Here is a 72,089-nt window from a genome sequence, read left to right on the forward strand (position 1 = left end):
CATTCAATTCTTCATCGCCATGCATGAAGGAAGGAAAATGTACCAAAAAATATCCGAGGAAGCTTTTAAAAGATACTCAAACCAATGACAAAGGTTATCCTTTGTACAGGCGCAGAGCACAAGAGAATGGTGGACGCACGACGATTATAAAAACCCGTAGAGGAACACAGGAAATATTGGTGGACAATAGCTGGGTGGTCCCATATTCTCCACTCTTATCAAAAAATTTTAATTCTCATTTAAATGTAGAGTTCTGTAATACGGTACAGGCGATAAAATATATTTGTAAATATATTAATAAGGGTAGCGACCAGGCTATTTTTAACATCCGCCAGCAAGGGAATGTTAACATTGACCCAAGAGATGAGGTGCAGACCTTTAGAACCGGCCGATATGTTAGTAGTAACGAAGCAGCGTGGCGGATCTTAGGTCTGCCTCTGCACGAGAGACACCCAACCGTCACTCATCTCGCGATTCATTTACCCAATGGCGAGAGGGTTTACTTTACGGAAAATAATTTTAGAGAGAGATTAGAAGCACCACCTAAAACTACACTAACTGCATTTTTCCTGTTGTGCCAAAGTGATACGTTTGCAAAAACATTACTTTACATTGACGTGCCTCGCTACTATACTTGGAATGTGGCACGGAAGCAATGGAAACGTCGTTTACAAGGAACACCAGTCGATGGCTGGCCAGGTGTGAAGGCAGGAGACACTCTAGGTCGCATTTACACGGTGCACGTTAGCAATTTTGAATGTTATTGCTTGCGTATGCTGCTGAATGCAATAAGGGGTCCAACCAACTTCTCGGATTTAAAAACATTTGAAGGTCAAGAACTTGCAACTTTTCGGCAGGTGTGTGAGAAGATGGGGTTGTTGGAAGATGATAACCACTGGGATACCACCTTAGAAGAGGCCGTGCTATGTCGCTCCCCGGCGCAAATAAGAGAGCTGTTTGCCATATTGATATGCACTTGCGGTTTATCCAATCCTCTACAACTCTGGCACAAGTATAAAACTGCGTTATCAGAGGATATCATGCACAGATTTGAAAGAATGGATCACGTTAACGATGATCTCTGTTTCAATGAGGCGTTGGGGCTTATCGAGGACAAAATATTAATAATTTCTGGAAAGAAATTGTCCGATTTTGGTCTACCCTCACCGCAGCGTAGAGGAGAGCTGTCGAACGAGTTGATAAAAGAGCTAAGCTATGATACCAACCAGTTAGACGCTCACGTTTGCGAAACTGAGCCACGTTTGCTACCTGATCAAAGAGAGATTTATCACAAAATAGTAGGACGAGTTGAGAATGGTGAAGGCGGACTTTTTTCCTTGATGCCCCGGGTGGTACTGGAAAAACTTTCTTGCTTAATTTACTTTTAGCAAAAATTCGTAGCGGTCATAACGTTGCATTAGCTGTGGCTTCCTCTGGAATTGCTGCAACATTGCTAAGCGGTGGACGGACGGCACATTCAGTCTTTAAATTACCTCTTAATCTGATGAGCGAAGAAACCCCATCGTGTAATATCAGCAAGAGCTGAGCCTGTGGCCTCCTGTTGCAACAGTGCAAACTAATCGTGTGGGACGAGTGCACAATGTGACACAAACGCGCCATCGAAGCTCTTGATCGTTGTCTACAAGACTTACACAGTAAACAAACAATAATGGGTGGTGTGGTTGTTTTATTGGCTGGGGACTTTAGGCAAACTTTGCCTGTTATCGAGCGAGGCACTGCAGCAGACGCAATTAACGCATGTCTGAAATCCTCATATTTATGGACCAAAGTTGAAAAGCTGCACCTCACCACCAACATGCGTGTCCAGTTATTCAGTGATCTAGAGTCGGGCGCGTACGCTGAGAAACTGCTCGAGATCGGTGAAGGTCGAATCGAAACTGACGAAGAAGGTATGGTTCTATTCACTAACCAATTTTGTCATGTTGTGGATTCGGAAGACGCACTTATTGCTCAAGTTTTTCCAAATTTGCAACAAAACATCCACGATGAAAATTGGCTATGTAAAAGAACTATACTAGCACCATGTCATCTGAAGACTGTACGAGCTACCCCGTGGAGTTTCTTAACTCTTTGGAGCTATCCGGGGTCCCATCTCATAAGCTCGAAATAAAGGTCGGTATACCCGTTTTGTTAATGCGCAACTTGGACGCCCCGAGATTATGTAATGGCACTAGATTGAGAGTCACTGAACTAGGCAGGCACATTGTAAAGGCCACAATTTTAACTGGAGAAGCTAAGGGTGAAAATATTCTTATACCACGCATCCCAATAATACCCAATAACTTACCCTTTAATTTCAAACGTTTGCAGTTCCCACTTAAAGTTGCATTTTCAATGACCATCAATAAATCGCAAGGGCAAACTTTGAAGGTAGCGGGGATACATTTAGGCACGCCCTGTTTTTCCCACGGTCAGCTATACGTAGCTTGCTCACGTGTTTCTAAATCGCAAAATCTACATTTTCCCTGAACGAAAGAAATCAAATAACATAGTTTACAGGAGTATATTGCAGTAAAAACTCATAGATAAATTACCTGCAGATGTCCATTATTCCAATTACATACTAATTCTTTACTAACACGAACAATATTAAACGCAAGTAACTTCAGTCCGTCCTGTTTATTAATCAGTGTTTAGTAATCCGTTTGTGATGAAATTTGATATGGATAATTTCAAGCCTGGGGAAGGACATAGGGCTACTTTTTATAAACACACCATACAGGCGAAGATTATATAAAACTGTAAACCTGATTGATTGACACACCTAGCGGTCAACGCACAGCCGAAACCACTGAACTTAGCATCTTGAAATTTGCAGATAGGTTCTATTATAGTTTAAATGAGCACTAAGAAAGGAATTTTGATAATTCCACCCTCAAGAGTTTCCCTCTTCATATTATAGGGGTTCAAAGATTGTATGGAATCCGTCAGTTTTGAAGTTAGACATCTGAAATTTTGGATGTACGAGTAACTAAATAAGATTATTTTTTTTTACTATTTTTTACTATTAAGATTTTTTTTTTTTACTATTAAGATTATTTTTTCTTACTATTAAAATGATCTGTCACGAAACGTAATGTGGCAGACCAAATTCCAAGCGAGCGAAGCCGCGGGTAAAAGCTAGTCTCTTTATAAACCTCTGTGTCCATGATAACCGTGTTTCCTCCCTTATCAGATTTTTTAATTACTATATTATCATCGTTTTCCAGACTTTTCAAGGCTAGAACTTCTTGTTTAGAGAGATTTGCTTTAAAGGATTTTGTATCTATTCCCGCTAGATCCTTTGTGACCATGTTGGTAAAGACATCTATTGCAGTTAAGTCTCCCATAGGTAGCGGCATCTTCGTATTTTTGTTTTTAAGCAATGTGTGTGGTCCCCTCCTATCTATTCCTGGTGGGTCCTCACCAAGCCCTGCCAACTCCTATACATCTGAACGAAGATCCAGGGGAATTTCCAAGTTGGAACAAATACGCTTTTCTTGTTGTACAAAATATTTGTGCCATCTCAGTCTACGAGCAAACAAATTTAGGTCCTTGACCCAAACAGGCAGAAGTCATTTGTTGGTGCAAAAACCTTTACAAAGTACGCTCATTGCAACTGGAGTAAGGGATCTTTTAGACAAATTAATAATTAGTGCTTTATCCTTAATATCATTTATGTGTTCCGGTTACTGAGGGGGTAACTCCTTTCTAAAAAAAAAACTTCTATTGGGAGATGACCTACCGGTTCTTTCACCTCTGAATCTACCTCTTCCCCTGCTTCTTTGTCTACATCCGAATGTTTTAAATGTTGTTTCGTTATCGGAATATTCCGTTTCTGTGGATGAGAGATCCGTAACCGGATCCTTACGTTCCGGTCTCTCCTCCAGGAAAAGGTAAACTCTGTTCTCTTTAAAATCTTGTAAGTCCCGTTGGAATTGTTTGTGTTTCTGTTCTTTCAAGTGGTACTGACCACGCTTTCCAGCAGAAAAGATAGGGAGATAGCCCACACCTATACCTCCACTGTTATCTCCCTATCTTTTCTGCTGGAAAGAGTGGTGGCAGCACTCGGCACCACTATGAAAGATAATTCACCACTGTGAGGAAGCTCTTATGGCGTTTTTAACCCCTTAACAACATTTGCCGTACTAATACGCGTCTGTGCCCTGGGACTTAAGAGCCAGACCCGTATTAGTACGTCATATCTTTAATGCGGCACCGCGACTTAAGTCGCGGTGACAGCATTAAAGTTACGGTGCCATCCTACCTCCTGTTAGATGGCGTCATCATCCCGGGGGCTGTCGCCACCCCCCGCACCAGCGATCGCTGTGATTGGCTGTTCAAATCTGAACAGCCAATCACAGCATTTCTCACTGTTTCCGGCAATGTGATTGCCGGAAACAGTGATCTGCAGCCTAGGATCGGTGCTCCTATGAGCACCGATCCTAGGATGTTGATAGGACACCCCAGCCCTGGCCCCGGACTGCTATGATCGGTGCGATCGCCGATCACATCGATCGCACCGATCGTAGCGTGACCGCGCGGTGACAGGGCGGTCATGGGGCGGTGACCGGCTTGTGACCTGCCTGTCACCGCCCCATGACCCCCTGTAATGTGATTCAAGCCCCCAGACTGCTCTGATTGGAGCGATCGATGATGACATCGATCGCTCCAATCAGAGTACCTGAATACAGGTGACCGGCGGTCACAAGGAAGTGTCACCTCTCTGTGACCCCCTGTGGTGCGTGCTCTGCTCCAGCCATATCTGATTGGTGCAATCAGTGTCACCAATCAGATGGCTGGGGCACAACATGCACCACAGGGGGTCACAGAGGGGTGACACCTCCCTGTGACCGCCTGGTCACCTGTATTCAGGTACTCTGATTGGAGCGATCAATGTCATCAATGATTGCTCCAATCAGATTACCTCCACCTGTCACCACCCCATCATCACCCTGTGACCACCCTGCAGACCCTCACATTTGGTGAGGATTTCTACAGAGCGATCACATTTGATGTGTCTGTGCTGGGCCTTGTAGTGCCACAGAATATTCTGTGACACCACAAGACCATCTTCTCACTGTTCCAGTCGCTGCTGCTGCTGCTGCTGCTGCTCCTGGATCTTCCGTTCCAGCGTCCTGGATCTTGTGCTCCAGCTCCTGGATCTTCTGCTCCTGACCTGCTGTGGTTCCTGCTCCAGAGCCTGCTGCTGATCCTGCAGAGAAGACTTTGGAAAGTCTGTTCTCCCCTCATCCACCCGAATCCCCCCTCCCCCCTCTTTTTACCCCCGTAACCTTTTTTTCTGCATCCTGCAGCGGTCTCCAGCTCTGGTCCGAGTCTCCAGCTCCACTCCCGGTCACCAGCGCCGGGCTCCTGGTCACCAGCGCCGGGCTCCCGGTCTCCTGCTCTGGGTCTTCTGTTCCAGTCCTGCTGACCCTTTGGTAAGTCCATCTCTGATCTCCCCTCATCCACCCCAATCCCCCTCTTCCCACTCCCCTGTCTTTTTACCCCTCTTCCCACTCCCCTGTCTTTTTACCCCCCTTCCCACCCCAATCCGCCTCACCCCAGTGTCCTTGTTAATTCTTTTGCTTCTGATCTCCATCTCCAGTACCGGTCTCCTGCTCCGGGCTCCTGGTCTCCTGCACCGGGCTCCTGGTCTCCTGCACCAAGCTCCTGGTCTCCTGCACCGGGCTCCTGGTCTCCTGCACCGGGCTCCTGGTCTCCTGTTCCGGGCTCCTGGTCTCCTGCACCGGGTTCCTGGTCTCCTGCTCCGGGCTCCTGCTCTGGGTCTTCTGTTCCAGTCCTGCTGACCCTTTGGTAAGTCTATCTCTGATCTCCCCTCATCCACCCCAATCCCCCTCTTCCCACTCCCCTGTCTTTTTACCCCTCTTCCCACTCCCCTGTCTTTTTACCCCCCTTCCCACCCCAATCCGCCTCACCCCAGTGTCCCTGTTAATTCTTTTGCTTCTAATCTCCAGCTCCAGTACCGGTCTCCTGCTCCGGGCTCCTGCGCCGGGCTCCCGGTCACCAGCTTCGGGCTCCTGGTCTCCTGCACCGGACTCCTGGTCTCCTGCTCCAGGCTCCCGGTCTCCTGCTCTGGGTCTTCTGCTCCAGTCCTGCTGACCCTTTGGTAAGTCCATCTCTGATCTCTCCTCATCCACCCCAATCCCCCTCTTCCCACTCCCCTGTCTTTTTACCCCCCTTCCCACCCCAATCCGCCTCACCCCAGTGTCCCTGTTAATTCTTTTGCTTCTGATCTCCAGCTCCAGTACCGGTCTCCTGCTCCGGGTTCCCGGTCTCCTGCTCCGGGTTCCCGGTCTCCTGCTCCGGGTTCCCGGTCTCCTGCTCCGGGCCCCCGGTCTCCTGCTCCGGGCCCCCGGTCTTCCTGCTCGGGGCCCCCGGTCTTCCTGCTCCGGGCTCCCGTCTTCCTGCTCCGGGCTCCCGGTCTCCTGCTCCGGGCTCCCGGTCATCAGCGCCAGTCTCCTGCTCCGGGCTCCCGGTCACCAGCGCCAGTCTCCTGCTCCGGGCTCCCGTCTTCCTGCTCCGGGCTCCCGGTCACCAGCGCCAGTCTCCTGCTCCGGGCTCCCGTCTTCCTGCTCCGGGCTCCCGGTCACCAGCGCCAGTCTCCTGCTCCGGGCTCCCGGTCACCAGCGCCGGGCTCCTGCTCCGGGCTCCCGGTCCTGAAAGAAGAACAGAGGGGACTTTGGTAAGTAATCTGATCTCCCCTCATCCAACCCAATTCCCCTCTTCCCACTCCCCACACATTTGTGCGCACATCCAGCAGCCGCCGAGTATTGATCGGTGGCATAGTTCACCAATCCACACTCGTGCTCGCTGTTTGCACCACATACAGTATTTCCTTTTTCCACACACTCTAAATAAAGTACTGACACACACACTCTCAAAGTATTGACACACACGCACCACATACATAACAAACAATGTCCGGCTCATCCCAAACTCAGTATTCAGCGGAGGAGGCATACGCTATTCTTGCCTCCGACACTGACAGTGAGGGTGAGGATACCACATTTCTTTATTTTTCCGACTCCTCGTCGTCTTCCTCCTTCTCTTCTTCCTCCTCTTCCTCAGGTTCTGCTGGCCCGCCCCGCCGTCGTCGCAGGAGAGATGTTCCAGCGCCCCCCACTACTGAGCCTATATGGACTTCGCCCCCCGAAAATTATGAGCCGCTGATTCCTGATTTCGTAGCGGAATCAGGAATCAAGTTTGACACCACCGGCCTCACAGAAATAGACTTTTTCAAAGTCTTTTTCTCTGAGGATTTTATAAACCTCATGGTGTGCCAAACTAATTTATACGCTCATCAATTTTTAGAACAAAACTCCTCTTCATCATTTTCTAACTGGTCTCCTGTAGACGCAGTAGAAATGATGAGGTTTTGGGGCTTGGTCCTTCTTATGGGGATCTTGAAGAAGCCCGAGCTTCGGCAATACTGGAGTGTTGACATTTTGTATAACACTCCAGTGTTCCGAATGGTCATGCCCCGGACACGTTTTCAGGCCATCTACAAGTTCTTGCATTACCAAGATAATGCAAGGTGTCCTGCACGCGATGACCCGAACTTTGATCGTCTTTTCAAAGTTCGGCCGGTCATCGAACACTTCAACAACAAGTTTGGTGAAGTGTACGTGCCCCAAAGGGACATCTGTGTGGATGAGTTCTTAATTTCTTTTAAGGGGCGGCTTGGATTCCGGCAGTACCTGCCCAGTAAGAGGGCAAGTATGGGATCAAGCTGTATAAACTTTGTGAGAGTACCTCAGGATACACTCACAAGTTTAGAGTTTATGAAGGGAAGGACTCCCGGATTGAACCCCCTGAATGCCCCCCTGTTCTGGGAGTGAGTGGGAAAATTGTGTGGTACTTGGTGCACCCACTGCTTGATAAAGGTTATCACCTCTACGTGGATAACTTTTATACAAGTATCCCGCTCTTCCAGTCCCTCTCTGCACGACGTACCGCAGCCTGCGGTACTGTCCGCAAAATTCAGAAAGGCCTCCCAAAGACGCTAATTGGGCAGCTGCTCAAAAGGGGTGAGAGCAGAGCCCAATGTAGCGACCACCTGTTGATGGTCAAGTACAAGGACAAAAGGGATGTCCTTTTCTTGACCACCATACATGGTGATGGCAGCACACTCAGCACTGTACGAGGTTCCACTACATAGGTCGTCAAACCAGACTGTGTAGTGGGGTACAACAAGTACATGGGGGGAGTTGATCTCTCTGATCAAGTCCTCCAGCCATACAGTGCTTTGAGAAAGGCCAGAGTGTGGTACAAGAAGCTGGCCGTGCACATTGTACAGATGGCAATGCACAACGCTTTCCTTCTGTCACGATGTGCTGGCCAGACTTCTGCGTCGTATCTTCAGTTTCAGGAAACAGTTATCAAGGCCCTGATATTTGGCAGCGGTGACAGAGCGGGCCCAAGTACTTCTGGAATTGAAGGACCAAGAATTGTACCAGGCCAGCATTTCCCAGGGCAGATCCCTCACAGCGGAAAAAAAGGAAAGTCGCAAAAGAGGTGCCGAGTGTGTTACCGAAGGGGAATACGCAAGGACACCATTTACCAATGTGACACCTGCCCCGACAAACCTGGCCTGTGTATGAAACACTGCTTCAAAAGGTACCATACTTCGATGGACTATTGAATTAATTTCTGACGTAGGACAACCTGACGAACACTGCACAGCTGACGTAGTGTTCGTCAGGTTGTCATACGTCAGTTGTGTAGTGTTCGTCAGATTGTCCTACACAACTAATGTATAACACTACATTACAAAATTCAAAAATCAACTAACACTACCAAAAAGGGGGCACTTGTTAGGCATTTCACTGTTTAGGCACATCAAGGGCTCTGAGAACATGACATGACGCCAGCAGACCATTCCATCAAAGTCTGCGTTCAAAAGCGTCACTCCTTCCCTTCCGAGCCCTTACATGCGCCCAAACAGTAGTTTTTTCCAACACATGGGGTATATGAGTACTCAGGAGAAATTGCACAACAACTTATGGGGTGCAATTTCTCCTGGTACCCTTGTGAAAATATTTTTTTTTGCATTTTTGTGGAAAAAATGTTTTTTTTTTTATTTTCACAAGTCAACATTATGATTTTCTATGAGGCACAATGGGCTCACCACACATCTATATAAGTTCCCTGGGGAATCTAGTTTCCAAAATGGGGTCACTTGAGGGGGAGCTCCAATGTTTGGGCACACAGGGACTCTTCAAATGCAACATGGTATCCGCTAAAAAATTGTCGGCTCAAATTGTTAGCGGACACCATGTTGTGTTTGGAGAGTCCCTCTGTGCCCAAACATTGGAGCTCCCCCACAAGTGACCCCATTTTGGAAACTAGACCCCCCAAGGCACCTATCTAGATGCATAGTGAGCACTTGGAACCCCTAGGTGCTTCACAAATTGATTCGTAAAAACAAATTGAATGGAAAATCGGCTCAAATTGTTAGCGGACACCATGTTGCATTTAGAGAGCCCCTTTGTGCCCAAACATTGGAGCTCCCCCACAAGTGACCCCATTTTGGAAACTAGACCCCCCAAGGCACTTATCTAGATGCATAGTGAGCAGTTGGAACCCCCAGGTGCTTCACAAATTGATTCGTAACAATGAAAAAGTGTTTTTTTTTTCACTTTTTCATTTTTACGAATCAATTTGTGAAGCACCTGGGCGTTGCAACTGCTCACTATGCATCTAGATAGGTGCCTTGGGGGGTCTAGTTTCCAAAATGGGGTCACTTGTGGGGGAGCTCCAATGTTTGGGCACACAGGGGCTCTCTAAAGGCAACATGGTGTCCGCTAATTATTCAAGCAAATTTTACAATCAAAAAGTCAAATGGCGCTCCTTCCCTTCCGAGCCCTACAGTGCGCCCAAACAGTGTTTTTTCCCCAAATATTCGGTATCTGCGTGCCCAGGGGAAATTGCACAACAAATTTTGCGGTCCATTTTTTCTTGTTACCCCTGTGAAAATAAAAAAAATTGGGTCTAAAGTAACATTTTTGTGAAAAAAGTTAAATGTTCATTTTTTTCTTCCACATTCAAAAAATTCCTATGAAGCACCTGAAGGGTTAATAAAGTACTTGAATGTGGTTTTGAGGGGTGCAGTTTTTGGAATGGTGTCACTTTTGGGTGTTTTCTGTCATAAAGACCTCTCAAAGGGACTTCAAATGTGATGTGGTCGCTAAAAAAATGGTTTTGTAAATTTTGTTGGAAAAATGAGAAATCGCTGGTCAACTTTTAACCCTTATAGCTCACTAACAAAAAAAAATTTTGGTTCCAAAATTGTGCTGATGTAAAGTAGACATGTGGGAAATGTTATTTATTAACTCTTTTGTGTGACATATCGCTCTGATTTCAGGGCTTAAAAATTCAAATTTTGAAAATTGCAAAATTTTCACCAAATTTCCGTTTTTTTCACAAATAAACGCAAGTGATATCGAAGAAATTTTTCCACAATCATGAAGTACAATATGTCACGAAAAAACAATCTCAGAATCAGGGGGATCCGTTGAAGTGTTCCAAAGTAATTACCTCATAAAGTGACAGTGGTCAGAATTGTAAAAATTGGCCCGGTCATTAACGTGCAAACCACCCGCGGGGCTTAAGGGGTTAAGCATGGGGTCACTTATTTTCTATATAATACCCATGCCTTCCATGCTCCCCTGATGACTTCTCCGAAAGGAGAAAGAAACGAGTCAGGAGGATTTTTATGGGACTAAGTTAAAGGTATACTTGGGTACTGGCCTTGCAACGGCAGGAGCCATTACAGGCACACGACAGGGTAGAATAGTCCAGGAAGACAACTTATGAATATGGATGACTATCCCTGAGAAATGTATATCAGAAAAATGGGTGAGATCCATATATCTTCCTTGTTATTATTGAGCGCTTGTTTATGATCATGTATGTTATCTAACAGTCAGGACACGATATGTGAAAAGATATTATATCTATGAATATAAGAATTTATTATTTCTGTGATATATAGTTCTTAATGTCCTGGGGTTAGTTGGGTTATTCTGGTTAAGTTTGTCGGGTCTATAGCAATTGAAGCGAATATATTTTATAAGTAAAAGTTTTAAGAGAATCCTCAAGGTTGTATCTGGGTAAGCTGCAGGTTAACAGCATTATGCTGCCCGGAGCCTGCATGCAGCCGAATGCAGCAGGGAGAAAATGAACTTTATTCTCCCCGCCAGCATTCGGTTTCAGTCACTGCTGAGTATACAGAGCTGCGGCTGCAACCGCGCCGCCGGTCCTGACAGCTGGCCGCAATGCAGAGCCAGTGTCAATCAGGGCCAGGGGTGCGGTTACAGCAGCTGCTCTGTATACTCAGACCGGTGACTGAATCCGCAGCGCCCCCACCTCAATGACTGAATCCGAATGCTGGCGGGGAGAATAAAAGTTCATTTTCTTCCCGCTGCATTCAGCTAAGTGCAGGTGCCGGGCATCATAATGCTATTAACAGCATTATTTCTGGTGACAGGTTCCCTTTAATGTTTGCTTACATCTTAGCACATAGTGTGCTGCAGCACTCTGGTTTGTATACATATGTGGCATGCTAGTGTATGTGCACCTTAACATGGATGTATAGCTTTTGCGCTTTTTGATGAAAAAGCGCTAAGTGCGGTATATTTTACCATTTACAGCAATACTGGAGTTAATGTATTCATTAATCACAGTGTGCTGATGCATAGCGTATTTGTGTACCTTTTATTTAATAAAAGAGTGCAGGCCTTATTCATTTTATTTTTGTAGGCTAAAAACCAAGCTGGCTCCGTACAAGACTAGCTGTTTGGTTCGCGCCAATTGCAGCAGTGCAACCCTTTAGATGCGTTGCTCAATCTCAAACACAACATTTAAAAATTTAGAGATTAGAGGGGAGGATCTTCCATGTTGGTACATCTGAAGCCCTCATTTTACAATAGACCGCAATACTAATACACTGCTTTGTATTGTACCAACGATCAAAGAGTTTGGGCCATAGTTAGAGATGAGCGCAAGTGACATTACTCGAGTTTGCACTGAGGATTGTGGGGACTTGAGTTCCCAGTCCTGAAGAAGATGCTAAATGGTGATATGCGTGGGTCCTTCCATGTCCGTGGTCCTAGTGTAGTATGGCATCTCCTGTCATTATGACTATGCTCAGCACAATGAGCATGCCATTGGTGGTTCGCTTACCAGCATAGGGGTTTTCTGTAGGCTCAAACCTTCTGGTCTACTTATGCGGTTCTTCCTCATCCCCCTTCTCGATCATTTGGTGGGATTATTCACTCTGCAGTTATTGCATTTATGGCTTCTCATATGCCCTTTCATAGGGACATTTATTGATCTGCAATTGCCATATAATCATTGAGGGATTTTTTTATTCTGGTATGGGTTGACTTCATGATGTATACATGCTTTCCCAGAGGGACACCCTGGGTAATTGCATTGTGTTGATGAGCACTAATGGTTGCTCAAATATTTCATTGAGGGTTAACCTGACTATTATATATGCAATGATGTCATTTATGCAATGATTGAATTGTTATTCTATACAGCATATATGGACATGTTTTTTTAGGTCTTTTTGTTTTCAAAGTATGTATGTGTGCGCACTGATTTGATACTAATAAAATTGCTTTTTTCATTTTGGTGTGCATAGCCTTCTCTTTGCATTGGATCTTTCCTCTCCCTTGTTGCATGACTTTGTATCCAATGCAGGATATAGCATCCGCACCTTAATCTATATATGGTATTTTGGTGCACTCCAATCTATTTGCCTTTACATATGACTCGAGTAACATGTTCATGACCCTACAGTCGCATGTTTCGCAGCTGTCAAGACAGCCACAAAACACGTGGGGATTGCCAGTGTGTCAGGCAATCCCCGCATGTTTTGTTGCTGTCTAAAAGCCGCGAAGCATGCGGCCGCGGGGACTCAAACATGTCACTCAAGCACCCGCGATACTCTGTGCATACCCGAGTACCCTCTGCAAACTCTAGTAACGAGCACTTGCGCTCATCACTACTTGTAGTTAAAAAAAAATCTAGTGAATAGACTAACTTGTTCACCCCCAACTTGTCTTTGAGCAGAAAATAAATGAAACACTGAATTGTAATGCAAAACTGCTTTAATGGTAGCAACTTGTACAGTACGTTTTAATAAATATTGTTCCCATCATTGAATAAGGTCATTATGACAAGGAAAGAGCAATCCCTGATGCATCACATAGAACTGGACAGATTTGGAAATGATAGAAGTCAGAATTAATTCTGCTTTTTAGGAAATGAAGCCTTGAAAATCTCAAACACCGCATAAGCAGATCCTGGAGAAGAAAACAAAAATTAAAATCAATAAGTATATATATATATATATATATATTCCACAACAAGTTACCAGTCAGTACTCTATGGCAGTGCACAAAGAATAACTTCTATATCTTTTTTTAGTTACCCAAGCAGCACTTGGTTGGAGGATTAAGGATGTACATAAGTGGGACATTATATGGTGCCCAATATGCAAGACTGAATGGGCTTATTTTTCATTTCCGCCTTGTGATCATCTCAGGTATGGGGAGAATATGTTTTACAGATTTAAAAAGGGGGCTTCCAGGACTTTATATTGATGGCCTATCCTTAGAATAGGTCATCATTATCAGATCAGTGTGGGTGCGACACCCACCGATCAGTTGTTACCAGTGTCAGTGGTGGCCAGAAGTGATCAGCTGAAGAGCACAGCTCCATCAACTATATAGTGGCTGCAGCAGGGTTCTTCAGATTTGCCATTATTCACTTGATGGCAACAGATATTTAGTACCGATGTGTGGCCAATATACAGTTAACAGGAGCGCCCCCCACCCCTCTCACGGACTGACATGAGATGAGATCTGGAAGGGTTTGTAATGATACAGAAGAGCAGAGTTAGATATTTCCACACAATAGCTGTAGAGATCAGTGAGGAGTGGAGGGCATGTTCTTTTCTCCCCCGAGTTGCTACCTGCATATGATTAATTAACCTCCAGCAATTGTCAATGGGGTGTGTTCTTCAGCGTGCTCGGATGTTATGTTTAACAGCTTTAATACATATGAGGAATGCCTAACAGACGCAAATCATGCACACAGTGTGGCTCAAACATAACACCCGAGCATGCTGACGATACTCGACGAGCACCTGAGCATGCTCGCTGAAAGGGTTAACAGAACATACTCGCTCATCACTAATAATGATATGTAATGCAATGATGTGTGTGTTTTTTAGTTCATCTATCTGGATCTAAGCTACGAAACCTGCCCCATACATGTACAGTGAAGGAAATAAGTATTTGATCCCTTGCCCACTGACAAAGACATGAACAGTCTATAATTTTAAGGGTAGGTTCATTTTAGCATGGAGATAGAATATCCAAAAAAAAAAAAAAAAAAAAAAAAAAGAAAATCACATTGTATAAATTAGATAAATTTGCCTTTTGCAGTGAGAAATAAGTATTTGATCCCTCTACAAACCATTATGAGTTCTGGCTCCAACAGACCAGTTAGACGCTCCTAATAAACTCGTTACCTGCATTAAAGACAGCTGGCTTACATAGTCACCTGTATAAAAGACTCCTGTCCACAGACTCAATTAATCAGTCTGACTCTAACCTCTGCAACATGGGCAAGACCAAAGAGCTTTCTAAGGATGTCAGGGACAAGATCATAGACCTGCACAAAGCTGGAATGGGCGACAAAACCATAAGTAAGACGCTGGGTGAGAAGGAGACAACTGTTGGTGCAATAGTAAGAAAATGGAAGAAAAACAAACTGTCAATCGACATCGATCTGGGGCACCATGCAAAATCTCACCTCGTGGGGTACCCTTGATCATGAGGAAGGTGAGAGATCAGCCTAAAACTACACGGGGAGAACTTGTTAATGATCTCAAGGCAGCTGGGACTACAGTAACCAAGAAAACCATAGGTAACACATTATGCCTTAAAGGTTTAAAATCCTGCCGTGCCCGCAAGGTCCCCCTGCTCAAGAAGGCACATGTGCAGACCCCGTCTGAAGTTTGCCAATGAACACCTGGATGACTGAGTTATTGGGAGAAGATGCTGTGGTCAGATGAGACACAAATTGAGCTCTTTGGCATTAACTAAACTCGCCGTGTTTGGAGGAAGAGAAATGCTGCCTATGACTCAAAGAACACCGTCCCCACTGTCAAGCATGGAGGTGGAAACTGTTTTGGGGGTGTTTCTCTGCTAAGGGCACAGGACTACTTCACCGCATCAATGGTAGAATGGATGGAGCCATGCACCGTAAAATCCTGAGTGACAACCTCATTCCCTCCGCCAGGACATTAAAAATGGGTCGTGGCTGGGTCTTCCAGCAAGAAAATGACCCAAAACATACAGCGAAGGCAACAGAGGATTGGCTCAAAAAGAAGCACAGTAAGGTCATGGAGTGGTGTAGCCAGTCTCCAGACCTTAATCCCATAGAAAACTTATGGAGGGAGTTGAAGCTCCGAGTTGCCAAGCAACAGCCTCAAAATCGGAATGATTTAGAGATGATCTGCAAAGAGGAGTGGACCAAAAATCCTCCTGACATGTGCACAAATCTTATCATCAACTAAAAAAAACGTCTGAGCGCTGTGCTTGCAAACAAGGGTTTTGCCACCAAGTATTAAGTGTTGTTTGCCAGAGGGATCAAATACTTATTTCTCACTGCAAAATGCAAATAAATTTATATAATTTAACTTACAAAAACAGCAAGGGATCAAATAATTATTTCCTTCACTGTATGTCACATACTGAGAAGGATTTAAGATCGGTCATAAGATCTGTCATACAAGTTAAGCAATAATGTAACTTACCAAAGACTGTGATCGCCATGGTCAGCCTGTACAACAAGAAATCACCAGTACCTGCCTTAAGATGGACTGGAAGGCCATTATCCTCCTGCAAGAGAAAGCACTGAGTCTGTAATTGGCTAGATTTGTGAATGACAGCCAGGAGTACAAAGAAGAAGACTATGTGAAGTCTGATATAATACATATTAACTCTCCTCCCCCCACCCACAGTAATCTTTACAATGGGAAAGTGGAAGGATCATCATTAACACATAGTATTGGTCTACCAAACTTCAGGACTATAAGAAATATACACTATTTTGCCAAAGTATGCCAAATATACTTAAAAAAATATATTTTTTTTCAATCCCTTCATTGAACAAAAGGAGGTATATAAAATTAAGTACACAGCTTGATAATCTCCATTGAAAATACTTGGCACAATTGCCATAGGTCAGTTACCGAAACGTCTAAACTTCTAGATCAGCCCCAGTAACTTCTAACTGTCATTACTGTGGAATGGAAGCATCTACAATAATTACAGACCAGACACTTTTGGAAGTTTAACAAAATGGGTAAGAAGCTAAACCCAAGCCTAAACTCACCATGCACAACGCCAAGAAATGGCTGAGGGTCTCTAAAAAAAGAAGAGTTTTCTGGAGTGATAAATGCCATCTTTCTTTGCAAGCTGATGGAAGACTCTAGACTTGGACGACCTCAAGCCCATTTTTGGGGGTAAACTGAAATGCTGACTACGAGCCAGACCTTCTCATCCTATTCCAATGTCTGGTTTCACAAATCTTCTCTAAACTGAATGTGTATGGAAATGTGTGACCACTTAAAAGGGAACCTGTCACCAGTTGTCATATAACAACTAAAACTATGACCTTATTCAGCGCCTGTGCTGCCCTCCGTGAGTGCTTACATAACCCCTGCATACGCCCCGAAAACCTTTTTAAGCTCTCCTGCGCTGTATGGTAATCGGGTCAGTCCAATGAGTGAGGGTGCGGGCCTCTCCATCCCTCCCCCCGGCAGCTTGCCGTCCTTCTTTAATTGACATGGATGACGCCTCAAGTCATCCACACTGCCAGGCAAAATCTTGCACCTGTGCACAGAAATCACAGCTCGCTCCTGCACACTATGCTTTACCCTGCTGCAGGTGCATGCGCACTTATATTTTTGGCTGCGCCCACAGTAGAGCAAAGCATAGTGCACAGATGCGAGCTACGATTTGTGCCCAGGCACAGGATTTCGCCCGGCAATGTGGGTGACGCAAGGAGTCAATTGCAGAAGGACGGCGAGCAGCAGTCGGGTAAGGGATGGAGTGGCTCGACACCTCGCCCATGGAAAAGCAGAGACCGGATTACCATACAGCACAGGAGAATTTAAAAGAGTTTTTTTGGGGAGTATACAGGGAGAGTCGGGGGGGGGGGGGGGGGCAGGGGTTGTATAAGCATTTATGGAATGCAGTACAGGCACTGCATAAGGTGATAGTTCATAAAGGACAAAACTGGTGACATGTTCCCTTTAAATCTTCTAAAAACGATTCCCATAAGACTGAAGGCTGTTCTAGAGGCAAAAGAGGAGCTAACTCCATATTAGCGTCCCGGATTTTGGAATGAGCTATCCATCAGACTACTATAAGAGCTACATGAGATTAAATATTACTTCTGATCAGATTACTTTGGGGGTGGCTATATCCTTGTAAGCTCCCCCATTTATTCCAACAACTGCAGATAAGCATATTAGTAAATTACAATTAATACAATACACGCAATCACGTCGCCAGTCATTTGATTCAATGTGTCTACAATTCTCTTCCAGTAAATTTCTGTCTCATCACCTCCTTCCAGGTTCTGATAATTACCAACCCATCAGATTTCCCTCCTTAGGGAGGGTGGGGGTGGAAATGATTCATCCAAATCCAGAACCCATAAGAGTGGAAGATAGGACAGAAAGTCAATGGAGAAAAAACAAAACAAAAACAAACAGTATAGAGACGCACTGAATCTGCATCTGAAACGCAGTCATTACCTGGAATATCTTCTGCTTTTCTGCAACCTTGTTGGGGAGCGATCTCCGGCTGGAGCTGCTGATGGTCCGCTGAGAAATCTGACGGAGGGCCTGAAACAGTGACTTCATTATAAGCAAATATCATAAAAGGCTTGTCCATTTCCAAATAAGTATCTGTACACGGGAAGGGAATATAAGTACACTGTCTTTACAAATAAACGTATTCCCAAAGGTGCTCTGATCTTCATTTATCATCCTTGGTCCCAGTGGTCCCACTTCTGACCTGTTGCCTATCATATCACAGGAGAAGGTTTCCCATGTCCACATGTCATCAGTATGTGACAAGCCCAGGCCCAGAAGTGGCACAGGCAGAACCACAATGAACGCACGCTATACCCTCATAGTATCAACTACTGATTACAGTCTAATCACAGAGCGCTCCCCTGCTGGCCGGTCATACATCTCACACGGGGCTTTCCATACTCTACAGATGAGGATGCCGACCCGGACAGGCTCCTCAGCTTAGCACAGTATTCACAAGTGGAGATGCTCATCATGAATTCCACCCTTTGCAATCACATTTGATGCCTGATAAACAAGTAGCTCGCTGGTAACGCATCTACCAAGCTTTAGTTTTGATGTGAGCTGAAATAGGAACACACGCATAGGGTAAAAAAGTTGAAATGGTAAATGAAGGGTGAGATAGTGACAGGCACGAGCTGTTACGGCTCTGTGTGCAAATGATGATCCTCAGTAAAACCATGGATAAAGGAAAGGGTGATCCAGGGATAAACTGCTGCGTCGCTGGGTAGATGAAGCTTCACACGGAGTATGGTGCAAAAGTAGATGTGTAGTTTATCAGTCAATGTATTTTGGGGCTGCACCATCTTATTTTTCAAGACAACTACAAAACTTGAAAATCGAGCTGATGCAGCTCTGAAAGGCATTGACTAATAAACTACACATCTACTTTTGCACCATATCCTGTGTGAAGCTTCATCTGTACCCAGCAGGACAACTATTTCACCAATCTTGGGTCAGCACCGTACTATTGGTGGTAGTGTTGTCAGCTTTCTATGAAAGTTCTTTTCCTGTACTGAATTTGTGTAACTGGCCATTACAGTATTTAGGATGTCACAAAAGTCAACCATTATGTCAGTCTATGACACAGAATTCATGAATCCCAATTGCCGGCCATTAGCACTAAACGCGACATTACTAAACCGTTAATCTACAGGGGAAAGCGGGAGCAGTGACAGAGACTTGTCAGTGACTGTCGGTTTCTTTGCACAGAAAGTTTTTTCTTTTAATGCAGTTCTGCTATCTGTTCTGTATGCCCAGTGCAGGCGTGGCGTCCTGGTGACTGATTTACCAGGTCTGATGCACGCATGCCGGTGATCAGGCAGCAGAACAGCATGCAGGGTGCAGACAGACGGCTGTAGTTCTCGTGCGAGGATCGCATAGCAATACTCAGACTGACAGCTGCATAGGAATCCATCACACTGCCACACGACACTCACACCAGCAATATGGCCGTCTGTCGGGGTCCTTACACTGCATATAGATAGGTTAAGGAAATCAAGAGAGATTGTGTAAACGCCTGGCTGGCAGAACATTGATCAGGGGCGTCCTGTGATAGATGTGGATCAGCAGTGCTCAGGTTGCTACAATAATGATTAATGGCGGCCACAGAGTCCAGCAGACATCTGACAACACAGTGCAGGGTCCGGAGCCTCTATGGGAGACAGGACAAGGGGCTGTCAGCTCCCCCCAGTGTACACGGCTGAGCCCACTACACACTGACAGCTGTGAGTGCATACAGTGCAGGGATGGAAGGAGCGGGAGCAGCGCTGGTCACCACAACACGAGGACTATGGAGGACTCTGCACACTATGGAGGGAGCGCGGTGACATTGAGGAGCAGGCAGTCACGTACACGGATGGCTCATGCGCACACCCATATATACAGGACATGTACACTGCGGCCAGGCGGTTACCGGGGACACTGTGTGAAGACAGCTAGACCAGCAGGACACCGCGCTGCAGGTACCGCACACACCGAGCTCCCGGTGCACGGCCGGTGGCAGACAGCGGCGCTCTCACCTGGAGGTGACGGAACATGGTGCCGCTTCTACTCTCACTCTCCCCTCTGCGACTCCTGTAAATGGACAAGGACACCGGATAACCGGAAGAGGAATCAACCCGGAAACAGCGTCACTGCATCACGTGTCCAAGAGAAGGGCGGGGTTATTAGTAATAGCCTGTGATTGGCCCTCCAGCTAGCCACGTAATAATCCTCTCGCAGTACGCGCCTATCAGCTGGCCTTACTGGAAGAAGAGGTCCTTAAGCCACACCTCTAAATATGCAGACCACGCCCTCGTCACTTCTGCACGTTCTCACACTACTCTCCAATTACCGGAAAGTGAGAGGTATGCAGCAAAGAAGCAGCCATCACTGCTCGGAGGGCAGCACTGGGCTGTGACCGGCAGGCGATCCCTCCATCACTGTGTGGTCTGCGCCCTCCAAACGCAGAGGGACTAATTGTGATCATTGTTCTAATTAAAGGGGTCTTCTGAGGAAAGCACTGCCCTTTAACCCCTCCCGGTGGCAGGAGCGATACATGTCATGTGCCGACTAGATGGGCGCAGCCTCCCTCAATGCAGGTGTATAGAAAGAGGCCGGACACGTCTAGTCGGAATGTGGCTGGTAGTATGCAAGAGGTCACATGACTGCTGGCAGAGGGGAAGCCTCACAGTGTGCCTGACATGTGAGGGGTTGTCACCCAAAGGCCGAATAACACCTTTTACTTTGTGAAATAAATTCTCTGAAAAAAAAAAGTTTATTTTATGTCCCCAAATTGCGAGAGCCTTGTATTTCACAATCGTCTGTCCATGGCGCTGCCGTGCGAGGCTTCGCTTGTCCGTGGCGCTGCCGTGCGAGGCTTCGCTTGTCCGTGGCACTGCCGTGCGAGGCTTCCTCTGTCCGTGGCGCTGCTGTGCGAGGCTTCGCCTGTTCGTGGCGCTGCCGTGCGAGGATTCGCCTGTCCATGGCTTCGTCTGTCCGTGGCGCTGCCGTGCGAGGCTTCGTCTGTCCGTGGCGCTGCCGTGCGAGGCTTCGCCTGTCCGTGGCGCTGCCGTGCGAGGCTTCGTCTGTCCGTGGCGCTGCCGTGCGAGGCTTCGTCTGTCCGTGGCGCTGCCGTGCGAGGCTTCGCCTGTCCGTGGCGCTGCCGTGCGAGGCTTCGTCCGTGGCACTGCCGTGCGAGGCTTCGTCTGTCCGTGGCGCTGCCGTGCGAGGCTTCGCCTGTCCGTGGCGCTGCCGTGCGAGGCTTCGCCTGTCCATGGCTTCGTCTGTCTGTGGCGCTGCCGTGCGAGGCTTCGCCTGTCTGTTGCTTCGTCTGTCCGTGGCGCTGCCGTGCAAGGCTTCGTCTGTCCGTGGCGCTGCCGTGTGAGGCTTCGTCTGTCCGTGGCGCTGCCATGCGAGGCTTCGTCTGTCCGTGGCGCTGCCGTGCGAGGCTTCGCCTGTCCATGGCGCTGCTGTGCGAGGCTTCGTCACTGCCGTCACTCATTATTACACTTTCTAGGAGGTGAAATGTAGAAAAGAAGCAGAAATTTGGGATTTTTCTCACCATTCAGGTGAACTGACAAGACCCTTATTCTGCAGACTGATCCAATAATAACAATATCCCACTGCTGTCGTTTTTAGGTTTTCCTATTCTCATGATGGCTTTTTTTCTACTTTTCTAATAGTTTTTTGCGCGGCCTGCTGTGGTTTTTCTTGGTACGGCATTGCCATCTGTGTGGGTTTGTAGAAGGTGATGATTGGGTGGGTGATAACTTCTATTTTGGAGGGGTGCGTCTGTTGGGACCTGCACTGATTGGTAGAAAGGAGCACTTTTAGCCCCATAAAGCTATCAGCCATCCACATATGATGACGATTGTTTGGTCAGCAGCTATCGTGACCGTCTCTCCAATACATACAGTTCAGTGTGAATTCGGACATGCCTGACCCCCAACTCCCCCCACAATCCTCTGTCCAGGGCTCCATACATATTAGACAGCCGAATCATCCATACCAGCAAGTTTCAGCAGACATCAGTCTGGTGTGTATGGAGAGCTTTAGTTTCACACATCCGCAAATTGCTTATGTGCCCATCCACATAGCAGAAGGGTACAGGTGCCGCCTGCTATGTGCATACACTAAACTGCTTGCTATTTTTTTCCACAAGGGCCTTGGGTCTAAATTTAAAGTAACCCGTGTGCACCAGCACATAGGTGAACATTGGTCCATGGGAACTGTTTCATTTTTACACACACAGCACTTAGACCGAAAATACATGAATGTGAATGCAGCCTTATAATGAGGAAGCAGCGCACGTGCCAAGACCACCACTCCATTCAGTGCTACACTTGGCTGTTTGCAGCTTCCCCATGGGGAACGTATTGCAGGTTGCACATGTGCTGCTAGATTCTGCCGATCAGTGCGGCCCCAGCGCTCAGACCACCACCAGTGTATAAGTTACCACTAGTGATTAAACGAGTATGCTCGGGTACTCGCCAAGTAGTTTCAGCGTGCTCGGTCTTTCAGTTACAGCCGCCACGGCTGCATGTGTTGCGGCTGTTACCCTGTTTAAAGGGTTAAAAGAGCACGCTCGCTCATCACTAGTTACCACCTATTTTCACTGAACGACCCCTTTAAGCTCTTATTTGCAGCGCATCTAACAACAAAGGTCCTTGTATCCAGCTGGTTTGTTTTAAACCCTTTCCAACTTTTGAAAACAGAAGTTGCAACTGTTCAAACACAAAAAATATCCCACCCTCAGCTCCTCTTCCTCGCTGACTGAGCGCTCCCCCTCTGCCGGCTTCTGATGGACTTTGTTCACCATTGGCACAATAGCTCAGCAAGGCGAGTACAGCACGAGACCACTTTGGGCACCGTTATGCTGCAGTAGTCACGGGCACAAGGAGCATCTGCGCTGGATAACTGGGGTAAATGAAGGGGGTACCGTTTATTTTGTTGTTTTAAAACATCCCCTGCTGTTTTTCTTTGATCCCATGTGTTGCAGCAAGGTTTCAAGTGTATGTCACAGCGGTCTGATGCCATGGGCTCATCTCCATGTAAAAGTCTCACGTGCCTTTCTGTAATAAAGCAGGATGGACACCAGCCATCTCCTTGACCAACAATTGTGTTTAGATAATGTACAGCAAGACAATCTTCCTTTGGCGCCCTCTGCTGTCCTTTTGTTTGCCATGCACACTCTGCAGCTGATGTGTCCTGTGCTAGAGAGCTGAAACCAATTCTGGGGCACTGCATCTTATCCTCTGACCCAGCTAATGGCAAGTCCATGTAAAACAAAAATACTGAGCTACTGCGTAATGTGTGACCTCCAGCACTAACAGGACGGGCAGAGTAAGACGGCCATATTAATCGGAACGCAGTGCACGGACTGGCCAACAGCTCTCCCCACCCCATACAATACATGAAGCCGTCACAGTCAGGTCAGGAGAGTCAGTGCTCTGCATTCCGATTTGTACGTCCGTCTGACTCTACACAAAGTGAATGTCACTGAATGGAATAAAAGCCTCCAGGAGACGCCATAACAAATATCTAATATATATAATCGTCTTATCCCGTCTGTCCTTCTGTCCAGGAAATCCCACGTCGCTGATTGGTCCGGCCGCGGCCAATCAGCGACACGGGATTTCAGAAAAAGATGGCGGCCGTTAGCGGCTCATCTGCCACACAGAGGCCAGCGGCGATGCCGCCGGTTGGGATACTTCTACTGCGAGCAGCCGGTCATCTCCCGGCTGCTCGCAGCAGAAGTACCCGCACAGGCAGCGCCGCTCCCTGCTGGCCAGTACCAATCAGCGATATTGGCGCCAAATTTAAACACCGCTTTGCTGATTGCGCCCAGTCGGCCCATACATATTCTAGAATACCCGATGCGTTTGAATCGGGCCACCATCTAGTATACCAATACTCAATTGTTGGACAACCCCTTTAAATAGAACCTGCTATTATAAATTGTATGAAAAAAGATCCACAAATTTAAAAAGCTGCGCCCATGACCTTTAAGAGCTTTTGCTATTGACGCGCCCCCTGGGCCTGTGCTGTGCAGGGGGATACCCGGAGCTGGATCGCTGGGGGTTGTAGTCCTCCGGTGCGTTGACCCGGTCCGTGCCCAGGGCGGTCAAACCAGTGGCAGTCTATATGTAATAGCAAATGTCCGACTACGCCACCCGTGGATTGTCAGTGGGGACCGCCGCTGCGCTGCCGACCGCTGAGGCTGATGTTGTTTGCGCAGCCGAGTATGGGATAACTCCCCACGGGAGAAGTATTGCCTCAGGGCAGCTAATGTGGATGATGGGAGTGATGGTGTGAGCGTCCCAGTAGTAATGGTGCTGGTGCGGCAAGGAATCACAGAGACGTGTGGTACAGTTCAGGGTCTTTACTGATGGTATAAAGCAGACCCTCCAGGGAGTACTGGTTAGCAGTAGGGGCCTGGTCAGTCTGTGAGCAAGCAGGATCTCCCCTGGCCAGGTGGAGTTGTAGGCCTCCCTGACTATCTGCACTCTTTCCTGGCTACCTTGCTCTATGCGGGTAGAAGTAGCCCACGTCCCTGAGTATACCGTGTGGTGCTAACCCGTATGGCCGGTGACTTGGGGCCTTCCGTCAGCCTTCGCTTCACGATGGCGGTGCTGGTCCCTTGCTTGTGACCGTGCCTTCGGGTTTCTAAGGCCAGAGGACATGGAATCCCCTGCCGGTTGGATTCTGCTGCTGGACCTGGATGTCCCCACAGCCTCAGACTCCGTGTCCGGGTTAGTGTCTTCAGCCAAGGCGAGCTTTCTAGCTTCCAGCCTCTGGCACTCGCTCCTGCTCCTACAGAGCTCCTGTTGTCACTTTCCCTGTGTCTGCTGTCCTCCAGACCTGACTGCGTCTCTGTCTGGGACTTCACTCACTAATCCCGCCCCAGACCCAGTTTATAAGGGCAGATTCCTCCCCTCCCAGGTCTGGGTGGGCCGTGTTGCATGCTTAGGGCTCCTGACCAGAGAAACCTCCCACTTGCTCTCAGACATAATATCTCTATTACTGTGGTAACCAGACCCCTGGGGTGCCACATTCCCCCCTAGTAAATTTTAGTACTCCGGGACTAAACACATTTTTAAAGAAACATAAATGCAGGGTATAACAATAATACAATAACATATTTACAAGAAGCTTTAGTTCTTTAAAGGTCACGGCGTGTCCGCAACCGGGTGTGCATATCACCCAAGGTGAAGCTTTAAGCGAAGTAGGGGACCTGTCCAAAGCAAACCCCTTGCGTTGGCCCTGGGCGTGGCTGCAAGGCTGGAGCTAGCTACTTTGGGCCGCAAGTAGGCCACGCCAGACAGGTTTTCTCTTCCGCGGCCGTCTTCGCAAGAGGCACCAAGGTGCAACTATCTACAAAAATGTTCCGGTTATCCAGTGTCCATAACCTGTAAGACCAAATAAATCTGCAGGGTAACTGAGAAACATAATTAATAACAGGCAACAAACATAAACCATAAACAGTTAAATTCACAGTGCATTAGTTTAGATTTTCCAGCGAGTGGGCATCTGACCTCTAGTGACTCACTAACTGGTCCTGCACTACAGGGTGTAGGAGGTGTTATGGGTAAGCTGGGCAGCTGTCTGCGCACTCTTTGGCTCACTAGGGGCACGGCAGGCTCACTACTAGCAGAGGGTTGATTCTCCTGTGCTGCTGGTGTGGATTCTTCTGCCTCCTGGGCCGGTTGCTCTTCCAGCTCTACCTGGTCTTCTGTAGGCACTTGAGGGGCTGGCTGGAGAAAGGTGAGGACGGGCACCACGATAGCGTTGTTTACTTGTGTCCAGGACCGGGGAAAGTCTCCGAGTACGGTGGTGATCATTTCCTCCTTTTTCTCTACGGGTTGAGGGTCTTCCTGATCTTCATCTGTGCTTTGCAACTTCTCGGGGCACTTTTTCAGGTGGTCTCTGGAGACAGTGGCTGTGGTCTCTCCTCCATCCTTGCTGATGACGTACACCTTTGGATTATTGTGGCTTGAGGGCAGTACGGTGTACGGGTCCTTTTCCCACTGGTCGTCCAACTTATGGAGCCGCCTTTTTCTTTTCAAGACCTGCTCTCCAGGTACCAGGGGAACAGCGGGAGCATGTTGGTTATAAGTTCTCTCCTGCCTTTCTCTTGATTGACAGAGACTTCGCTCGACGCTCTCTTGTACTTTCCGGTACTGCTGCTGCCGTTCTGTATCCCAGTCTGTCTCTGGTGAGGTGTCCTCGGGTATCAGGACTCCCATATCCAGGTCAACAGGCAGCTTACCAGGTCTTGCTCGCATTAGGTAAGCCGGGGTACAGTTGGTGGAACCTACCGGGATGTGGTTATACAGGTCCACCAGATCGGGCAGTTTCTCAGGCCACAGACTGCGTTCTTCCAGGGGCAATGTTTTTAGCAGATCTATCACCACCTGGTTCATCTTCTCGCAGAGTCCATTGGTTTGGGGGTGATAGGGCATTGTTCTTATCTTCTTGCAGCCATACAGGTTGCAGAACTCCTGGAAGACCTCCGCTTCGAAGGCTGGCCCTTGGTCCGTCAGCACTTGGTCCGGGTACCCGTGTGGGCGGCAGAAGTGCAGCTGGAAGGCTCTGGCTGCTGTTTGAGCCGTCAGGTCTTTGACAGGGACCACCACCAGGAATCGGGAGTAGTGATCCACGATGGTTAGGGCTTAGACATACCCGCTTCTGCTTGGAGCCAGTTTAACATGGTCCAGGGTGACCAGTTCCAGCGGCTGCCTGGTGATGATGGGCTGCAGGGGAGTCCTCTGGCTGGCACGGTCCCTTCTTCTTAGATTGCACGGGCCACAGTCTCTACACCACCTCTCAATGGCTCCTCTCATGCCTATCCAGTAGAACCGTTCACGCAGCAGGAACTCCAGCTTTTTCCATCCGAAGTGCCCGGCTCCATTGTAGTAGGCCTCCAGCACCATAGCCGCGTCCCGTCTCGGTACCACCACCTGCCAGATCAGCTCATGTGTCCGGGAATTGACCATTCTGCGGCACAACTTCTCCTTGTAGAGGAACAGTCTGCTCTTCTCCGTCCACAGTTGCTTGGTCTCTTCCGGAGCGCCTGGGTCTAGGCGGGCGTCAGCCTGGGTCAGCATCTCCTTCACCAGACGGACTGCGGGGTCACTGTCTTGCGTCTCCGCCCAGTTGTAGTGGGGTAAGGGGTTGAACGTAGCGGATCGCTGGCCCCTTACACGGTGGGAATACTGGGTAATCCCATGACGGTGAAACGCAGGGAGTTCGATCTCTTCCAATTCTTCTGGATCCTCCCCTTTGTCCGGTAGGTTTGGCATCCTGGACAGGGCGTCCGCGTTGGTATTGGAGCGTCCTGCCCGGTATTTGATCGTGAACTCAAAATTGGACAGGCGGGCCATCCATCTCTGCTCCAGGGCACCCAGTCTTGCAGTGTCCAGGTGTGTCAACGGGTTGTTGTCCGTGTACACGGTGAACCTGGAAGAGGCAAGGTAATGCTTGAAACGTTCGGTTACTGCCCACACCACTGCCAGGAACTCTAGCTTGAACGAGCTGTAATTCTCGGGGTTTCTTTCCGTGGGTCGCAGTTTTCGGCTGGCGTAAGCAATTACCCGTTCTCTTCCCTGCTGGATCTGGGACAGTACGGCTCCTAGCCCGATGTTACTTGCGTCGGTGTAGAGGATAAAGGGCTGGCTGTAATCAGGGTACGCCAGGATTTCATCCCCCGTAAGGGCCATCTTCAGCTGGCGGAAGGACTCCTCTTCCAGCTTTTCCCATTTGAAGGGTGGCTTCTGGTTTTTGGCCTTCCTGGACTGGCCTATCAGGAGGTCCTGCATAGGAGCTGCCTTCTTGGTAAAACCGGGAATGAATCTTCGGTAGTAGCCTACCAACCCGAGGAACTGCCGCACTTCCTTTATGCTGGATGGTCTTGGCCAGTCCTTGATCACGGTGATCTTGTCAGGGTCGGGAGCCACTCCGTCAGCACTCACCACGTGTCCCAGGTACTGTACCTTTGGCTTTAGTAGATGACACTTTGAGGGTTTTACCTTTAGGCCATAGTTCGCCAGGGCTTCAAACACTTCTGCCACGTGTTCCAGATGGTCCTCATAGGTCTTGGAATAGACGATGACGTCGTCCAGGTATAATAGGACCGTCTCGAAGTTCCGGTGTCCCAGACAGCATTCCATCAACCGTTGGAAGGTTCCTGGTGCGTTGCAGAGCCCGAACGGCATACAGTTAAATTCGCTGAGTCCCATCGGGGTGGTGAATGCGGTTTTCTCCCGGTCCGCCTCTGCTACAGGAACCTGCCAGTACCCGTTAGTGAGATCCAAAGTAGAGAAGAAGTTAGCAGATTTTAATTGCAGCTAAGGACTCTTCTATCCTTGGTAACGGTTACGCATCTTTGTGTGTGATACGGTTGACCTTCCTGTAGTCTACACACATTCTCATGGTGTTGTCTTTCTTTTTCACTAAGACTAGTGGAGCTGCCCAGGGGCTACAGCTGTCCCTAATTACCCCAGCCTCCTTCATGTCTTTTAGCATCCCCTTGGCGTGTTGATAGTGTGCAGAGGGTACGGGTCGATATCTCTCCTTTATGGGAGGATGGTCTCCCGTGGGGATGTGATGTTCTACCCCCTTTACTCGCCCGAAGTCTAGCGGGTGTTTACTAAACACTCTCTCGTACTCTTGAACCACCCGATAGACTCCCTGTTTTTGGTGTGAGGGAGTGGAGTCAGTACCCAAATGCAGTTGCTGACACCAGTCCTCCATTGGTTTCTTAGAGCCGTTACCTTCCTCTGGTTGAGATGGAGGCAAGGGTTCCACGGCCTGTACAGAGTTCTGGTTGATGGTGAACAATTTGGCTAGCGTGGCATACCGGGGCAGGTATACTTCTCTCTCCCCGATATTTATGATGCGGACGGGCACCCTCCCATGGCGTACATCGACCACCCCCCGTGCTGTCAAAATGGTGGGCCTACTGTCTGAGTAGACCGGTTCTACCATTGCTTGGTAGTCTCTACCTCTTAGACCAATAGCTGCCCGGCACCAAATCATCATCTCACTTTTTGGGGGCATGGCAATAGGGAACGGGTCACACATTCTCACGCTACCTATCTCACCACCAGATAGTTCCACTTGTTGCCGCTTCATCAGTGCCCGGATCTCTTTTTGGAGCACACGTTGCTGGCTGGAACTGGCGTTCTTGGCAACCTGTTGCAAAATAAGAATCACCTCTGCAAGACAGTTTTCAATTACATTAGTACCTAGGGTGATTTTTGGGTGACTCTCGCGACGGTCAATGTCCACAATGATAAGTCCTTGTGCCGGCAGTTCAACTTTACCGACCTTGATGGTCATTTCCTTAAATCCTATCTGTGGCACGGGCTGACCATTGCTGGCGATAATGCTCAGGTCGTCATCTGGGTAGCGGGTTATGTCCGAGTCATTCCAGTACTGCTTGAAGAGCACGTACGGGATGGTGGTGACCTGTGACCCGGTGTCTAGTAGGGCACTCATAGGAATGCCATCCAGTACCACAGGCAAGACCGGACGTCCCCCTACGTATTTGTCACGCCAGTTCGATGGGCCTAATGATCTTATTCCTGGGGGTTGGCCCTCTACCCCAGGTTGTGCCCGTTTAAATGACAGTACCTTGCCATATGTCCGGGTTGATTGCAGCGGCGGCAGATGGGTCGTCCGTCCTCGTTGTATCTGTCGCTGGGTCTTCCTCTGGCCGGTGGGGTCCTCCTCAGTCGGCGCCACGGGACGTCCTCCGGTCCGGATGCCAGCTGGATCTTTCCTGGAGAAGAGACCTGTAAAGACTGCACAGTTCTGGTTAGCGCGGCAACGCTCTTAGTCAGCTCTTGGACCTGATGGTGCAGGTCTGTTGCCGGGTTATTGTTCAAAGCCTGCACATCAGCTCCCACAGGCCCTGCAGACAAGGGCGCCGCGTCCTGGTGATAAGTGATGGCAGGGCGCCTGTGGGTCACAGCGCCACCTGGTGCCGGTTCTCGGAGCACCCGGATGGCTCTGTCCTTGAACTGTGCAAAGTCCAGGTCAGGGTCCTGTAAGGCCATTGCCCGCAACTGGGTTCGGTGGGCATTGCACAGTAGACCCTCAATAAATTGTTCGGTCAACAGCTTGTCTTCATTTCCCACGCTGTCAGGGTCTGCCTGCTTAATGGCTCTCAGGGCCTCTTGTAGGTTTAGAGCATAGTCTCTTATACTTTCATGTGCCCGTTGTTTGCACCCGTAAAATCTGAGCTTTATTTCGGCTGAGGTGCGGGTGTCAAATGTGTCTTTCAGCCGGGCTAGTATCTCTCTGACAGTCCTCTTCTTCCCAGGTGACCAGGACTTTACCTCCCTTTGGGCTGTCCCGATTAACTGGACCACCAGGATGCTTACTTTTTGCTCTTCCGTGAGGGGGTATACCTGGAAGAGGCTATCAAGTCTTTCCCTAAAGTCACTCAGGGTATGTGACTCCCCTGAGTACTGGGGTAGCCAGGTTGCCCCCGGGATATAGGGCATGGTGAATGGCATGACTGCTGCAGCGGTTGCGCTGGCGGTGGCTGTGGCAGTGGAGCTCCCCTCGGTGTCCGACATCCTCCTTCCCCCCTAGTGGACCGTGGCCTACCTTGCGATGCTCTTCTTCCGTAGGCCGCGGCTCCGCAGTCGATCGTCGGTGTTGAGGACCTGGCGTCGCGCTCCGATGACGTCAGCTTCGCTCTTCCTTCCTTCCAGGACCTTACGCAGCGTCGGAGTGTGGGGCGGAGCTTCGGATCTCGCGCGCTTTCGGCGTCCACGCCCCTCTTCTTCAGGCAGAAGACGGCGGGAAACGGTCCAAGATGGCGTCTGATGGCAGGAATCGGCTCCGGATGGTGGGAAACGACTCCGGACGGCGGGAAACTTCACCACAGGTAAGTTCAAAAGTCTTTTTCAGGCACGCAGTACCCGGTGGTTGCGGGCACGAAATCCTGCCGACTACGCCAAAGTTGATGCGCCCCCTGGGCCTGTGCGGTGCAGGGGGATACCCAGAGCCGGATCGCTGGGGGTTGTAGTCCTCCGTGGTGGTGACCCGGTCCGTGCCCAGGGCGGTCAAACCAGTGGCAGTCTATATGTAATAGCAAATGTCCGACTACGCCACCCGTGGATTGCGGTCAGTGGGGACCGCCGCTGCGCTGCCGACCGCTGAGGCTGATGTTGTTTGCGCAGCCGAGTATGGGATAACTTCCCACGGCAGAAGTATTGCCTCAGGGCAGCTAATGTGGATGATGGGAGTGATGGTGTGAGCGTCCCAGTAGTAATGGTGCTGGTGCGGCAAGGAATCACAGCGACGTGTGGTACAGTTCAGGGTCTTTACTGATGGTATAAAGCAGACCCTCCCGGGAGTACTGGTTAGCAGTAGGGGCCTGGTCAGTCTGTGAGCAAGCAGGATCTCCCCTGGCCAGGTGGAGTTGTAGGCCTCCCTGACTATCTGCACTCTTTCCTGGCTACCTTGCTCTATGCGGGTAGAAGTAGCCCACGTCCCTGAGTATACCGTGTGGTGCTAACCCGTATGGCCGGTGACTTGGGGCCTTCAGTCAGCCTTCGCTTCACGATGGCGGTGCTGGTCCCTTGCTTGTGACCGTGCCTTCGGGTTTCTAAGGCCAGAGGACATGGAATCCCCTGCCGGTTGGATTCTGCTGCTGGACCTGGATGTCCCCACAGCCTCAGACTCCGTGTCCGGGTTAGTGTCTTCAGCCAAGGCGAGCTTTCTAGCTTCCAGCCTATGGCACTCGCTCCTGCTCCTACAGAGCTCCTGTTGTCACTTTCCCTGTGTCTGCTGTCCTCCAGACCTGACTGCGTCTCTGTCTGAGACTTCACTCACTAATCCCAGACCCAGTTTATAAGGGCAGATTCCTCCCCTCCCAGGTCTGGGTGGGCCGTGTTGCATGCTTAGGGCTCCTGACCAGAGAAACCTCCCACTTGCTCTCAGACATAATATCTCTATTACTGTGGTAACCAGACCCCTGGGGTGCCACACTATTAATCCAGTAATGTTTTTATTGTTTTATGGAGCTGCATTTATTTCAGTAAAATCAGCTTATATACAGAACCTTGCGGTATGCTAAAGAACCAGGCCTAGACACTACTCCAAGCCCAGTAGCTGCACTTACGCCCCCTGGCTGTGACTGACAGTATTTGCACTGCCAGAGTTTTTAGGTGTTCCTTTCATCCCCCGACATGTCTTCCCCCCTGTCCAGGTGCTGTTATACGAGTTTATATTTCAGCAGCAGAAGGGAAGGAAGGGAGACACAGATTCATTACTAGTGGGTAGGCGGAGCCCCACAGGATAGTTCACCTCAGATTTATAAAAAGTGACGACCGGCCCCTCCAGCTTAGGCTCCTCCTACTCCCATGTTCCTCAGTCTGAAATTTGAGGTCGCAGAGGATAGTCGCTGCCTTCGCAGCTCCTCAGAAGATTTTTTTATTTTTACTCCGGAGACCTGGACCCCCATGGTCTAGAGGTCTCAGCGCTGCTGGGACCCCGGACCCTCCCCTGGCAGATCTGCGTACCCCCTAAGGAGGTCCCCGCAGAACCCTGCTGGCCCCGGGGGATACAGGGCGCTCCCTGGCGGAGACGCACACCGCTCGTGTGGGGTCCCTGCGCGCTCCGCAGTGGGGGGGAGCAAGGGCCATGGCGCCACACATCCCTGGGGGTCCCTGTGGCGCTCAGCTGGGTAAGTGCTCTTATTGAGTGCATTCAGCGGCTGCTGCGGCAGCCGCTGTCACTGTATATGTGTTTTGTGGTGACTGCTGTTTTTTTCTGGCTTGCAGGGATTTCTCTTCTGCATGCAGCGTTTGATCCTCAGCTGGCAGGGGAGCAGGGACGGAGGATTCGCGCGCTCCGTTCGTAGCTCGGCGGGGGGCGTGGCTTAGCGTCTCTCTGCTGTCGGTCTTCTTAGCTCGTGACAGGAAGTGCCTGGAAAGCTGGAGATGTCCCAGCCCCTTCTTCTTCCGGCCAGCGTCCATCCTCGTGCTGCGGCTCCTACTCCCTGCTCCCCACTCTCAGCACACCGAGAAGAGCAGTCTCTACGCCAGCTGGTGAGTCTCTCCTGCCTTTTAGGCAGAAAGTTCCTTCTTGGGTATTACAGCGCGGAGCACTTTCCTTATGTCCTAGGCTGACAGGGTGTGCTGTATACGGCGCTGCTACTTCCCTGCTGAGATGGCTCTGATGCACACCTCACAAAAAGGGTAGTGCGGATCAGTAGCATTAACCCCTTCTGAACGGGGTCTGGCCCATCAGGCTGTTAACACTCTCTGGAGGTGCACCCTTCTGGGATCAGAGGGTGCTTCTCTCTAGTCTGTCAGGTTAACTTTTGCTCTGCATGCCGCTGGGGTAGCTTTTCTCCTTCTAAGGAGGAGCTTTAACCCTTCAGTGCCGGGTGATTTTTTGTGCAAGAACAGGCTGTGGTAGTGGAATTCACACATCCTTGGTTACTGTACCCATTGTAAGGTTATTACCGCCTTATCCGTGACGCTCGCAACTGTGTGGGGGCATGTCGGATCAGGGACCAGGGGGCGCGGACCTCTCTCCCGGTCCGCTTCAGGATCAGTCACGCGTATCTGATACGCCGGGGTCTTCAACGGCGTCAGGTTCGACGCTAGTTGGGGGTCTCAGTGATGTTAAGGTGGAGGCGCTCACTCGCTCCATTGACAGTCTGTCTGACATCCTGGGTCATTGGGTCTCTGCTAAGTCCCAACCGACGTCTAGAAGCAAGAAGCGTCACAGGCCTGTGGCGGCGCCGTCTCCTCCGCGCAGTGCGTCGGAGGCTTCAGAATCGCCGATAGACTCTTCTGGTGAGATCTCCGATTCTGATGAAGAGAATCGGCGGGGTCGCTCTGCTTCGCTTTCGGGCTGCGTGGACGCTTTTGTTGAAGCTATGCGGGAAGCGTTACAACTGTCTGAAGAAGTGACGGGGCGCCCTGGCAAATGGGCCCGGCTGTATCAGGAGTCGCGTCGGGCTCGCTCGACGCTGCCGATGCACGAGGAACTTAACGAAGCGGTGGAGAAAGAACGCCTGTGTCCGGATAAACGTTTCCAAGGGTTGCGGTTTTTTGATGCCCTGTATCCCTGTTCCACGGAAACGATCACTAATTGGGTCCCCTCTCCTGAAGTGGATGTGCCATTGTCTCAGCTGAGCAAATCCTCTTTGCTTCCTGTTAAAGGGAAGGCGAGTCTTCAGGACCCGCTGGACAGAAGGACGGAGTTAGCGGCAAAGTCCATCTACGAGACCGCGGGTCACGGATTCCGAGCGGCCTTGGGGGCCATGTGGGCTGGCGAGGCTTCGCTGCGGTGGTTGGATCAGCTGCGGACGGCATGGCAAGATGGAACTCCGCTGTCTGAAGTGGAAAGGCTCTTCCAGCTCTTGGAAGAGGCGGCCCGATATGGCAGGGACGCAGTGCTGGATACTACTTCGGTGATGTCCAGGGCTCAATCCTCGGCCGTCACAGTCAGGAGAGCACTGTGGCTTAAACAGTGGACTGGAGACGCAGTATCCAAATAAGGTTTGCTGAGTCTGGCGTACAAGGGGAGTCAGCTGTTTGGTTCGGACCTCACGGAGCTGATTGCTAAGGCCAAGGCCAAAGATACGGCTTTGCCACAGCGAAAGGCAGCGGTTTCTACGTCCGGCAAGTCAAGTGCCGGTAGTGGTCGTCGGTCCTTTCGGCCCAGGGATCGGTTCGGTCAGCCTTCTTGGAGATCGGATCGTCCCTCGTACTCTCTGGAAACAACATTTCCGTCAGGACAAGCGGGAGGTTGACAAAAAGCCCGCTAAGGCGGACTGACGCCAGGAACCCTCTCGAAGGTTCTCGGGTGGGAGGTCGTCTGCTACAATTTGGGTCGATTTGGGCGTCACACGTATCGGACGCCTGGGTGACGCGGGTTATTTCATAGAGTTTCATTCTCGACCCCCGGACAGGTTTCGTCAGTCGCGCATCCCATCCGAGCCCAGGCTAGCTGCCACACTGGTGCGGGAGGTCGACACTCTTCTGCAGCAGGGTGTGGTGATTACGGTTCCGCCGGAGGACCAGGGAAGGGGGTTTTACTCCAACCTTTTTGTGGTTCCCAAAAAGGAGGACAAGTTTCGCCCCCAATTGAATTTGCATGTCCGGACCCAGAAATTCCGTATGGAGTCTCTTCGCTCCGTCGTGGCGGCCCTGTCGCAGCACGATTTTTTGGTGTCGATCGACATCCACGACGCCTATTTGCATGTCCCTATCGGCAGGGCTCACCAGCGCTTCCTGCGGTTCGCCATAGGTCAGGCCCATTACCAGTTTGTGGCCCTACCATTCGGGTTGGCCTCGGCGCCCAGGGTTTTTACAAAGATTCTGGCGCCGCTCATGGCGCTCCTTCGAAAGCAAGGAGTTACGATTCTCCCCTACCTGGACGACCTGTTGTGTCACCCACAGCGGAGGAGGCGGTGACAGCTCGCGATCTCTCCCTTCAGCACCTGGAGGACTTCGGGTGGCTGGTCAATTGGAAGAAGTCGTCATTGAAGCCGTCGCAGTCAATCCTGTTCTTGGGGATGCATTTCAACACGGTACGGGCAATGGTGTACCTGCCTCCGGACAAACAAGCGAACCTTCGTCACCATGTCCAGGCTATGAGGTCGGCGATGACGATGTCTCTTCGGAGGTGTATGCGCCTTCTGGGTCTGATGGTGGCAGCAATGGAAGCGGTACCGTTTGCACAATTTCATTTGCGGGGTCTTCAAGATCTTATTCTGACCCGTTGGGACCGATCGCCGGCTTCGCTGGATCGCTGTGTCAGTATCTCCCGCAAGGTGCGAGAGTCTCTTGGATGGTAGTTACGACCGGAGACTTTATCCCTGGGGAAATCCTTCCTCCTCCCACGGTGGTCGGTCATTACCACCGATGCCAGCCTGACTGGCTGGGGGGGGGGGGGGGGGGTTTGGAACGATCTCTGGGTTCAGGGGGTCTGGTCGTCAGAGGAGTCGTCTCTGTCGATCAACATCTTGGAGTTTAGAGCGATATTTCTCTGCCTCCGACATTGGACGGTCCCTTTGAGCGGTCTGCCGGTCCAGATTCAGACGGACAATGCGACAGCGGTCGCATATATCAACCATCAGGGCGGGACGCGGAGTTCCAGACTCATGATGGAGGTCTCTCGGATTCTGGTTTGGGCCGAATCCAGGGTTCCAGCCATATCCGTGATTCACATCCCAGGAGTGCTGAATATCACAGCGGACTTCCTCAGTCGCGAGCAGGTGGATCCCGGGGAATGGGGTCTTCATCCGGAAGTTTTTGCACTGCTGTGCTCCCGTTGGGGGACTCCCCAAGTGGACTTGATGGCATCCAGGCTGAACGCCAGGATTCCGACGTTCATGTTCAGGTACAGGGACCCGGAGGCTGTGGCGGTAGATGCTCTAGTGGCCCCGTGGGACCAGTTCGAGCTGATCTACGTGTTTCCGCCGGTATCCTTACTTCCACTGGTGATCCGGCGGATCAAACTAGAGCGTATTCCGACGATTTTGGTGGCGCCGGATTGGCCACGGAGGGCGTGGTATTCAACGCTGGTGTCTCTTCTGGCGGCGCCTCCGTTTCCACTGCCTCTTCGCCCAGACCTGCTAACCCAAGGGCCCATTCGCCATCCGGACCTGAAGTCGCTTCGTTTGATGGCGTGGTTCTTGAGACCGAGATCTTGACCTGTCGTGGGTTTTCGGCCGAAGTCATTGCCACCTTGCGGGCGGCCAGAGGTCCGGCTACGACCAGGATTTATCACAGAACTTGGAAGGCCTTCTATTCATGGTGTTCTGGATCGTCAAGGAACCCGAGGGTTTTTTCCATTCCCAACTTCTTGGCTTTTCTGCAATGTGGTTTGGCCAAGGGTCGTCTGGCGGTTGATACCTTGCGGGGTCAGGTATCTGGACTATCCGTGCTTTTTCGGAAAGCTATTGCCTCACGCAGGGATGTGCGTTCGTTTTTTCGCGGGATTGCACGTCAGTTCCCGCCCCGGAGGGCGTTTGTGGCTCCTTGGCGGCTCAATCTAGTCTTGGAGGCTCTTCAGCACGGGCCGTTTGAGCCTATGGATTCAGCTATGCTTTACTTGCTTTCTTGGAAGGTGGCCTTCCTGGTGGCAGTCACCTCTTTGAGAAGGGTTTCTGAGTTGGCGGCACTGTCTTGCTCGCCCCCTTTTCTGGAGTTCCACTCGGATCGCGTGGTGCTTCTTACCCGTTGCGATTTTCTGCCCAAAGTGGTGTCGCGTTTCCACGTCAATCAGGACATAGTGTTGCCCTCCCTTTGTCCGAAACCAAGGAATCCAAAGGAACGGGCCTTGCACTCGTTGGATTTGGTGCGGGCTTTGAAGTTCTATCTTACCATCACGCAAGGGTTTCGGAAGTCGGTGGTCAGCGGGCTTCCAAGGTCACTATAGCTCGGTGGATACGTTCGGCTATCCTGGAGGCGTACCGGCTCAAGGGTGAGCCTTGTCCGGTTAAGGTTCGAGCTCATTCCACGAGAGTGGTTGGTTCGACGTGGGCTGTTCGTCAGGGGACCTCGGCAGCGCAGCTCTGCCGGGCGACTACATGGCGTTCCGTCCACACTTTTACTAAATTTTATAAAGTGGACGTGAGTGCTTCCGCCGATGCGGCCTTGGGACGCAGGGTCCTGCAGGCGGCGATGGTTTAGGTTTTATCTTTATCTAGTTTTGGCGCTTGTTGCTCGCTTGCCTAAGTTGTTGGGGTGTTGGCGATTCTGCCAGTTTCCCACCCTTGAGTTCTGGACTGCTTTGGGACGTCCCACTAGTAATGGATCTGTGTCTCCCTTCCTTCCCTTCTGCTGCTGAAAGACGGATTTTGGTAAGACCTTACCTGTAAAATCCTTTTCAGCGAAGGAAGGAAGGGAGACACAGCACCCTCCCAGGGCAGAAGTGTATTATTGTTTTCCAGATGCGACGCGACTCCTCTCTGATGGCGGTCATCTGGGCGGGGGTCAGCGCGCTAGGGCTCTGTTCCAGCATTGCCAGCTCAACGCAGATGTCAGGTCCAGTGAGTAGTACCTGGGACTGTGTGGTTTCTTCTACTATATGCATAACCTGTTCTCTCGCATTTCTGAATTTTCAGAAGGGGTTGTGTTGTTCCGCTGGTGTTGTCTGATCTTCCTTAGCTTGTGTACAGACTGAGGAACATGGGAGTAGGAGGAGCCTAAGCTGGAGGGGCCGGTCGTCACTTTTTATAAATCTGAGGTGAACTATCCTGTGGGGCTCCGCCTACCCACTAGTAATGGATCTGTGTCTCCCTTCCTTCCTTCGCTGAAAAGGATTTTACAGGTAAGGTCTTACCAAAATCCGTCTTTCTAAAGTGTGAACAGTTCCATAAAGCAATAAAAACATTACTGGACTTTAAAAAGCTCTAAAAAGGAAATCATAAGCAAAGTTTACAAGCATCAGGGTCCCGACAGGTTCCCTCTACGTTATCCCGTTCTCTTCACAGCCCCAAATAGTTTTGTAATTACTTCTGTGCGTGAAGGGGGCTGACTGGCAGGCTCATTTCAACATCTAAGCCGACCCCCCTTCTGGCTATTGGGCTGTGGTCTAGCTATAAAAATGAGCTTCTCAGCCAGCCCCCCTTCACACACCTTTATGTCGACAGCTCAGTTAAAAGGAATCTGTCAGCAGGTTTTGCTATGTAATCTGAGGGCAGCATGAGGCAGGGGCTGAGACACAGATTTCAGCGATGTCTCACTTATTAGGCTGTGTGTTGTTTCAATACAATGAGTGTTCTATCAGCAGGATAGTGCCTGACTAGCTGCCCTCCTGCATCCTGGGCCAACCAAGCCCCCTCCACTGATAAGCAGCTCACTGTCAATAGACAATGTACAGAGAAAGCTGTGCTGGGAGCGGGCTGGCTTTCTGTGCTCTGCTACTTCTAAGAACATTTACTGGATACAGCAGTTCTGACACAAAGTGACATATCACTGGAATCAGGGTCTCTATCAACATTAAGCTGCTCTAGGATGAGGTGGTAAAAACCTAATGGCAGCTTCCCATTAAAGGGGTTGTCCACTAATTGAACAACCCCTTCTCATTCCTCATGTATGACCCTGTTAAAAGCACCTATACTCACCCTCAGTGACGCCGGCGCTGATAGCGCACAGGGCTCGCGTGATGTAACAACCTCACTTGAGCCCCGGGAACGCGAATGCAGACACCGCTGAAATGGCGCCAGCATTGGAGGCGAGTATAAGTGTTTTTATTTTAACGGGCCAAATACAGGGAATGAAAAAGTTGTCCAAGTAGTGGAAAACTCCTTTAAGTATGAAGATGACCTACTCACCTGCAATTGTAGATAACATGACCAATCTGCTTACGGAACTTGCTAAATAATGCACAGAGAATACAATGAAATAGATTTCCATCCATGAAGTTTCTCCATTAATGACAAGACACGCAAAGTGTTCAGAATTTATTAAGGGAGCCAGGGAGAATGATGGAAAACAGTACAGTGATTCCAGTGGGATAAAGGAGACCACCCAACCTGTCAGCCGGCAGTGACTGGTGCGTTATTAACCAGGTAAGCATAAGCCCATGATAATCTGATGATCAACTCCTCAAAAGACTAATAGATGGAGCCAAGTTAGTGTGGCTTTAGGACACTTCATTTTTACAAAACCGTGACTTAGTGCATAGGTGTGAATGGGAGCTCGTCTCACGCTCCCCATGGAGATGCATATACACGCACTCATCCATGCAGTCCAAACACATCGCTAACACTGGCCACAGTGCCAAGAGGGTTAAAGCACCTAGCACAATGGAGACATCCCAGAAGTGGGGTTGAGAAATAAGGTGAAATTAAAAGTGCAACTTCTTTAGCTAGGGGTAGGGAGGGGGGTAATGTTTTTGTCAGTTTCCTGGCATACCCACAGTTGCACAAAAATTGTGCAACAGTTTGCTTTTTTTTTTTTTTTTAATAAACTAGAGCCTTTTTTGTGTGTGGGAGGAACGGTAATGCCTCATCATGGTCTGAGTCTAATGGTGGGAATTTTGGTTTTCCGTGCACACCCAGATGATAGCTGTAGCAAATTCATTAGGAAGCAAGCACCCTTAATGCATGTGGTACATCTTACCTCAATGGGCTTTTGGTCAAGACTGATGTATGCAAGTCATAATGGTCACCTCACCCTTTGTATCAAATCAATGTTTCCTCAATACACCACAAGAGGACAGAGAGGATAAGATTTCCTTAAAGGAGTTTTCTAGCCTTTAAAAATGTTTATCCTTAGGATAAGTCATCAACATAAGCTGGGGGTCTTCCCATCTGCCCCCCTTTCATCAGGTGTTTGAAGAGGATGTGGCGCTCATGCAGCCTGTTCAATGTGTTCCTCAGCTGCCGGATGGTTGGCACTGGCCTAAGTTGTACATTTTCATTTTTTTTTTAACCGCCATTCATTATATTCAGAGGGACAGTTCCATTTCCTGCATGTTGGCTTACGTAGACACAGATCAGCATTGTGGACATGTACATGAGCCCCAGTAAAAAAAAAAAAAGGGTGCAGTGGATTCTTTTGCACAGGTTTACCATAGGCGAGATGCAGAACAGCATTGAAATGTCGCACGACATTCCCACAATGAGTATTTGGTGCTTTTTTTCCCTCTGTATTTTCATGCACACAAAAGCGCAGCGTGCTAGTTTCAGCAGAATGTATGGATTTATAGAAATCACACACCCACTGGGTTTCGGGTTTTTTCAGGCTGAGTTCACACGATGCGTTTTTCATGCGTTTCCGCGGCGTTTTTGCAGTTGCGTAAACGCCGCGGAAACGCATGAAAAACGCATGGTAGAAGGGCAGCAATGTTCCCCAATGGAAATCCGCATGTGCTGTGCCCATGATGCGGATTTTTCCGCAGCGTAAACGCTGCGGTCAAAAATCCGCAGCATGTCAATTAATTTTGCGGAAACGCTGCTCTTTTGCCGCCATTGACTTGCATTAGACCGCATGGAATCCGCATCACTGTATATGTTGATGCGCTTTTCATGCGGTCTAATGTGTGGATGGTACCCGGGTGTGGATGAGAGGACTCTCATCCAGACCCAGGTACCATTAAAAAAAAAGAATAAAATAAAAAATATATATATTCTCACCTTCTGACGGCCCGCGCTGCGTCCTGCCGGCTTCCCGCGCACTTCGCGATTGAATGAAGGACCTTCGCTGACGTCAGAGTCATGTGACGGGTCACGTGACGCTGACGTCGGAAGGTCCTACAGTCTTCACTGCCGGCAGCCGGGACCGATGAAGCAGGACACCGGGGGCCATCAGAGGGTAAAGTATAGATTTATTTTTTATTTTTTGACATTCACACACTATATAAATCCATGCTGTTTGCATGGATTTATATAGTGTGAAGTTGACAAGCACTTTCCAAGTGATGCTAAAATCGCTTGGGAAGCGCTTGTCAACCCGCATGCGGAAATGAAAGTGAAGACCGCTTCACATCCGCATGTCCCTGGCAGGAAACCGCATGTACAATCCGCATGTACAATCCGCATGCGTTTTTTCCTGCCAGAGAGATGCAGAAACGCTCAGGAAAAAATCCTGAGCATTTCTGCATCGTGTGCACATACCCTCACTCTGCAAAAACTGACCTGTGGTGCGATTTTTTTTTTTAAGAGGTTGTCCGGGCCAAATCGATAAGTCTGCAGTTACTCTGTGTGACTACAGACTTATGAATCCCCCCCAGTGCACACACTGTGGGGATTCACCGGTTTGTGACCCGGGACCACAGGGTATGTACGAGTTATACATATTCCCAGCCAGAGCCAGACCGGTGGGCACAGCCTCGCTCCATACACCTGTATTGACGACATGCCCCGTCTAGTATGGAGCAAGGCCGCACCCACTGGTTGGGAGTATGTACAACACATACATACCCTCCGGTCTCCGCTCAGAAAAAGGTGAATCCCCGCAGCACACAGTGGGTGTGCTGGGGGGATTCATAAGTCTGCAGTCACGCAGAGTGCCTGCAGACTTATCGATTTGGACCCAACAACCCCTTTACGTCTGCAGTAGGATAATGTCTCTTGCGGTAAATATGCATTTTATTTGTGTATTTTCTCTATAAATTTAAGTGAGATGAGAAAAATGCACAGATAAGTACATATGCCTTTTATTGTGTTTCCGCAGCAGAAATCACAGTAAAAACGCATGAAACCTGCAGATGACTATCAACAAAATTTTGTCAAAGCCAAGTAACAAGTAGTATCCAAAATAAAGAAGATTTATTTAAAACACACAATATACCAAAACAAGACAAAAGCAGCAACAGAAAAAAAACGCAAGTAACCTAATAGGTTCAGAAAATCTGCAACATCAAAAACTCACCAAATACTCATTTTGGGAACATAGCCTTGGAAGAGCACTGTAAACACCCTGAACACAGGTCCATACACATTACAGTAATACTAATGATTTCAGTAAGAGCGGCCGACAATCTAATGGGACTTCCAGACTTTTCTGACAAAAGACGTCAGGGAAGATATGAATTGGACAGTCTGAATTTAAAGGGGTATTCTCAAGTTCTGAAACGGCTTCAGACAGCATGAAAATAAGCAAGTTTTCAATTGACTTGCTTTTTCTATCTGCTGCTATTTTCCTGCAAACTCGTTTCCATGGAGCTTGATCTCTAGACCCTGTGCCAAGAGGGCAGAGTAGTTACACTCCAAGAGCGGGATTAACTCTTAACATCCCAGTCAACTCTCTACAGCCCACTGATTTCTATGCAGTAGTTATCTTTTCACCTTCCTCACTCATCATCTGAAGAGATGCAGTTGTACATCACCAGCCAACATCTTTCATAGCAGATCTGCTAATCTTGAGGCTGTCCAGAGTTGTGCGCTTGTTCAAATGCCTTATCTCTATGTGTGAATTCAGTAATAACAGTGTATACTCCTGACAAACACTGACAGCTAAATGTTACAGCAGAACTTGTACAGAGCTTTATAGTTCTACCAGTACTACAGCTCTACTATTCACCAGAACTGTCACTCAAGGAGGAGAGCCGGCCCTGCCAGAAACTAAGTAGTAAGGAAACTGTATTGCTCTGAACTGCTCAAAAACAACTTGAGAATACCCCTTTAAACACTTGTTCCTTTTCCCTGAAGGTAAGCTGCTGCATGACCTTTCTCCTCAATACAATCACAAACATATGGATGATGGCTTCTGTAACCTGTTCACAATCTTATTAAATCAGGTTATAGAATTGATCCCCATGGATCAGTTGTACAGACAATAAAGTAAAGAAGGGCTTTATAGACTGCTACAGTGTTCTGGACATAACACATGGCCTCTTACCTATAGGTAACAGCAGTACTGACAAAGACATCTTACTACAGGCAGACTGAAATGGAATAACAGATTTTCATATGGATTGTATCACATATATTATTTTTTACTAATTAAAATTCGATAACTTGTTTTCTAATTTGTTTATAACATTGAATGTAGCTTTTTTTATGACATTTTTTGTACACATTTGAGAGGACAGCATTTAGAGATATCCTTTATAGCAGCCACATGAATCATAGACGCCTGTGTTCTAGAGAATGGGAGAGTGTTGTGGGCATGCTCTTTCACCTGTGCAGAGGTTACCGTGCAGGGAGGTGAGTCGTGATTGTGACCATCACCTATACTACTGCATGTATATAGCGGTTACTTTTCATTTTAAACCAGGCTGCGATAATGGTGATTTCCATAGAAAAGAAGCAAAAATTCTTAAAAACCCTATCTGTAACATAAAATCAAGTGGAATTTTTCTGATGGCATATTCCTATTAACCATTTATATACAGTTGTACTTGCAAAGTCGAAAGCCCATGAATTCCATTTTGAGTTTACATTTGGTTCAGCAATTTTTCTTTAGTGGAAGGGAAAATAGGAACTAGATAGGCCAGCTTTATCCCATTGTACAACAATTTTATTTTATTTTCTGCAGCCATTTACCTTTAACGGGAGAAAAGGAGGACACATTAAAATAAAGGGGAAAAACACTTAATATATTAAAAACTTTATACGCCATTAGAAGTTTGACCTGCAACTTGTCACAGGCTGGAATTGGCATGAAGACTGGCCACGGGAGTGAGCTTAAATTTTCAGGAGACTCAGTTTGGAAGGTAACAGTTTTTCCTTGAATGATTCCAAAAAGCCATGGTCTAGAAATAACCGCACTTCATAAAATAAATAGCATTAAGAATACTAGAGGAGGAAGCTGGCACAAGCAGTGCGGACTTGCCTAGATGAACATGCAAGACATGATGCAAACAATTAGTTTGGAATATCGGCACTGTTGTTACGATTTCCGTATTTATGGTGGATGATGAGCAGCACAATACCCAAGAAAAAGCAGATGGAGCCCACAGTGATGTATGCAATTCCTAAGAATGGATTCTTTCCCCCCATCCAGGAGATTGTGCTGAGGATCATTCTCTTCCTTCCATCGAAGCTGAGAACAGGGTAATCTGAGAAACGTATAGGAAAAAACCTGTCCGTAAAATAAAAGGCATATGAAAACATAGAAAAGATCGGGAAACGGGGGTTTTCTCTTCCTGATCCAATTCCAGATTTACAGATACTTATCCTGTTTCTGGTCTCTACTAATCATACAATCCCACAGAAACAATTAGATAAATCTTATGAGGGATACCCTACAGGTCTACAAAAGGAATCTAAGTGATAGAGCAGCATACAAAAGGAACTTAACTTAAAAAAAACTCTTAAAATGAACCTTCATAGAAAATTATTTTGTGTGTATTAAAATAAAACCTACAAGTCAATGGACCAAACTAAATTGAGTTTTGTTAATGGCCAGGACATGGGGGAAATCGATTCACAGGCCCTGATCCATCAGCCATATCAGTAATTTGTGGTTGCTGGACAGGAACCCCGAGAACCACCTCTTACCCGATGGAGTCTACAACTTCTCTTTGATTAGCTGACCTGCCGGGACATCATCTTTGTAGCGCAACGCAAATGTGACGTTACACCAAGAGATGGCTAATGAAAAGAAGAGCCACAAATGCTGGGAGGTAGTGAGCGGTTCTCAGGGCTCCTGTCCGGCAACCACAGATTACTAACGTGGCCGATGGACCTGGTCCTGTGAAACTATTTGCCCCAACACTATTAATCGGGTATTCTATTTACTAAACAGTTGCCAAATACGCACATGCATCCAAAAAAAAAGTTCAAATAATTATAAAAGGATACTGTATTCTACATGCAGAGAGTAATTGCCAGGCGCCAAGGCAGCATAGGTAGCTTCTTTCTTTTCTATCAACCCATATAGCTTCCTGAACGTAGGAAGTGCCGCAGTGCGCATCCACACGATGAAATCTTCATTAATGAAGCCATTGTTATCAGGGTCACTTTTATCCAACTCATAGACTGCTTTATGCCAGTTAATTGGCTTTGAAGTACCTGTGTAACAGAGAGATGTGTGTTAGGGCAAAGTCAGATGTCCGTATAAATCGGACAAAGATGGGAACGGAAAAGAAGCAACATGTTTAGTTAGTAAGTTGGTGGAATGACGTGGAAGGGATAGGATCTAGGCCGAGGTCCTGGAGCCCATGGATGAATGGCCTGTGGAGTTTGGAGATCGATTGCCAGCTGGGTTGGACACACGTGCTACAATTGTGCGATCTGTCGTCTGGATTTGATGAACTTTCTTATGGACTGTTGCTACAGGATACCATTGCTTCTATCGCTTTATCTGTTGTCTGGAGGATTGTAGACTGTGACTACAGACTACACTGGCTGGAGATAAAGAGTCTGTGGGCCAACCAAAAGTTAGGAGACAGTGTGTATCGCCTGGTACAAAGGCAGTGGAACTACAACCCCGGAGAGGGGATCTTGTGGACTGGGGGCAATGTATTTTGTCCATTTACTTGGAGATATTCTAACAGCTTGGATGTAAGCAATAAAATATTGTTGTATCGTTAACCTGCCTAGGTGATCATTTACAACCCACAACCTCAGATCTTCACAGGAACGCAGTGCACGGACTGGCCAGCGGCTCTCCCAACCGCAGCATGACATAAAAAATATATGAGGCTGTCACATACGGGTGGGGAGAGCCGCCGGTCAGTCGGTGCACTGTGTTCCGACCTCCCTCCGATTTATACGGCCGTCTGACACTGCCCTTACAGATAGTTTGTAGCATTATGACAAGTGATGAAATAACCCCTGGCCATTTTGTCCACATGTACCAAGCCTATGAAGGCTAACGTAGTCTAGACACATCCATTTCTACACAGCAAACAACTCAGCACATCAGTTCATCAGGCTCTGTTCACACTTACATTGTGGTTTTTGTTTATACCAAAGCCCCACAACATAGTGCCAGATCCAAACCTCAGTGCCTAGGAGAAATTGCCTACAGAGGCTTCACTCAAGGTTATGTCAAGATGGTCGATATTTTCTTTTTTCTGTTTTCGGCTAATCATTTAGAATAAACTGATGATATTTGGGCGACTTACCATCAAATACAGATTCCAGGGTAGCGTTACCAGTTATAGCTGGATTTCTGAACTTCACATTTTTATCTGTCCACCAAGCAATGCCCCTTCTGGTCAATTTAATGGCTACCTCGCTTCCATCTTTGATCTCATATAAGCTGAGGGTATCTGAAACCAAACACATAACCAGTAACAAATCCATTCATTCTAGCTTGTGATACTAGAAATATCCCAAAGATGTCAGCAATAGGAAGAAAACTGATAACAGAATCAGATAGTATTCAGAAGTAACAATTAGTCATGCAGACCTTCGATTCTACCTGGAAGCCGCCTCAGATCTTCATGTTCAGTTGAGACTATATGAATATATATGTCAATTAAACAAATAATCCACTACTGTTATAACGACTGGGAAAATATGAGATATGGCTAATTATCTTATAAAGTGATCGCATATTGCTAGTATATGCCATCACTTCAGGTTTATGAGTGTTCCCGAGGTCAGACCTCCAATGGTCATGGAGAATGAGGGGCCATAGCGCTAATGTAGCACTGCATCCCATTGCTTTTCCCTGTACGGCAAAGGCCTGGCCACAAGCTGTGGACAAAGCTAACCTAGCCGGTAGATTGGCGGCACCACTATTCAGGAAGAACAAAGTGCACGCAGGTACCATAACATAACATTCATTTCCAGGACCAATAGGGGTCCCAGAGATTGGACCCTCACTGACCAGAAAGTGATGACATAAACCCCCTTCAATCAACTTTTGTTTTTTTCTGGATCATATTTATAAAGAAGTCGGAGTGCCGGTCTCTTCCCCACAGTGGATTGATAGCCTTGCCTTTACTCTTGGCTCCAAGCACAGAAGGATGAAGACTAGCAGGTTATTTCTACATGATATTTCCCTCCCCTTCTTCCAAGAGCAATAACTTTTTTTTATTTTTCTGTAGACATAGCCATATGGGAAGAAATAAACGCAATTCTGACATTGCTTTCTGGGTTATTACCGACATTTGCCGGCTGTGCAACACAAGCGGCACCTACCAGAAATTCAGCTCAATCCATACACGGGGAACTGACGTAGAACGTACTATTAAGCTCGTAAGGAAGGGGTTAAATTAGTGACAAAACAAACAACTATTTATAAGTGCATACCATCAAATGCACTGTGTTCCAAATTATTATGCAAATAATATTTTCTCAGATTTTCCCAAATTACCTATATGAATTGCAGTCATTGTAATTTTCCAGTCAAATAACTATTAGAGTACAATTGAAAGGTTTTTCTACAAACTGCCTATGATAACAGTAAATTTTTAAAAAAATAAAAAACTCAAACTGCACTCAAAATTCATGTTCCAAATTATTATGCACAGCAGAGTTTTCAACCTTTTCATTTTAATAAAGAACAAAAAATGGTCATTTTTGACATTATAAGCATTAGCAGGTTATTACAAACTGAAATCAAACAGTTTTCAACTCAAAACTTTATTCTAGGTGATGTTACATTTGCACATAGGACCCCTTGTTCGAAAGGAGCTTCTGAACTCTCTCGTCCATTGAATTTGTCAGGTTTTGGATGGTTTCTGCTTCAATTGTTTTGCATGAGGACAGAATACCCTCCCAGAGCTGTTGCTTAGATGTGTACTGCCTCCCGCCATCATAGACACTCCTTTTAATGATGCTCCAGAGGTTCTCAATGGGGTTGAGGTCAGGGGAGCATGGGGGCCACACCATAAGTTTGTCCTCTTTTATGCCCATATCAGCCAGAGATGCAGATGTGTTATGTGCAGCATGAGACGGTGCATTATCATGCATGAAAATGATCTTGCTGTGGAATACACGGTTCTTCTTCTTGAACCATGGAAGGAAGAGCTGTGTGAGAAACTCAACATACATTATGGAGTTCATCTTTAGCGCCTTCAGGGATCCTAAAGGGGCCGACAATCTCTCTCCCCATGATTCAAGCCCAAAACATTACTCCACCTCCTCCTTGTTGGCGCCGTAGCCGTGTTTGCATGGGGTGTCCATCAACCAGCCATCCTCCACTCCATCCATCCATCTGGACCATCGAGCGTTGCACGGCACTCATCGGTGAACAAAACAGTTTTGAAGTCAGTCTTCATGTATTGTTTGGCCCACTGGAGCCGTTTCTGCTTCTGTACAGTGGATAGAGGAGGTCGACAGGATGGCTTACGCACAGCTGCAAACCTCTGAAGGACCCTGCATCTTGTTGTTCGGGGGACGTTAGAGGCACCAGCAGCTTCAAAAACCTGTCTGCTGCTATGACAAGGGTTTTTTGCCGCTGCTCTTTTAACCTGACGTAATTGCCTGTAGGATAGAGTCCTCAATTTTCCCTTATCAGCACGCACACGTGTGTACTGTGAATCAGCTACATACTTCTTGAGGCTATGTGCCCACGATGCAGAAATGAAGCAGAAAATTTCTGCAGCATTTCTGCATCTCCCTGGCAGAAAAAAACGCATGCAGATTGTGCATGCGTTTTTCCTGCAGAATACATGCGTTTCTGCATGCAGATTGACAAGCGCTTTCCAGGCGATAGCATCACTTGGAAAGTGCTTGACAACTAGGTCACACTGTATAAATCCATGCAAACAGCATGGATTTATACAGTGTGAACCGTAAAAATTAAAACAAATAAAGCTATACTCACCCCGAGGCCCCGGTGTGTGCAGCAGCGCTCGTTCCTGTCTGGTTCCTGGCTGCCGGCATCTCGCGAGACAGAGCGGTGAAGGGCCTGCGGTCACATGACTGACGTCACCGCAGGTCCTCAAGCGATGCCGGCATTCAGAGACAAGCCGCCGGACAGGTGAATATAAACTTTATTTGTTATTTTATTCTTTTTTTACAGGTACAATGGTACCCAGGTCTGGATGAGAGTCTCCTCTCCTCCAGAACTGGGTACCATCCGCACATAGAGACGCATAGAAGCCGCTTGTACAAATGTACAGTCGCGGTTTCTATGCGTCTCAATGCAAGTCAATGGCGGGAGTTCCGCTGCGCTTCCGCAAAATTAAATGACATGCTGCGGATTTTTGTACGCAGCATAAACGCTGTGGAAAAATCCGCAGCATGTGCATAGAACATGCGGAATCCCCTTGGGGACCATGGGGTGCGGATTACCTAGCGTTTAACAAGCGTTTCCGCTGTGGAAATTCCGCAACATAAACGCTTGAAAAACGCTACGTGGGCACCCAGCCTGATTGTGCGATGATCAGGATGAAGTGTCTTGGCAATGTTGATTGTAGTCATGCCTTGACCTAAACACTCCACAATTTGTTGCTTCTCAGCAGCCGACACATCCTTTTTATTTCCCATTTTGGCAGAAAATGTAGGCTGCTTAATAATGTGAGACAGCCTTCTTAAGTAGTCTTGCCGTTCATTGGACACACCTGCCAAACTAATCAGCACAGGTGTCTGCAATTGCTTACAGTGATATAAAGAGCCCTGACACACATCACCATCAATGAGTTTAACTGACAAACAAACAAATTCTTCCCTTATCACTCCTAAACACTTTTTGCATAATAATTTGGAACACAGTGTAAAAGTTTGCATATTGCAGAAATGTATAAAATGGAAATTCCGCCATGCAAACCAGGAAGGCTAGATATAAACTTACCATTGAACATACTGTTGGCAATGGCACCACACGGAGCTATGGGGAGGCTCTGGTTCATACGATAGGGGTCACACTCCTTGCTGGGGTTCTGGAATATAAAAAATAAATTCACATATTAAAACGAGTCATGAACAGTGAACCCTTTGGAATCCACATGACAATGTAAGTAGCAGATCAGGCATCTGATACCTGTTATACACAGCCGATGTAGCTGTTCTTCACATACACAAGATGCAATCTGACACACAAAGCTAAATGCAGACCGCAAATAGGAAGTACAGTGACCACCGCTCGTAACAGAATTGTACAGCATCAAGGACAAGGTGTATACATACTACAAATATATACAGGCAAAGGAAAAAGCTTATTGATCTCAGAATCACATACATAATTCATCAGCTTCTCTCAAAGTCACGTGTGATGAAGGGTGGATGACCCAAGAAGACCCTTACATCTTCTTATCTGCTCTTGGAAGCCAACACCCCACTAATAGGCTGCAGTAATTATAACATCTCAATGCCACAAACTAATGGCAGAAGCCAAATCGTAGCCAGGTAGAGCAGGCAGCTACATGTCATTGTAGGGTTAAACAAAAGATGAGCACTTCATTTTCCAATGGGACCGCAAGACGCCACGACTGTTCTGGAGGGCAAAATATATTCATTTTTATAGCATAATATTGAACAGAATTAGGTATGCTGAATAGCTGCTAATGCCAATACATGATGTTACCATAGGGCTTATTGTAACTTGTACTGTATTCTTACCTGTAGCAGCTAATCAAAACCATATAATTTACTGCTTTTTTTTTTTTTTTTAAGTTTCTACATTATACTCTGTCTTTCGCCTTAAAGGGACAGAATGACTGTTCAAACCAAGAACAGGCGCTCCGTGCACCATGGCGGGGCCAGTCATTTAAAAGGAACCTTTCCACCTCCTTGTTGTTACTCTATTTCAGGGATCTCAAACACACGGGGCCAAAATGAAAAACTTGGACAAAGTCGCGGGCCAACTAGTATACAGTATAATGGGTCCCACATAGTCCTCCATACAGAATAACGGGCCCCAAATAATCCTCCATACAGAATAATGGGGGACTACGTGGGGCCCATTATTCTGTACGGGGGGACTACGTGGGGCCCATTATTCTGTACGGGGGGACTACGTGGGGCCCATTATTCTGTATGGGGGACTACGTGGGGCCCATTATCCTGTACGGAGGACTACGTGGGCCCCATTATCCTGTACGGAGGACTACGTGGGCCCCATTATCCTGTACGGAGGACTACGTGGGCCCCATTATCCTGTACGGAGGACTATGTGGGGATTGGACAGTCGCGGCTTCTAGTCTCCCAAGGGAACTATTAACTTAGGTATAAAAAATATGAAAAAAAAAAATTTCAAAATCACCCCCCCCCCCCCCACTTTAGAGCCGATCAAAACATTGTATGTAGCCCAAAATGGTATCCATAAAAATGTCAGCTCAATGCATAAAAGATAAGCCATCACCCAGCCCCAGATCCTGAGAAATGAAAACACTACAGGTCTCTGAAAATGGTGACAAACGCAAAAGTAACGAAATTGTAGACATTTTTTTAACAAATATCAAGTTGTAGTTTTGAATGACACCATTCATTTTACCATATAATATGCTGGAAAATGAGAAAAAAAAAGCCAAGTGCAGTGAAATTTCTCAAAAATAAGGCAACTCCACAATTGTTTTTTGGGTTTTGTTTCTATGGCATTCATTGTGCTGTAAAAATTACATGACAGCATGATTCTCCAGGTCAATCCGATTGCGGTGATACCAAACTTGTATAGTTTTGTTTGCTTTTTATTTTAGAGGTGAAAGAAAAGTTACATATTTGTAAAATAAAAGTAAAAATAAAAATTTATTTTAGTCCTCTTAGAAGACTTGAACCTGTGAGTGATTGACTGCTTATACTACATACTGTAGTACCACAGTATTGCTGCATATAGTAAAAATCACGGTCTCCTATGAAGGCCAGCTACACGTTGGTCTTCACAGACCGCTGTCACACTGCGCTTTGTCCCACGTTCAGTGGTTGCGTTAGGGCTTACATCCGAACACCCCCAACCGTAGTAGACTGCGTCTAATTGTCCACCTACAGTAGGCGTATATACCCAAAAAAGCACGACAGAGCTCTTTGACTCTGTTGGCACCATTATAGTCAATGGCTTCATTGGCGCACAAGCCCGAATCCAGTTTACCAGCAAGGTCTGGACATAAGCCCTGAGAGTGTGAAAGCACCATAATAGACATGGGATGGTCAGCACTCCCCCAGCTGCCAAGACAGCCCACTGACACCACACAATCGTTTTGCATTGGGGAGGAGGGGGTGGGTACGGCCATGGTACAGCTCCCCCACCTCCTGCAAATTAAATTATCACAATACCTGACATGCGAACACAATAATATGGCCCCTCTGCATTATCTCCACAGCCATACACATCACTTACTGTCAGAGAGTTCTTGTCTCCATTCAGCTGACTGTCATCTCTGGACTTTACATAACGCCGATGGTTCTGATAAAAGTTAGACAGCCCATAATACATGAACACATTGCTCTGCAAAGAAACACAGACGGGTGTTAACAACATGGAGGTACTTTGTAGATAAAGTGTGCGCCTCAGATGAGTTCTTGGACACCAAAGGCAGCTCAGAGAATCGCCGCCAATATATACATGCCTTACTGCGGAAGGAGTAGAAGATCCAAACTCTAGGGTCCCACAACAATGCTGCCAAATCAGCCAAAAAACCTAGTGTAAGTGGTTATTCCTGGCTTTGCTGACATTTCCAATTGTTAAAAGTATCAATTAGAAACAGAAGTCTGAAATGAGGGAGGAGAAATACTTACCTCAAATGCATTATCCAATGTGAAATTAATAACACAAGTACATGGGGGGGTGCTGTTCCAGGAGACGTTCGTGCACTTGTGACAGGGGCTGCTGGGATCAATTCCAGTGTAGTCAATCTGAGAAAAAAAAACGCGAGTTAGAGAACAAAGTCTTAAAGAAACAATTACTACACATCATAGTATAGGGTGCAGACAAAATGGCCCGAGAAATCTTAGAACATGAGCAAATCGTTTGACAGAACCCTGGAGGCTGCCACCGGGCAGGAGGCCTGAGAACCAACTGCTACCTGCCAGCGTCTCTTCTGATTAGTAGGCCCAGTGCGAAGGCATCAAGGATTCCAGCAGCCATGAAATACTTACCTGTCTACTGGACCATCTTTAGCCACTATACATAGACAGCTGACAAAGATGCAAAGTCTGAGACAGAGGTAGTCATTTTGTGAAGCAGAGAACAAGGCTCCAGAGTGGAGAAACGACAGCAGGAGGCACAACATGATGGTTCTGCATGCCCCCATATACAATTACATTTTCGCCTTTAATTGTAAGGTCACTTTATCTGTGATGGCCTCACCTTAGGATATGCCATTGGTGGGGTCACTAACATGACTGTAGAGTTGTGGTGCTCAAAGCTCCCAACAATTGGTGACTGGCGTTACAGCTACATCCCAGGGACTTGAATAGGACTGAGCAGTAGGGAGCTTCAGTACCAGGCACATCCACTACAAATCTATTAGTAAAATCACCAGAAAGCACACAACCTCAACTTCTCTCTTATTCTTCTTTGGTTGTCTTAGGATATCCTCCATCCCAAAAACAATGACCACATAGGCATACATTAGGCTGTCAAGTTTGAGTCCGGGGATCCACGACAGGTCCATACTTCACAGTCTGCACTTGGACCATATCTCATGGGTGTCTAAGGTAGACCTTAACCCTAGGACGCCACCACCCTGAGTGTCCAGGCATGGCTCAATCAAACTCTTCTTTTCTTAAGATGCAGCCTATAAATAAGCTGGGAACTATGGGCATGCTAAATACCTGTAAACATGGCAACCCTGGCAGGTTCTTGGCACAGCAGTTTGAGCTAGTCTCTCATATATCCCATATTAGAAAGAAAAAACAAAACATACTTTTAAAACTAAGGGGATGTGAAGCTTGTCAGATCATAATGGCCCCTTCCGTTAGCAGACTGGTGGTGGAGCCATAAGTTGGACCTTCACAGACTTGATTTTGATACCAAGATGCCAATGTAAGTTCCAGGAAACTAAAATATTTCTTTAGAAGTTAAAACTATTCCATCATTGATCCCTATTGAGGGGGGCATTTAGGTCATGACCGCTAGTAAATGAGACAGGCACTTTGAATAGACATCTACATAAGGACTCTGAAAATTAAAAACTATCAGACCGAAGGCCAAATTCAGCGGTCAGTGTGACAGTGCTGGCTGTACGCAATGCACCGTGTCCTAGGAGCACAAACAGAAGAGGAGTCACTATATCCGGCCTGACATTTTACTTTTGTAGGATTCTTTCTTGCTACCTTGGTTTATTTTAAGACCTGGAGGATGAAACTAAAGGTTCTTATCTGCCCAAACAATGATTTCCTGACACATCTCAAGGCCGTCTCAGTGTTTTCAAGGAGATATAAATATGGTGTTATACTCAAAACACACGAATTAGAAAAAAATGCATGGGCTTCTCTGGACAGATGTTCTTGGTCGGTAGAAAACGTTTTTATTGCTGCTTCACTCTTCTTTACTGCACTGCGCCCACTTGTTCTCACCAAAGCAGTGGCAGTGTACCCAACCAAATAGTGATGACGTGAGGTGACATCTATAGAGGAGGTGGCAATGAGATCGTCTGCTTCTACCACTTTAGTCTACTGTACAGGTACATGATCTGTAGACTAGAGGCCCAGTACGCCGCAGGTACAGCCCTTACAAAGCCTCCAAAGTGGACAGATTTCACATCGAAACTTAAAAAAAAAAGTGTCTTTGGATTCTGTCTTCGTATATGATAGAATACATTATAAAAATAAGGAATAATACGGTAGCCTACAATTTTCCATCCTGACACGTACAGTAAAAACATACATGCACTTTGTTTTGTTTTTAAAGGGGTTGTCCCCTTTCAACTTTATGCCACAAGAAAAAAAAAAATCAATGTTAGCCTTCGCCGAGTCTCAGCCATAACCCCAGTCTATGTTGTTTGCAGGGCTGACATCACGTTGACAGCGCTGCAGCCAATCAGTGAGTCCAGCTACTCATTCAGTCTATATCGGATGGTGTGCAATGCTGTTGACTTGATGCAGACGAACAAAAGAGCCCGGGGCACGGCCAGACACTCAGCACTAGATCCGGAGAGAAGTAATACTTGGTTTGGTTTTCTGGAAGGCGACAACCCCGTTATCATGGAAGTCCAGGGGTGATGGATGTTAAAAAAGGATGTCCGGAGCTTTTATAGATCTAGTATAAAAGGCCATGTTAGCTCTGTAATTACACGAAAAGAGCGGCTTTCCTAAGATGTTCTACCAACATTCAGATGGAGCAGAAGATCACGTCACACAATGTGTCACCCAGAGGCACAAGGCTCCAGTTACCATGAACCCTCCGTCACCTCCACAATTACCATCCCAGCTGAATGCCACCGTGCTTACTTAGATCAAGTATCAAGAAATTCCAGTCTTATTACACACAATGACTATGTGCCAGGTGTGATGACGTTACCATGGCTGGAGGAGGTTTCTGAGGAATCTTGTGCATGTGTGGCCCTTCATATAGTTAGTCAACGTAAGTACATCAGGACACGTCCACCAAAACACCCGCTCTTCTTCATAGATGAACACTGACTGAGATGATCAGAGGGTCTACAGTGGCATTTATCAACTCCAGTCCTCAAGTCTCACAACAGGTCACGTTTTCAGGATTTCCTTAGCATTGCACAGGAGACATAAAAGTTGTCAATGCCAAAGTTATCCTCAAATTATGATTTAGTGGAGATACACGAGGACTGGGATACTCGCAGGTACTGGAGCTGAGCTGCAGTACCTGTATACAGCCACTATACAGTGCGGTTTCATTCTGTATACTATTAAAGCACTACTCCGGCATTTTGTTTTTCTTTTTTCAGCGCTGGAGTGGTGCTACTAACGTAAGTAATGCAAGGTCCATTCACCTAGTCTTATACTTACCAGCCACTGTCTTCGCCTTCTATCGCTTCCGCTCTGATCCTGCTCCGCCATCTTGTGACCGGAACTTCTGACTGGCTGTAAGTCAGAGGTAACTGTCACAAGCTTTCAATGCAAGTCTACGAGAACCAGAACGAGGCCAGAACCAGGCTCTCAAAGACATGCACTGAAAGGTGACCTCCTGCTCATTCCAGCAAACCGGCAGGTAAACTGCTGAAGACAGACTGGAGCGGCGATGATAGGAGGTGAAGACACCGGCTGGTAAGTCAGTAGAGGACAAACGCTGGAGTGGTGCTTTAAAATCCAGCTGGTGACAACAGCTGAATGGTAGAAGTGCCGGTTCCCCACCAATCTCACATTGATAACCTCTCCAAAGCACAGATCATCAATATTAAAGTAGGGAACAAAAAGAGGCTTCAAAAGTTCTTCATAAGTTGCAATACAGTAGGGAATGGTTTAAAATTAAAGAAATAACCATTACTTAACCCTTGAACACTCTTCCGTTTTGGAGGCCTCTGCAGGTCCAGGAAGAATTAATGTCCATATACATTCACATTTTGTACAAGAACAGGTCACCGCTGAGGTCAGTGACTGATTACAGTGGTCACGAATAGAAAGAAGTCATCACTTCCAGTACCGGCAGTGACCACCGGGGCTGGGTGTAAATGGCGATTCAGAGGGTAAAAAATGGTGCCGCTTCATTTTATAACATTCCTTAGTCTTTCACAACTTTTCAAAAACCTCTTCAAAACTGGCCTTGCCAGCCCTTCACCCATTATCTAAGCTCATACTTAATGATTAGCTTATTCCATCATGTTACAACGATTTACAAACAGCAGCACCAGCATTCCTTGTCCTGACAGAAGTGGTGCTTAAAAATTATTAGGAGGGGCAGGACCCATGACATTAGTGGGCAAGCACTGAGGGGCAGGATCCCAGAAATTAGTGGCAGGCATGTAAAGGGGGCAGGATCCCTGGCACTGGTGGAAGGCTTGTAAGGGGGCAGGATCCCTGGCATCTGGATTCATGGTGGGCAGGGTCCCCAATACCTAGGTTGTGGTCGGGCAGGATCACTGGCACCAGGATTCATGGTGGGCAGGATCTATGGCAATAGCGGAGTGCAGGAACTCTGATAACTGGGTTGCTGGTGGGTAGGATCCTTGGCATTCGTAGGAGGGATGTAAGGGGGCTGGATCCCCGATACCGGGATTGGTGATGGGCAGGATACGTGGCATTAGTGGGGTGGATGAAGGAGCGCAGGATCCCTGATACCTGGGATGCTGGTGGGTGGGATTTAAGAGGTGCAGGATCCCCCAACACCTGGGGTTGGCGGTGGGCAGGATCCCCCCCACACCTTGGGTTGGCGGTGGGCAGGATCCCTTATACTTGGGCTGGTGGTGGGCAGGATCCCTTATACTTGGGCTGGTGGTGGGCAGGATCCTTGGCATCTGATAACATAACACTTCTCAGCCTTTGAGATGGGCAGGTACCTCGCCCGTCCTGTGCTGCCCACCCCTGTGATGCCCCTGTACTCACCTCGTACTCCCGGATATTATTTGAGGTGACGAAGATGCCGATCCCGATAGGAATGAAGATGATCCCGATCACGAAGAATGCCGGCAGCACGGTACCGGCGGTGAGAATCGGCTGCCAAGCCGGAAGCCGCTGCTGCTTGAAAGCCGTGTTATCGGGCTTCTTACTCTTCACCGCCGGCCCTGGGCCCACGCCCGAGTGGGGGTGCCCGTCTTCCTCCTTGTAGTTCATAGCCATAGGGGGTCTCTCTCTCCGGCCCCCAAGCCGTTTTCGCCACCACTGCCCAACACAACAAACCCGCCCTACACTGCTACAGGAGACGTCACGGACGGATTACCCTAATGCGGAAGAACTTCACTCTACTACGCATGCGTCATGCATGGACACAAGAGGATTAGTTGTGCCATAATTTTGATGAGTGCGGCCATTTTGTTGAAGACCAGCGCCTGAGTCCTATGAGCATCTTATACAGTAAGCTTCACATATTCTTCAAGATAGTGTCAATATGTCCTTCTTGCCCTGGCTTCCCTGGACGTTCCTTATAGCAGGACCAAAATGAAAAACCTTAGGCTGTGTGCCCACGATGTGTTTTTTAAGCGTTTTTGCAGCGGGGCAATTCCGCTGCAGAAACGCATGGTAGAAGGCCTGCCATGTCCCCCAATGATAATCCGCATGTGCTGTGCACATGCTGCGGAAATTTCCGCTGCGGATTATCATTACGGAAAAAAACGCAGCACTACCAATCATTTTGCGGAAGCGCTGCATTTTCACCGCCATTGACTTGCATTGGAATGCATGGATTACGCATCACTGCATCTGTACATGCGGAATCCAAGCGTTTCAATGTGCGGATGGTACCCGGGTGTGGAGGACAGGAGACTCTCCTCCGGACCCGGGTACCATAGTATCTGTAAAAAAAAAGAATAAAATAAAAAATAAATATTATACTTAACTCCTGATGGCCCCCGGAGTCCTTGTCTCGTCTTGCCGGCAGCTCGCGGTAGACTAAAGGACCTGCGCTGACGTCATTTAGTCATGTGATGGGTCACGCGACCACTGACGTCGGCAGGTCCTTAAATCTATTGCGAGCTGCTGGCAAGCCAAGACAAGGACACCGGGGGCCATCGGAAGGTAAGTATAGATTTATTTTTTACCATTCTTTAAGGTCACACTATATAAATGCATGGATTTATATAGTGTGACCAAGTTGACAAGCACTTTCCAAGTGATGCTAAAATTGCTTGGAAAGGGCTTGACAACCCGCATGCGGAAATGCAAGTGAAGAACGCTTCACATCCGCTTGTCTCTGGCAGGAAAAACGCATGTACAATCCGCATGTACAATCCGCATGTACAATCTGCATGTACAATCCACATGTACAATCTGCATGCGTTTTTTCTGCCAGGGAGATGCAGAAACGCTCAGGAAAAAATCCGGAGCATTTCTGCATCGTGGGCACATAGCCTTGTGCTGCAAGTGTATCAGTGATGATAATAAAATACAAAGTTTCCTTATTTTCTTTAAGCACAAAACAGTAATTTGTAGATGTAACACAGTTTGAGTGGTCACATCGAGGTGGACGACCTTAGTGAGATTGGTGTTGACATGGCGCCATTCCTACAGAGATGATCTGCTATTCATAGGGCGCATTCCCTGCCCTTGTCTGTATTCTATCTATGGCAGTCTGTGCATCTGATGAAAGTCCCTGGGGAAACATAATGCACAAACTGTGGAGTGCAACTTTCAGTGAGTGCCATGGTCCATATTGTGCCTGCAATGCCGGGACTGGCCACAGATCTCCCGGGCTCACAGTTTCATATGTGTCTTTGAGTCTCTAATTTGGGTTGGTAACCTACAGTCAGTCCAGGCATTACGGTCGTATATGGACCATGACATACGCTCGCCCGGTCACACAAGCCACAGGAGATCTGATGCTGACATCACTGGAGGCACCATTGCGAGACGTGAGCATAACCTTTTCTCATTTTTCAGAGGACTCATACATTTTAGAAGAAGTTTTCCAAATTCTGGACAACCACTTTAAAATATCCAAAGAAGTTATACCGTTCTTATGTATGCTGATGATGAATCTTAGATTGTACATATCGTTATTATTCTTATTGTTCCACTTCAAAAAGGAATGTACGGACACCACATCGCAATCATAGATCAAAAATAAGTCGTCGATGTAGTGACCGTACCACTTAATACAATGATAAAAGGGACTGCTTGATGTAAAGATAAAACTTTTTTTCACTTCAACATCACTGGACCTGCTAGGAAGATGGAGAGTTTCCATCCCATTGGGGGAACCCTCCACTTGCAGGTAGTGTGTGTCATCAGTCAGGAAAAAATTATGAGTAAGACGATATTGATAAATGATTCTCTACCACCACTAGTGGGACGTTATGGGAGATACAAGACTATAGTCCTATGACGTTGCACATGACCCATTTGTAGTAGTCTGAAATCATAAAACTGAGAACTGTTTGAGTACTGCTCCAAAATTACTGGGCTGAGCTGCACTTATGGTTGTATGGACAAAAAAGGAACCTAAACCTTCATTTAAAGAGGTTATCTGCTACCCAGACTCAGTTACTAATTATACCATGAATACTTAAAGGAGTTGTCCAGTCTAAAATTAAAAGTCTGCAGTGATTCTGTGTGACTGCAGACCAATGACTCCCCCCAGCTCATGCACTGTGTGCTGCGAGGATTTGCCGGTTTCTGAGTCGGGAATGTCCATGATATATACATTATGCATACTCCCGGTCAGGGTCCGTCTAGTAGGCATGGCCTCGCTCCCATCTACTGATATGGATGGCCATATCAGTAGATGGGGCACGGCCTTGCTCAATACAAGTGTATGGAGCGAGGCCACACAGAGGGACTGCAGACTTATCAATTTAGATTGGACAACCCCTTTAAGAATAATGCCCCTAAAGATCCCCATACATCTTTTCTGCAATGTTTCATGCTGGTTTATGCCTTTCTGACTCATTTTCTATCCCCTGGCGCCACCTCTGTTGTGATAATGATCACTTCCTCTTCAAAATTCTCTGTTCCCATCTTACTACATTTCCCATCATTCCTTGTTTTGGGCTGCAAGCTAGCAGTGAGCACAGACCTGTAAGTCTGCCTAAACCCCTCCTTCTCCTCCCCCAGGGTCACACACAGCCTCAGCTTGAGCTCCTGTAGAGAACACCTCAGGGTTTAGAAGTAATACGCGCCCCGCAGTGTTCAGGCAGGACCTGCGGTGACGTCACTGATCACCTGATGGTCATGTGGCACCCCAGGGGTCTGGTTTTCCACAGTAACAGCAATGTTATGTCTGAGAGCAGGTGGGAGGTCTCTTGGTCAGGGATCCTATGCATGCCACACCTCCTGCCCAGTCCTGGGAGGGGAAGAACTTCCCCTATATAAACCTAGGGCTGAGGCAGGGTGAGTGAGTAGAGAAGAAGCAGAGAAAAGAAGCAATTATAGGAAGAAACAACAGGAGCTCTGTGGGAGCAGTGTTACAAGGAGTCAGGGGCTGGCAGCTGCAGAGCTCGCCCTGACTGAGAAGTTATCACCGGACCCGGAGTCCGAGGCTGTGGGGACTAACTCCTATCCAGCAGCAGAAACCGACCGGCCGGGGATTGCAGGTCCTCTGGCCCAGAAACCCGAAGGCCCCGAGTCACCGGCCATACGGGTGAGCACCACACGGTACACTCAGGGACGTGGCCTACTTATACCCGCCTCTAGCAAGGTAGCCAGAAGAGTATCGTTAGTTTGGGAGGCCTACAACTCCGCCTGGCCAGGGGAGATCCCATCTGCTCAAGGACTGACCAGGCCCCAATCGCTAGCCAGTACTCCGGGAGGGTCTATCTTTGTCACCAGTAAAGACCCTGAACTACACAGTACCGTCTCCGAGTGGTTCCTGCTACCCCCATCATCCACGTCGGCTGCCCTGAGGCCATACCCCTCCCGTTGGGGGTTATACTATCACGCTGCACAATCCTACCACCGGCCTCAGCGGTCTGCCCTGCAGCAGCAGCTCCCTGGCTGCACTCAACGGGTGGCGTAGTCGTCCAACATCTACCGCTAAAACAGCGCCACTTAGTCTGACTCCCTGGGCACGGACCGGATCACCGCCACGAGACTACAACCCTCAACAGATCCGGCTCCGGGTAAGCTCCCGCGTGCGCAACGCAGCGCGACACAGGCCCAGGGGCGCGTCAGTCACACGACCATCAGCTGATCGGTGACGTCACCGGTCAGCTGATGGTCACGTGACCATCACCTGATCAGTGCCGGCAGCAATCAGCTGATGGTCACGTGACCATCAGCTGATTGCTGACTCCCGCAATTAGCTGATCGGTCTCATGACCGATTAGCTGATGCTCACCGTGGGGACATTCACAAGAACGTTCCCACAGTCTCTAGCTCACCGGGACTAATCAGCTGATCTTCAGCTGATGAACCCCAGTGACCTCCTGCAGCATGTATACTGACAGGGGGTGATTTTACACCCCTGTCAGTATACAGTGCTGTATTCTACAGCAGTGACATCAGTGATGGCTGATGTCACTGCTGAAGAAGTGACACAGATCGTCGTGGGACACTTGGCGTTACGTGGACTGCATCGTTGACGGCGGACAGGTGAAGAATATTGTTGTTTGGGTTTTTTTACGTTTTTTTCAGGAGATCAAGGGCTCTGCAGAGTCGTATTATAAAAATATTGTAGAACCGTGTGTGTTTTATTTCATTAAAATACTTTATTCTGGCCGTGTCTTTTATTGAAAAAGCGGCGACCATTTTACCACATGGTTAGTAATGGTCACTAACCTGGGCTTCACGTCAGCCGCCAATACAAGGCTGACGTGAACCCTAGCCCCATTACCCCACTCGCCACCACTACAGGGCAGTGGGAAGAGCGAGACTAAGCGCCAGATTTGGCGAATCTTGTGGATGCGCCATTTCTGGGACTGCTGAGGAGTGATATTAATAGCCGCGGAGGGGGCTAGTATCCATGGCCTCTTCCATGGCTATGAATATCAGCCCACAGCTGTCTAGTTTAGCCTTTGCTGGTTAGATTTTATAGGGGGACCCCACGTCAAAAAAATTCTGGGGTCCCCCCTGTAATCTAGCCAGTAAAGGCTAAACAAACAGCTGTGGGCTGATATTAATAGCCATGAAACATTTTTGGCTAAAGGCCACTTCCGCGGCTACTAATATCAACCCCCAGCGGTCGGCTTTCCCTCTGCTGGTTATAAAAATGATGCAGGAGCACACGCCATTTTTTTTTTTATTTTAGGCTCTGCGTCCATAATTCAGACATAGCAGCACTTTGGACGCTATTTTTTGCTGCGTCCAAAACGTTGCGTTCTATTGAATGCAGGTAAATCCACATGTGTTCACTGAACCATGCAGATTTACCGCATTCAATACTTTCTAGTGGTCAAATTTCTGTTGTGGAGACTAGCGACTGCGCAAAATAAATTGACATGCTGCGGTCCTGAAAGACGCGCAGCATGTCAGTGTCCACGGGTGATTCGCAGCCTCTGATGCACGCATAGCGGACATGGGATTTCTAGAGATCCCATCCACTATGCTGTAACATCTGGACGCTGCAGGATTGACGCTGTATAAACAAGCTGTGTCAAACCTGCAGCGGCTCCTGACTGTGGCCACGTACCCAAACTCACCCGCAGCATGTCAATTTCTGTAGAGGACATGCCAGTCCCCGCTGCAGATTTTGACCGGTTGAAGTATCATTATATGCGGTGGATTCACATGTACCGACAACAAAAGTGCGGCATTAGAACACCGCTTTTTGGACGCAACATAAATACGTCGTGTCCAAAGTGCTGCTGAGTGCTGATCAGGGTACATTGGTGTTAACAAACCAGCTGTGAGATGTTATTTAATGCCCATGAAAATGTTTGCCTAATGGCATCTTCCCAGGCTAAAATAAACAGCTCACATCAGACGCATAAATAACATGAATAGAAATGCTAATGAAGATTGGATGAATGGGACTAGCTGACACCAGGCTCTTTTGTTTGGTGATGTCAAGGTGTCAATCAGACCTTTTCATGATCAAACAAAGTAAAGAAACACACAGACACAGTGTAAACACTTTATTTGAAATACAACAGACCCATTCTTTAATCATTTAAATGAACCAATATACTCACCCCAGTTCTTAAGGTAATCCAAGGGCTTAAAGAGGACCTATCACCTCCACATATATTATAATATATTACAGTAAGGAGACTGTAGATATAAATAAACATGAAATAAATTACCTTTGGAAGAATTTCTTGCGTTATGATATAAGAGAATCACAGTTATGGGAGCCTCCATCTTGGGATTGGCAGCTCAGCATGCTGTGTTCTGAGACACGTCCCCAGAGGCTGGTTGCTAGGCAGCGCCTCTGGTAAGCAGTGTAGTGACCCTAAGAGTTCATCAAATGGTCGTAATAGAAAGGGGGACAATCTATATAAAGGGGTCTCCTGTCTATATATACTGTGTGTAGAGCCAGAGAGAAGACTACAGAGTAACCACAGCATGTATCACCCATATCTGCTAATAAAAATCCACATTTACATCTCCTGGCTAAAAATGGAGCAAGTTGAATAATAGAGTTGAAGCAGCGCTGCTGGGGAAATAAGTGAGAAAGGCCGACTATCCATCCAGATCAGATGGGGGAATAAAGTCTATCTGTACCACTTATTTTCAGTGAAGTGCTGCTTCCATTCTATTTTTTCCTAATTTGAAGGTTTTTGGCTGGTTGCTGATATTTTTCCATATATCTCTTTATATCTATAGCAAAAAAACAGCAGGCAGCACTCCAAAAGTTCTTTGAAAAAATATGGACTTTATTAGCCCGGTGTGGCGACTTTTCAGTTGCGGACAAACTTCATCACTGCTTGATCACTGCACTGCAACCGAAACGTCGCCCCTCCGGGCTAATAAAGTCCATATTTTTTCAGAGACCTTTTGGAGTGCTGCCTGCCGTTTTTTGCTATACTGTCTATACCTATGGATATTTGTTTGGGGGCCTTGCACCCAATATTTTGAAAATAAGGTGCTGTACCAATTTTGACTCTCTATATCTATAGATTTATATACAGTACAGACCAAAAGTTTGGACACACCTTCTCATTTAAAGATTTTTCTGTATTTTCATGACTTTGAAAATTGTACATTCACACTGAAGGCATCAGAACTATGAATTAACACATGTGGAATTATATACTTAACAAAAAAGTGTGAAACAACTGAAAATATGTCTTATATTCTAGGTTCTTCAAAGTAGCCACCGTTTGCTTTGATGACTGCTTTGCACACTCTTGGCATTCTCTTGATGAGCTTCAAGAGGTAGTCACCAGAAATGGTCTTCCAACAATCTTAAAGGAGTTCCCAGAGATGCTTAGCACTTGTTGGCCCTTTTGCCTTCACTCTGCGGTCCAGCTCACCCCAAACCATCTCGATAGGGTTCAGGTCTGGTGACTGTGGAGGCCAGGTCATCTGACGTAGCACCCCATCACTCTCCTTCTTGGTCAAATAGCCCTTACACAGCCCGGAGGTGTATTTGGGGTCATTGTCCTGTTGAAAAATAAATGATGGTCCAACTAAACGCAAACCGGATGGAATAGCATGCCGCTGCAAGATGCTGTGGTAGCCATGCTGGTTCAGTATGCCTTCAATTTTGAATAAATCCCCAACAGTGTCACCAGCAAAGCACCCCCACACCATCACACCTCCTCCTCCATGCTTCACGGTGGGAACCAGGCATGTAGAGTCCATCCGTTCACCTTTTCTGCGTCGCACAAAGACACAGTGGTTGTAACCAAAGATCTCAAATTTGGACTCATCAGACCAAAGCACAGATTTCCACTGGTCTAATGTCCATTCCTTGTGTTCTTTAGCCCAAACAAGTCTCTTCTGATTGTTGCCTGTCCTTAGCAGTGGTTTCCTAGCACCTATTTTACCATGAAGGCCTGCTGCACAAAGTCTCCTCTTAACAGTTGTTGTAGAGATGTGTCTGCTGCTAGAACTCTGTGTGGCATTGACATGGTCTCTAATCTGAGCTGCTGTTAACCTGCGATTTCTGAGGCTGGTGACTTGGATAAACTTATCCTCAGAAGCAGAGGTGACTCTTGGTCTTCCTTTCCTGGGGCGGTCCTCATGTGAGCCAGTTTCTTTGTAGCGCTTGATGGTTTTTGCAACTGCACTTGGGGACACTTTTAAAGTTTGCCCAATTTTTCGCACTGACTGACCTTCATTTCTTAAAGTAATGATGGCCACTCGTTTTTCTTTAATTAGCTGCTTTTTTCTTGCCATAATACAAATTCTAACAGTCAATTCACTAGGACTACCAGCTGTGTATCCACCAGACTTCTGCACAACACAACTGATGGTCCCAACCCCATTTATAAGGCAAGAAATCCCACTTATTAAACCGGACAGGGCACACCTGTGAAGTGAAAACCATTTCCAGTGACTACCTCTTGAAGCTCATCAAGAGAATGCCAAGAGTGTGCAAAGCAGTCATCAAAGCAAAAGGTGGCTACTTTGAAGAACCTAGAATATAAGACATATTTTCAGTTGTTTCACACATTTTTGTTAAGTATATAATTCCACATGTGTTAATTCATAGTTTGATGCCTTCAGTGTGAATGTACAATTTTCATAGTCATGAAAATATAGAAAAATCTTTAAATGAGAAGGTGTGTCCAAACTTTTGGTCTGTACTGTATATATATATATATGTATGTACAGTAATTCACACACTGCATACAGGTATAAAAAATACACACACTGCACACATATATACACATGCTGCGCATATATAAATATATATATATTTTACACACACATGCTCATATATGTTTGCATACAGTTCTCAAATGCACTGCACCATACACTCATGCAAGCACTTTTCACATATATGTAAACATATCACACATGTATATGACTCGCCCCCTGGGCCGTGGGGCACTCGGATCCGGGCAATAGGGAAACGGTGGGGGTAGTAGTGGCAACCCGGTTCCGTGGCTCAGGGTGGTCAGGCCAGTGGTAGTCCGTTATGCGCTGATGATTATGTCCGACTACGCCACCCGTGGATTTGCGGTCATTAGGAACCGCCGCTGCTGGGCAGACCGCTGGGGCTGATGGTGTATGCAGCTGAGGTGGTGTGACTCCCCACGGGAAGAGTGCAGCCCCAGGGCAGTGTAGTGGATGTTGGGAGTGATGGTAGTGGGAGTCCCAGTGCTGATAGTGCTGGAGGAGCAAGGAGCACACAGACAACAGGTTGCAGTCCAGGGTCTTTACTAGAACAGGTAAATTGACCCACAAACAGTCCCGGCTAGGAGGGGACCTGGATGTCTGAGAGCAACGGGGAAATTGGCCCTGGTCAGGGTGAGGGTGTAGGCCTACCGTGCTTTCTGTGCTCCTTCTGGCTATCTCCTCCTTATAGGGTAACAGCCCACGTTTCCAAGCTCTCCGTGTATTCTCGCCTGTATGGCCTGCGACGTGGGTTCCTTTCTGCTCCTTTCCTTTCGGCTTTCCTGGTCCCTTCGGTTGTGGCAGAGCCTCCAGGCTTCTTAGGCCAAGGAATATACAGTCCCCTGCGAACTGGTTATCTGCTGGAGAATGTGGAATCCTCCCAGCCTCAGACACCAAAGTCTGGTAAATTAAGTCCATTATCTGCCAAGACAGGCTCTCTTCGCCTCTTGTCTCTGGCTTGTGGCTCTCCTCCTGCCACACTTCCTCTTAGGTGCAATACAACTGTCTGTCCCTGCTCTGCTCTGGGACAAGTCTCAGTCCTGAGACAGGTCGTCCAGTTCTCCCTAACCCTGCCCCCAGTACCAGCTTTTATAAGGGCAGCCAGCTCCCTCTACTGGCCTGAGACAGGAGGCATTGCATGCTAATGTTCCCCTGACTAGAGAACCTCCCCCTTGCTCTCAGACACAGCTTTAATATATTTGTGGCATCCAGGCCAGGGTGACACATATACACACAATTATACATACACTGACCATATGAAATAAATAACACCCCTCCATTTCTGGCACATAGCTTCCTCAGCTTTTAGTTTCAGTTGCTGGTAACATCTTTCTCCTCTCAGATTGTGGTGACAGTGGGGGAGGGGCACAATCACTACTCCAGCAGGCTGCAGTGCTTGATAGTGTGAGCAAGGGAAACCGGAGGTGAAGGAGGAAACCGGAGAGAAGCCTCCAGTTCACTGCCTGGTGAGTTATGGAGCACAGCACATACCCAGAGCTGCACGCTGGACTGAGCACATGCAGTTCAGTCAGGCTGTGTGCCCACTATGCATTTTTTAAGCGTTTCCGCAGCGGCAATACTGCTGCAGAAACGCTTAAAAAACGCTTGGTAGAAGGTCCGCCATGTCCCCCAATGATAATCCGCATGTGCTGTGCACATGCTGCGGAAATTTCCACTGCGGATTATCATTGCGTAAAAAAACGCAGCACTACCAATTATTTTGCGTAATCGCAGCATTTTCGCTGCCATTGACTTGCATTGAATCGCTTAATATCCGCATGACTACACATGCACATGCGGATATTAAGCGATTCAATGTGCGGATGGTACCCGGGTCTGGAGAAGAGGAGACTCTCATCCAGACCTGGGTACCATAGAAACTGTAAAAAAAAGAATTTAAAATCAAAAATAACATTATACTTACCTTCTGATGGCCCTCGGTCTCCTTAGTGATGCGTCCTGGCTCCCCGGCGGCTCGCAATGGTCTAAAAGGACCTTCCATGACGTCATTTAGTCATGTGACAGGTCACCCGACCGCTGACGTCAGCGGTCGCGTGATCTGTCACATGACTAAATGACGTCATGGAAGGTCCTTTTAGACCACCGCAAGCCGCCCAACACACCGGACGCATCAGAGGAGACCGGGGGCCATTGGAAGGTGAGTATGAGGTTTATTTTTTTACCATTCTTTTACTATAACTTGGTCACACTATAAATCCATGCCGGTTGCATGGATTTATATAGTGCAGGGGTCTCAAACTCAAGCTGGGTATATGGGCCGCACATGGAAAAAATTTGAATTTGGGGGGCTGCATTCTTTGTTCAATGTGACATTTTTAGTGATACCATTTTTTTTGTATACACCTTTTGAACATTTTTGCCGTGTTTATTTTTTTATGGCTTGGGTCGTTATGGATGTGGCGATAATAAACGTGCACTTTTTTGTGTTTACTTTAGTTTACATATAAAACAGCATTTTTAGTGCCCAATATTTTTTCATGTTTTATTTTTACTTTTTTGATTTTTACAATTTTGTTTCCCCCAATTGGCCACATACAGTAATATTGTCTTACAATTAGCATCATATAGTAATAATGGCAAACATCTTTTAGTAATGTTCCCCATCCAAGTCCCCATCTTGTACTAATGTGCCCCATCCAGGTCCCCATCTTGTTGCTATGTGCCCCATCCAGGTCTCCATCTTGTGGCTATGTACCCCATCCAGGTCCCCATCCTGTGGCTATGTGCCCCATCCAGGTCCCCATCCTGTGGCTATGTGCCTCATCCAGGTCCCCATCTTGTGGCTATGTACCCAAACCAGGTCACCATCCTGTGGCTATTTGCCCATCCAGGTCCCCATCTTGTGACTATGTGCCCCATCCAGGTCCCCATCTTGTGGCTATGTAGCCCATCCAGGTCCACATCCTGTGGCTACGTGCCCCATCCAGGTCCCCATCTTGTGGCTCTGTGCTCCATCCAGGTCCCCATCTTGTGGCTATGTGCCCCATTCAGGTCCCCATCTTGTGGCTATGTGCCCCATCCAGGTCCCCATCTTGTGGCTATGTGCCCCATCCAGGTCCCCATCCTGTGGCAATGTTCCCCATCCGGGTCCCCATCTTGTGGCTATGTTCCCCATCCAGGTCCCCATCTTGTGGCTATGTGCCCCATCCAGGTCCCCATCTTGTGGCTCTGTGTCCCATCCAGGTCCCCATCTTGTTGCTATGTGCCCCATCTAGGTCCCCATCCTGTGGCTATGTGCCCCATCCAGGTCCCCATCCTGTGGCTATGTGCCCCATTCAGGTCCCCATCCTGTGACTATGTGCCCCATCCAGGTCCCCATCTTGTGGCTATGTGCCCCATCCAGGTCCCCATCTTGTGGCTCTGTGCTCCATCCAGGTCCCCATCTTGTGGCTATGTGCCCCATTCAGGTCCCCATCTTGTGGCTATGTGCCCCATCCAGGTCCCCATCTTGTGGCTATGTGCCCCATCCAGGTCCCCATCCTGTGGCAATGTTCCCCATCCAGGTCCCCATCTTGTGGCTATGTGCCCCATCCAGGTCCCCATCTTGTGGCTCTGTGTCCCATCCAGGTCCCCATCTTGTTGCTATGTGCCCCATCTAGGTCCCCATCCTGTGGCTATGTGCACCATCCAGGTCCCCATCCTGTGGCTTTGTGCCCCATTCAGGTCCCCATCCTGTGACTATGTGCCCCATCCAGGTCCCCATCTTGTGGCTATGTGCCCCATCCAGGTCCCCATCTTGTGGCTATGTGCCCCCTGTGCTGTTCTTCACACACATAAAATATAAAAAAAAAGATGATTCTCACCTGTCCTCCGTTCCATCGGCGGCCTTCCTGCAGATGTGGCCCGCAGGCACCACAGAGTCCGACCCCTTGACGATCCCGACCTGGTCCAGGAGGAGCCGCCGACAGCAGCGCTGCATTGCCGCACAGAGACCGTCTCCCAGCACAGCATTTCCAATCAGAAGCCAGCAGCTGACATCTGCGTATGGCAATGACGTCATACTCGCTGCGCCGACAAGCAGATAGCTGCTGGCGTCTGATTGGCCAGCGGCTGGCATTGGAAATGCTGTGCTGGGAGAAGGTCTCTGTGCGGCAATTCAGCGTTGCTGACGGCGGCTCCTCCTGGACCTGGTCAGGATCATCAAGGGGTCTGTGCCTGTGGGCCGCATAAAGCTGCTTCAGGGGCCGCGTGTTTGAGACCCCTGATATAGTGTGACCAAGTTGTCAAGCGCTAAAATTGCTTGGAAAGCGCTTGTCAACCCGCATGCGGAAAGGCATGTGAAGAACGCTTCACTTCCGCATGTCCCTGGCAGGAAAAACGCATGTACAATCCGCATGTACAATCCGCATGCGTTTTTTTCTGCCAGGGAGATGCAGAAACGCTCAGGAAAAATCCGGAGCATTTCTGCATCGTGGGCACATAGCCTCACAGTGCTGCCTGCGCTTAGACCGGCAGACTGCCGTTCACTTTCCTTAATGCATTGCATCATGGAAGAGTGACAGCAGCACAACAGAGAAGGGGGAATTCTCCTGCCTGGCTGTGCCTTCAGCTGAAGTTAGCTCAGTTGAATCAGAGGCTTGTGCCAAGAAAGGGAGTTTTTCTCCCACTTGGTATATGCCTTGGTTATAATGTTTTGGTCAAATTCAAAATGTTATTACATCTGCATTTAATTTAAATAATAAAAAATTTAGTGATAGGTGCGCTTTAAGCAATGTCCCACCAAATAACTTTATTTAGCTCCAAAAATCATTCATTGATGCTCAAAAACGCTTCAAAAACTGCTTCAAAAAACGCATGCAAAAACACGTCAAAAACGCATGTAAATCCGCATGCATTGTTTTCTGCCAGGGAGAGGCAAAAACGCTCAGGAAATTACTGCTTCAATTCCTGAACGTGTGCACATACCCTTAAACGGGTTGTCAGGTCACACGGTATTCATGACCTGTCCGTATAATGGTGCTGAATAGGAGCTGTAATGCAGTACCCTGCAGAGGCCGCTACACACTGACTAGTGCTGAGCTCTGTTGCTCCATCCCATGTGTTTATATCTGCTGCCTACCGAGCTGTTTTTAGCTGATTGCTGTGTGATTTGGGTACCAGACCTCCACTAAACTCATATTGATGACCTATTCTGGGAATATAAAGATGAAGGTGACTCGCAGCACTCCAATTGTGGACACTTGTAGAGGGCTCCCAGGCCATGGTTTCCAACTGTCCGTAAATTTACGGACAGTCCGTAAAAAAACAGGGTCTTTTGTCTGCCGTCCATAGTGTCCGGCAGAAAGAAAGCACCGTTCGTGATTTTTTTTTTTCCGGCAAAGTTTACTACTGTGTACATTCATGTCTCCCTGATCTGGCAGGAGAGGAGGCAGGACAGGAGGCGTCAGCCTGACCCTGAGCCAATCACTGGTAAGTGTGGGTGTTAGGGATTCCCAGGATCCCGATTAATCACAGAGACCACCCACTGTGATCTCTTGAGCGAACAGCTCTCTGCTGCCCCCTATCGTCCGGACAATTACACGATTGGCCAACGATGAACTGAGGGGACCGCTGGCTGTTCTCACTAATTAGTTATTGGAAAGCTAACAGTGAGCGTATGGCATACACACCTCCGAATTCCAATGCATGAAATATGTGTATATGCCCCCATGTGATCAC

At 47.8% G+C, this 72,089-nt stretch overlaps 2 protein-coding genes across 2 annotated transcripts; both read right to left on the minus strand.

The window, feature by feature from the left end:
- Window positions 1–13,124: 13,124 nt before the first annotated feature.
- Window positions 13,125–20,103, minus strand: COX7A2 (cytochrome c oxidase subunit 7A2). Its single transcript, XM_073673149.1, has 4 exons — window positions 19,951–20,103; window positions 17,870–17,959; window positions 15,860–15,944; window positions 13,125–13,337 (listed from the first exon to the last, which is right to left on the minus strand). The coding sequence occupies exons 1-4, from the start codon at window positions 19,966–19,968 to the stop codon at window positions 13,279–13,281; spliced, it is 252 nt and encodes an 83-aa protein (XP_073529250.1). The 5' UTR covers window positions 19,969–20,103; the 3' UTR covers window positions 13,125–13,278.
- Window positions 20,104–42,150: 22,047 nt separating this feature from the next.
- Window positions 42,151–58,016, minus strand: TMEM30A (transmembrane protein 30A). The gene is made up of 7 exons (XM_073675574.1): window positions 57,639–58,016; window positions 52,917–53,033; window positions 52,519–52,626; window positions 50,038–50,125; window positions 46,415–46,561; window positions 45,147–45,356; window positions 42,151–44,401 (listed from the first exon to the last, which is right to left on the minus strand). Exons 1-7 carry the CDS (start codon window positions 57,870–57,872, stop codon window positions 44,208–44,210), a joined length of 1,098 nt encoding a protein of 365 aa, XP_073531675.1. The 5' UTR covers window positions 57,873–58,016; the 3' UTR covers window positions 42,151–44,207.
- Window positions 58,017–72,089: the final 14,073 nt, after the last annotated feature.

Source organism: Phyllobates terribilis, unplaced genomic scaffold (genome assembly GCF_046119375.1).
Source record: "Phyllobates terribilis strain yellow unplaced genomic scaffold, ASM4611937v1 Scaffold_3__8_contigs__length_932513732, whole genome shotgun sequence".
NCBI lineage: Eukaryota > Metazoa > Chordata > Amphibia > Anura > Dendrobatidae > Phyllobates > Phyllobates terribilis.

What these genes read in the sequence shown, in the direction of transcription:
- COX7A2 (XM_073673149.1), bottom strand. An exon ending in AAAAGCAGAAGATATTCCAG is followed by an intron (nt 15,945 to 17,869) that starts GTAATGACTGCG and finishes TTTCTCTTGCAG; the next exon opens with GAGGATAATGGCCTTCCAGT. An exon ending in CATGGCGATCACAGTCTTTG is followed by an intron (nt 13,338 to 15,859) that starts GTAAGTTACATT and finishes TTTCTTCTCCAG; the next exon opens with GATCTGCTTATGCGGTGTTT.
- TMEM30A (XM_073675574.1), bottom strand. Translation starts at nt 57,872, where the DNA reads ATGGCTATGAACTACAAGGAGGAAGACGGGCACCCCCACTCGGGCGTG. An exon ending in CCTGGAATCTGTATTTGATG is followed by an intron (nt 45,357 to 46,414) that starts GTAAGTCGCCCA and finishes TCTGTTACACAG; the next exon opens with GTACTTCAAAGCCAATTAAC. An exon ending in CTCTCTGCATGTAGAATACA is followed by an intron (nt 44,402 to 45,146) that starts GTATCCTTTTAT and finishes TACGTTTCTCAG; the next exon opens with ATTACCCTGTTCTCAGCTTC.